Genomic DNA, 72,089 nt, shown 5'->3' on the forward strand with positions numbered 1-72,089 from the left:
CTTCAACAATGTTGGACCCTACCTACTTAAATAAATAAATGTAGGTACCTTACTCTATCGTTTACCCGCGGGTTTGCGCGCAATTTCATATCGCAAAATAGAGACACCATGAGCATATCCATTTCAAATAGTACCTATTCAAAAAATCTGAGTAGAGTAATAGTAATTTACAGATATTGTAACCTGTTGATACAGTTTGATATATTTAAATTTAAAGATCAGTTTTTTTTTATTCTGAAGTCGGAGAGTGAAGCAGTTTTCACCCGTAAAAAATAACAATAATTTCGTTTGAATATTCTATTACTTTTTATTAAATATATCTAACAATTACAGTTGCTATTTTAGCTTAGTTTGGAAATCCGTAGCTCTTTAGTTAACTTATTTATTTTGTGGTAGACTGGGAGAATAAATGTATTTGTGAAATGGAAGTAAACATATTTTAAGTACATTTTATTACAATTTTCATGGTTAAGAGCTTATTTTGCAAAAGAGCTAGTTAAGCAATATTTTGTATAGTTTTTATTTTAGGTTTTGCGCGAGTATGAGCAGTTTCGGTTACAATGAACTATATTTCCGTCGCTATCATTGAGTCTGCCTTGTTGCTCTTATCAAGAAAGTATAATATATACATAGACAAGTCTGAGAATCTCAATTTCGTCATAAAGTGCTTTATTTGACCATTGTAATTTACTTCCGGTCAAACGTATTTCTGAGACCATAGTTGAGCTTGATTTGTTACTCGTCCAGAAAATATACACACACGCAGTTTTGAGAACTCTACTTATGGGAAAAAACAACTAAGATGGGTTTGATAACAGTCTTTAAATTAGTAAAAAAGTTCAATAGTTTTGCATTAGATATCTGTATTAAAATATTCATGAAGCACTGTTTATTATTAATATGCTCAAATTTAAAGTTAAAAGGTGTTGTTTTACTATTACTTTAAATTTTATTACTTTGATTCTTAAAAATGATTGAACCTTGACAAAAAAAAATTGAAATAAAAAGAATTGTAACTTTTAAGCTTAAACTATGCTTTTAATCAATAAGGATAAAAACATTAAATGGTAATTACATTAACTAAACATATGAATATATTGTAACAGCAAGGTGTTTACAAAGAACAGTTGGTACGTTTACTATGTGCTTAGTAAGGGCACAAAGGATATTTCAAATATTTCAAGACCAGTGAGGCGTAGCTTGGAAAGATTTTTAAATATAAATAGACCTATATTTTAACCCGAGGCCCTTAGAATGCCCATGTAAAATTTCAATATAATCCGTCCAGTTGTTTTAACTATTGAGTAACACACACACACACACACACACACGCGCGCGCGCGCGCGCGCGCACGCAAGCACGCACGCACACGAAATCATAGACGAACACCATTAGACTTGTATGTAATATGTATAGCTTGATTCCTGTAAGCCTTTCTATTAGATAAAAAGAATGGATTTTCTTCTCGGCTAGAAATTCAAATAGTAAAAAAGGAATCCAGACGAAATTCATTTTGTTCCATGACTGGATTAAATGTTTCAAAATTACAGTCGTGACTCGTATATATATATATATATATATATATATATATATATATATATATATATATATATAAAACGGTGAAACACTCAAAATATTAAACATGTAGGCAAGAATAGTTTTAACTATATTTTAGTATTAATTCGCTATTTTCAATGTTGTTCTTTTATATACATAGTTTATTTTACATATATCGGTTCTGTTTGGTTTTTGTAGTAGAAAAGTAAATCCCGTGTATTAGGCTATAGTTGGAATTTGTATTATTATTTGTGTTACAGGGAAATGTAACCAGATGTATTAGTGATATAGAAGTAGTATTTCGTATGTTATAAAAGATAAGGATGAATTGGATCGCATGACAATAGCTCAAGTAGAGCTTCAACAAAACTTGAGATATTCCTTCTATGCTTTTCTAAGTGAGCTTAACAACTAAGAATGTTGCCGATGAATACCACCTCTTAAGAATCGATCATCGATGAGGAAATTGGTTAACATTTTATTCTTAATTTATTTCCTAATTGGCATCAAATTTGTTATATATTTTATCGCCTATTCCCCCCCCCCCACCCCCCCCCCCCCCCACCCCCCCCCCCCCCCACCCCCCCCCCCCCCCACCCCCCCCCCCCCCCACCCCCCCCCCCCCCCACCCCCCCAACCCTCAAATCGTTCATGCAAAATGTTCATGGTGTCGTTCGCTGTGTGGCACGTAGCGCCGTCGTGCTGAAACCACATTGTCTTTTCGTCCATATCGTTCAATTTGGGCCAAAGGTAATCCGTTATCATCGTTCTGTAGCGTTCGCCGTTGACAGTCATGCCCTCACCAACGTTGTTTAAAAAAAAAATATACGGACCAATCACACCGCCAGCCCAAAATCCACACCAAACAGTAACTTTTTGTGGATGCATCGCTACCTGGTGAACCTCATGTGGGTTGGCGTTGTGCCATATACGGCAATTATGATTGTTAACATAGCTATTCATACAGAAATAGTGCTTCGTCGCTGAAGATAATTTTTCGGCCGAAATGAAGGTCCTCTTCCAATTGCTCCAAAGCCCACTCGATGAACAAACGGCGTTGTCTATGGTCATAAACATTAAGCTCCTGGGTCGGTTGGATTTTGTACGGATGTAGGCTTAAATCCAGACGCAAAATTCGCTAAGTTGAAGTTTGCGAAAGGCTGAGTTCTTGTGCCCGGCGAGGAATAGTGTTGTTGAGTTTAAATATTCCAGTGGTAGGCTGTTATATTTAACATTTCCGTTTCTTCATCAAATATTATGGAGTGTATAATTAAGTAAGACTTTTATACTCTAGAAGTCATGTCAAGGACTTGTGTTGAGACACTTACAGTTGTCGTTAAGCGGGCAGATAATTGTCATCATTATTAAAGTCATTTCCATAAGCATGATTGGCTATACAGTTCTCGTGCATAAACTATTGTGGAATCTTAATAACATCTTTATCTAAGTCATCACTTAGTTGTCCACTATCTTATGTATTATTAACCGTTTAAAAACAAATTCTTTTTAACGTTCCTTGCTGGTATATTTTTAAGTGAGTACTTCTTTTGGCGGGATATGGATATATGTTTTGCACTGGAAAAAACATTAGTTTCGCTTTACGCATGTTTATGCTTTCAAAGTAGAATGACAGCTTTACCAAAACGTAATCAAACGTTGTCGTTACTAAAAATATGTGGTAGGAGAGATTAAAAGGGATATATAAACCACAATAACATACAACGTTATATATGGTGGGGAAAATAAGGAATCGCTTCTCCAATCTAAGTAGTGTTTTACAATGATTTGTTTTCTAACTGTTCAGTCAGTTTACTCATATTGTTATTGAATTAAATGGCCGAAAATATCGCATTATCTTGATCTCTCCCTGCTTTTGAAGACTTTCCTTGGTTAAGGAATTTTCAGGTTAGGTTGAAAAAACCCAACCAGCTCCAACTTGATTTTAACACACTAAAAAGTCTTCCAACGCCAAACAATCGTTGCAAACAGACTAAAATATATGGTAAAATAATGGTTTTAATAAATCTACGAACTACTAACTTATTTATTAATAAACCCAGCTTAAAATCAATTAACTTACTACATTAGCATATTAGTATTTAATTAGTAGCTCATCATATTCTAAATTACGAATATTAGTACGATTAATATTAATTCCTATTCTAGTTCACTACTAGTTTTGACCTGACGAAATTTAAAAATGGATTAAAACTTTCTGTTCAGTTTGAATAAGTATAACCTTTACTCAATTACAATGGGCATTACCTTAAGTTCACTTAATACATAAATTACCGGTACATAAAAAAGGGTTTTAATACTGATTTTGCTAAAGAAACGTCAAAAACCATTAATTGTATTTTTATAATATAAATTAAATTTAACAATGACAAATAATAAAGACATAAATACATCGAGATATGGAACAACAATAGATGCTGTGTTTACAATATATTTAGCAAGGTTTTATTCCATAATTTGTATTTCTTATTTCAGTTATTTAATAAACCTATAATTTTACGTTTAAAAATTAAGTAATTATTTCGGAAATACGAGATTATAGTGAAAATGATACTGACCAAATTGTAGCAAATAATGTAAACGATAATAATGAAAATGCATAGATATTTGTTACTTTAATATTTAGAAGTGAATGATTATTATAATATATCAAACATAAAAATGTTACAAAAATATGTATAACATTAATTGGAAATACACTTTTTTATTTTTTTTTTATTGATTTTCTCATATTATTTTAAAACATAAAACATAACCATTTAATAATTAGCAAACGTACCTTTTCAAGATATAAGTTACTCGATATTCACACCCTGTTATGAAATGTAATCACTTCTGTCGATCACTCCTACGACGGCCTTTCCTTTTTTGTAGAATGTATCTAAAACGCAGACCAAATGTTATTCAAATGTTATATGTTATGATGAATCGATTCAATTATTTGAACCTCTACTGAATGTGAGATTATAGACAATACTTGCAAGGAATATCAGAGAAAACGTTTTTATATGTTGGGCTCTTAAACTAAAGAGATAGATTTCTCTTAGCAGACGTAAATACATAAATTGTCGATTGTATTTATTAAACTCTTACTTTAGTTATAATTAATTGTATAACTACATATGTGTTTCTTCAACACAGAAGCGACTAACATATAAGTAGGTGAATTATACTTTTTAAATTGTGCTTACAATATATGAAAGGCTATATACGAGTATATATTCATGATTTATTTATTTTAAATCAATAATATTATTATTTTTTTAAATATGAAACAATTGTTTGGCCAAACAATATGTGTGTGTATTATTTTTATAATGTTTATTTTTATACAATTACTCAACAATATACATAGCTTCTCTTTCATAAAAAAATGCAACCAATATAACAATAATTTTATACCCTTGCACTAACATTCATTTATTGATCTATCTGGATGTATTTCAAATCAACATTTCACTTACGTTGTTCTCAGTGTTACATATTATGTATAAAGATCAACGCTGGTACTTAAATAAGATACTTATTATAAAGAAACACATACACAATTTCAAAATATATACACTTACACTGATGGCTGAAAACATGAACGAAAATCTTTCTAAAGTTTAAAACTATTGTCTAACAATTTTACACCAATCCTCCGGCCATAATCTAGTTCAGTTTTTTTATACCATCTTTTCATCATTTGATGTTTCAGTTAATGAACTGATAGCTCACAACAACTGTTATAACGTTCAGTGATTAGTCATATTCAGACTAAACTTAATGCAATAAGAATAACTATACAAATAGTATAATATTGAACAATTTTGTAAGATTCAGAATTTCAGCATAGTTATAAAGGAATAATAGTTATAATAGTCATTTATAACTTCAACTGTAGCGAAGTTATAAATGACATGACGGTTGAGCTTTTCGGACAGATTACAACGTGCTCAAAATTATTGTGTTCGCTTTATATCTTCAACCTCAGACGATATGACCATATAACACCCTTCATCAATCAGTTACATCTGTTAAAGTTGAATCTACTCCGTCAGTTCCACATTCTCAGCATGTTACATTCTATTTTTGTATAACGATCATTCCCCTTCCTATCTGTCTGAACGCTTTTCTTTCATTTCTGAAACAAGCAATTGGAATACTCGACGTGGAGCCTCTCTGTTATCTATTCCTGTTTCATAGATCCTCTATTTACAGTAAATCATTCACAGTCTCTGCTTGTCGACTTTGGAATAATCTCCCGGATCATATTAGAGGTATTCGTAGTCGGGAACGGTTTCGGGGGTGCTTAGGGACCATCTGTTTTGGGCCTCTTCGGGTTGACGATATCGTGGCATAGGGTATGGGACGATGGCTTTGTATGAATGGTGATGGATGAATGTCTGTTAAATTCCCTTGTAAGTTTTATTCTATGTATTTATTTTTAGTTTCATAGAAAACCTTTGTTTCATTTTATTACTTTATATAAATAGATATTATAATTTTCGATTGTAAAATAGTAATGTAAACTGTATTGTGGCTCTTATTTTTACAGTAATAGTAGAGTTTATTAATTTATGGTTAGGTGTAAGAGAGGACTTAATAGTCCTAACCTCGCCAATTGAATATGTTTTACGTTGTATTCAATAAAGTCATTTTTCATTTCATTTCATTTCATTCATTTCATAGTTAAAATAATATTTAAATTTCATGAGAGGTGCTGTAACTGCAAACAAATTACAACTATTATAAATAGTCCTCATATAATACAAACTATAGTTAATATTTGGTTTTGTGTATCCGAATTTATACCGATTTGTAAGGCCGAACAAGAAATGTTTGTCATATTACTCAGTAAAATTTGTTTAACTGCAATTTTTTTAATCTGCATTAAAATTACTGAATTTTCCATTTTGAGTTTGTTTGATGAAGTTTTACCGCAGAAGCTATTCAATTTTTCTTGTCTGAAAAAAACACCGTATTATATTTTGTACAGAGAACATAGGTAAGTTCATAAAAAAAAACAGTAGCAGTCGTGGGACTGCCGATAGAAGTGAAAACGGAACTATTAAGTTGAGAGTAATTAACAATACGTTATAGTAGCAGTACATCTGTAATTGTAAATGTGACGCGTTTTTAATTTTCCAATTTTAAAATCCACGAAAAAATATTATCAAATAACTAGAAATCTATTTTACCACGCTAGTAAGATAAATCTTATACCGTAATAATACTCATTTCATGATGAAGAGGTTAAATATTAAAAACATAATTAAAATGAATAATGCTAAATTTTAAATACAAATATTAAAAATGTTTAAAAATATATTCGTTGTTTTTATTATTCATTTATCTGTATAAAAATATTAATATGTTTCATACTCACTTTTGAACTTCCCACGTGGTCAATTTAACTTTACTTACGGATAAAGTATATAATTGCAATAACAATTAAACCCACAATATTTTTAAAACTAATAAATTAGTTAAATTAACTTGGTTCTTTCGTAAAGGTATTTTTATTGCACAATAAACTAATTTATTGAGTTAATACGGTATCAGTGAGCCAATGCGCCAACTACAGTTCCGGCAGAAACGTTCACTCATCACTTCATACGCTACTACAGGCTAAACTAAACTTCCAATAAAAAAATGATAAATTACAAAAAAGAATATTCATCTATTTTCACACAACTTTTTCGCTGACAAATTTTGTCTGACCAAAAAATAAAAGAAAACCTCGCTTACTACTTTTTTCTTGTCATTGTAAACGCTATGTAAAATGTAAACAATAATCAAAATTATTTCGAAATTTTTTTAATATTTAAAAATGTAACCAATATATTGCCAATATTAAGAGCTTTAATTTGACGCATCTTACAGAATTGTACGACATTGGCTTCACTTTTAAATCGCGAGAGGAAGCCGTAAAGGTCACTGATTTTCGCAGTCTGTTTTCATACTCCGCCGGGAAAGTTTTAACACAGCGAGACTGACTTTTTCATGCAGGTTAGTAGTCCGCGGCCAAGTCTGCGGTTAAAAAACACAGCGAGACTGACTTTTTCATGCAGGTTAGTATCATTAGCATGTCGGTGACGCGAACCGAGGATTTTACCCTCTACCAAAACGCTCAACGCGCCTAAAGAAGTTTTCACTTCAAAATTAAAACAATGCATGTGAATATTGCCTCATTATACGAAAAACCACGAGAAAGTGCAGTTGAGGGAGGAGCCTATTTTGCCCGTAACCTTGGAGCGGCCAACGAGAGCTGAGCGACGTTGCCAAACTTGTTCCCCGCTGTAACCACAAGCCGCGCGAGTCCAACATTCTTAAAATACTTAATCGTTACGCTCGAAAGAAATGTTAGAGCTGTCTTGAATTAATTAACTACGTATTACAAAATGTAATTTTACGGTCATTTTTAAAAAAAAGTACATCTCTGTAGCTTATTTCCATGTTGAGTTAAATGGATTGAAATAAATTATTGTATTATATTACTCATATACGAAGATCGTAGGATTAAAATCTTTAGCCGAAATATAAATTAAAAAGAAAAAATAAAAATACCGCAAAAACGTTAATTTCCCGTATTTAAACAGTTAGATAATGCCATTATCATTGATATATAATAAGGCATTACATGTGTGCATAGTATAATCATGTTATGTTAAATGGATTTTCAATTTGGTAAGAAAGTTATCAAATACATTTGAAATATATGTTCTTTTCCATAAATATACTTATTCAGTACATAACGATGGAAATTGTTGCCGCAACGGTTTTGTTACGCACTTCGGTTCTCATAAATTTATAACCATTTGAAAGCATTTTTCCTACCTGGCTATTAATAGTCTTGAATCTGTGTTATGTAAAAATTGTTTTTTATTACAAGTGGGTGATTTAAATATTTAAACTGGTCATAGTTGAAAAAATCATACAGCACAAGTATTTTTTATAATATGAATGCACTTTCTTATAAAAATTCTAAAGTAACGGTTTTCTATAACATCAATGAAATTTGAACACAGTACATAATAGAGGATTCAGACGAGTGAAAATGTGGAGGAGGAAACGGGTGAAATGCCTGTAAACAAAAGCCGCACCAGCCAGCAGTTGGTGGTAATACCAGACGGATGAGTCATACTATTTCCAAGAAACAGCCCCTTCCTCCTTCCTGTCTCTGACCGTCAGTCAGTGCCTATTGCCGCTTCATCAGTGGCGGTTGAAAATACTGCATTCTCTTCAATTTCCAGTACGCGTATATTATTTTGTGCTGAATTTTACTGTTGATGAAACGTTTTCGTGTTTTTTAAGTGTTGTTTATTAGTAGCTATTATAAGTGTACCGATTATTTTCTGTGTAGTGTCAATTGTAATATACTTCTTATTGTGATTCCTTATTTGGACAAAATGGAGTGTGATGATGTTTGTTCAAGTGCACAGCCATCCGGAAGTAAGAGTGGTAGCGGAAAAACCCTACATAGTGGAGAACGACGTATTATTTACAACGTTTACAACTTTTTCAAAAAACTGTCGTTGACAAATTTCCGAGAGAAACTCTAAACTTTAAGCAAAGTGGTAAACTGTGTGCTGAGGCCTGTGGTGTAAGTGGAAAGAACCGTCAACAAAATAAGTAAAGAAGCTAAGCTGGCCGAAGAAGATGGATCTTCATCATCAGAAATTAAGTTTTCAACGCCAGGAAAACAAAGAAGTCGAAAATCAAAAATAACAGGCTTTGACGACTTTGAAAAAAGATGTTTTGAGACGAAACTGTCCTTTCGTACTACGACAGAGGGGGAATTTCCCACATCAAAAAGAATCACGTAGGATCTCAAACAAAACTTGATTACAACGGATCGGTAACTTCAACAAATAGATTATTAAGGCATGTTGGTTTCAGGTATAAGAAAACCAATGATGGTAGAAAGTTTTTATTGGAACGAAATGATATTGTAGCGGCTCGTTTAAAATTTTTGAGAACCATGCAAGAGCTTAGAGAATCTGGTGATTGTAGGCCCATATATTACCTCGATGAAAAACATGGGTTAATGAAAAACCATACTCGAAAATACATATGGCAGGATACGACTGAGTCTGGTGGACTAAAGGTTTCCTCTCGGCAAAGGTAGAAGATTAATAATTTGTCATGTCGGTTCGGCAAAAGATGGGTTTTTGCAAGAATGTAAGTGGGTTTTTCGGTCTAAGACATCATCCAGTTCGGACTATCACGATGAAATGAACGCTGAATCGTTTAGAAAATGGTTTAAAAAATTGCTATGCATTTTGGAAGAAGGCTCGATCATCGTTATGGATAATGCTCCATACCACTCAGTACTCGCCGAGAAAATTCCAAATTCATCGTGGAGAAAGGAAGAGATTCAAAATTGGCTGTCTCGAAAAAACATACAATACTGTATGAAAGAAACGAAACCAGAACTTATAATGAGGGTTCTCCCATATAAAACCCAACAAAAAAACTTATGAACTCGACGTATTAGCCAATGAAATGGGACATACAGTTGTCAGGCTCCCTCCTTATCACTGCCAGTACAATCCCATTGAAATGGTATGGGCTCAAGTGAAGGGAGAGGTAGCACGTAATAATAAGACATTTAAAATAACCGACGTTGAGAAACTTGTTCATGATGCTCTGGACAAAGTGACTAAAGAAGACTGGCAATCAAGAGTTCAGCACGCAGAAGCCTTGCAGCAAGCTGATTTTGAAAAGGAATGTATCCGCACAAGTGTTTGTAGATAAAATAATTATAAACTTAGCAGACAATTCTGACACGAGTAGCAGTGAGACAGAAAGTGAAAATGAAGAAGACTCCGAGGTTTTGGCTACGATGTTGCCGCTCTGAGAGCGAATAAATAATATACAAGTGCAAAGGTAAGAATATTATTAAGTCAATCATGCTTTTTAACGTATTTCATTTTAAAATAGTAGGCCTAAAGATTATTTAGTGGAAAATTTGATTATTTCATAATTTAAAAATATAATTGTTCGATAATTTTAAAATTGATTATCTTGTTATATTGTTTTAATTATTTTTAATCAAGCAACACGTCATGCAGTGTCCAATATAAGCAACATGTATATTAATTTTGTGTGTGTTTAGTAATCGTTTAAAATCACTGAAAAGTTGTATGGAAATAAGCAAGTACTGTACTTTACTCTGACTAACTGACGGGACGATTTGTTTGTTTTAATCGATAGTTAGTTTGTAATACAGGTAACATTAATAAACTATACAAGTAATTTAAATATAATATTGCAAACTGCCAACGGCATTTTAAATATTGTTTTTCAATTATACTGATAAGTTTTAAATGTTCAGTGTCAGTGTTTAGTTGTGACAGCGCAGCGGCTTATCAGCCACAATGCGCCAGCCGTGCCGGGCGGCAGCGGCAGTTGTGTGGGCAACGTCGCGCAGGCCAGTCCATTCTATTGGGTCGCCGCCAACTGCACTCTCTGGCGGTTCCTTGTATAAAGAAGAAAATGAAAAATTGTGTGACGGACTGGATATATAAATATTAGAGAATGTACGTCAATAAATTTGATATTAAGCTAAACTATCACCCGGCCACCAATAAAAAATTGAGCATGTATATAACAAAAAGCTTAAAATTATTAAAATCCATTGTGGTAATAAAATGACATGTGTGATCAAGTGTAACTATAATAAAACGTCTTACGCGACACATTATTCAAGCCACTATAAAAGGTGTTACAAAATGATATATTTTGAAGCAGGCTTTGTATACTATAACCCTTACAAATCTACACAAAGAGGCTAAATTACCTTGGCTCTCATAAAAAAAATATTTTACTTAAACTACCACACACAACAAAACAAGTAATTATGAAAAACTCTCTTATCTTTGAGAGTTTCTTTAAAAATGAAAAATCACTTCTTTGCTACCTTAATTATAAGATAATGCATAAAAACTCGCTTCACAGATGTTTAGTTTGAATGTCATACCTATTCAATGTTTTAGTAAGACACAATATTGTAGCCGGTTTAGTTTTTTAGTCAAAATTTAGTAAATTTATATTTTCTTCATTTATATTTGTTTACTTACTGAAGGTGGAAAGTTCTTATCAATGAATTAAAAAAAATAAAGTAATAGATGACAATTTGATATTTAAATAATGCATACATGAATGTTAACGTACATTATTTAACAACAGCTGTAAAAATGGTAAATAAAGAGTATACTTATCAATAATGGTTAATAGCTGATATTAGTCAATCAAAAAAGTGGTACCATGAAGACCGTTCCTTTCGGCACATAATAAAAAAAGGAGATATGTGAATTATGGCATTGGTAAATTATATGTCAGTTGACCAGGCCTAAATACTTAGTCTACAGTCAATACCAGAATCTGATTCACCAGATATGTATATTTAAATTGTAATTACATTACGAAATAAACTATCAATCGTTAGGTTTGGGCAATATTTCTGTCAAAATTCGTAATTGAAGATTTCGTCTCAGCTTCAATAGTAGAGACAGTTAAAGTGGTAAGGTTAATATTAGCAATACAGAAAGAGCAACTTGGAGCATTAGTAGCTGGTGGCTTAAAGATCGAAAATAATAATATAGTCAGTAAAAATTTCACCAATGCATTCAGGGCTGAAAGCAGTTACATCGTCAAAATGGGAAATGCCTTGAGTAAAAGATGGTTACTTTAGATTATGCACATGTTTCTATAAAATTTTTAGGGTTTTCATTAAATTTTAATCAAACTCAGCAATGCAGTCAGTATTAAATATACTGGTCAGTCTCTTGCATTCATTACGAGCCTCCGTAAGTAAACACACCTTTTAAAGACTAAACTTTGTATAACGGAATCTTTTTGTGATCACCATTTGAATTTCGCTGGAGAGTCAAAGAGGAAACAAGAAAACTACCACTCATTTCAGGTGGTAATGCTTATTAATAACTTCCATAACAAAGCGCCAGAATTGAATGAAAGACTCTTCAGCATCAAAATGAGGTGAAATACTATTAGGAAAAGGCTACCTTATAATCTAGTTATAATAATCTTGGAGACTATACCTACCAAGATCTGGATTAAGAACTATCTGTGATTGCTTACTATGCCCTTTGGTTATTTATCTGTAAAGAGTTAAACGTATTATAGAGTAAATAATATGTACTACATGTATTCATAATATTTACCGGGTGAATAAATATTGAGTAATCTCAGTTAAAATCTGTTTGATTCTTTCATCATATAAACAAGGTGTATCATACTGTATTGACAACGTACTCTATCAGCGTAATGAGTTAACGCTGGCCCCTTTCTACACAGTATTTGATTGTATTATAATCAATGATACAATATTGCCATTTAGCAGACGTTTTTATTTATTATTCTATGTAATGTAGCAGACGGCTTGATTCGTTGATTGAAGTTTAGAGAACGTTGACAAGTTGGTGTCAGTGTCAAGTAGACTGTGGAGTTGGATCAGGTGTGGAAAGGAGGATAGTGAATTCTGATATTTAACCCTCATTGGAAAAGTATTACTGAAAATGACATCTTTGGATCAACCAGACTATGTTCTTTATGCTTGTACATGTGGATGTTTGAAACCAGTGACGAGAATGTATTTTTGTCGCCATTGCTTGAAAGTTCGCTGTGGCTACTGTGTTAGTCATGAAGTGAGTAATAGCCTGCTATGTGTAAGCCTAACGCTTTCGGACCCACTTGATATTATTTGTTGATTTTTCGAATGGAAAGTGCTACATAAGTGGCTAAGATAGAAATACTACTAAAACTAAAGTGAGAAAAAAAAATAAAAAGTATCCTCCATTCTCCCTAGAGGGAAAACATCCTTGGAAAGGGTGGAAAGTCCCTTAAGCTTAAGTTACCTTGTGCTATTTGAAAGATAAACCTGTTTGAAGGTTTGTGACACAAATAATACATGTACATCGCCATAGTACTGGTGGCCATTATTCAAATATTATACAAATGATTTTACTTTGTTTGAATTAAATTGGAACAACATTGTTATTCAATACAAAAGAGCTGGCATTAATTAATTATAAATTACCATAGTTAAAATGTTTTTGTATTTGATAATTAGGTATTTCTAATCAATTGTTTGGTACCCTGATTTGATGGTGGTAGTGGCCGCTTACTATACTGCAGCCCAGTAGGACCTTGGATTGGGTACTAGACCCTTGGTTAGGGTGGTTGGCCCTTGGGTAGGCGAGGCAGTCAGGTAGCTAGATCAGGCAAGTTACTGTTAGCTACAGGAACTAAATGTTATTCTCATATTATTGGAACAAATGTTTGGGTAATTGTGAGTCTAACCCATTGCGGGTGAAAGATGTCCTTTGTTCTCCGTTTAGCAATTGCAGTTTATTTCAGGCTTTTTCCCTTAGAATGCGCTTGGATGCTCTCAGTTATGTTCGGTAGGCCTACTGTATTGTTTTTGCAGAAGTAGCCTACAAATAATGTCAGCTGGAATATTATCAGCTGTTACTAATATGATCTTCAGTTTTGTTTGTAAGAAATGGCAGTTGGTCGCATTTGTTGTTTACAATGAGCAATAATCTGTGTCCTTCATAACTTGGCAGATTGTTATTATAAAGTTGCGGTAACGGAGAATATGATTTGTTTGACAATGAATTAGTTTGTGTTTGTCCATGAATATTAGCGTATAATCTCGAGCTTTGCGAAGCCTTCAACGAACAAGCCGAATCTTCAGGCCAGGTTGACATCCAGTCTGATTCTGATACCACCACCACTGGAACACTATCTAGGCAATAACTAATAATTATCCAGTAGTAGGTTAATTTCTAACAGTGAATAATCGAACGAGATTAGTCTGTCAAACTATTCTAGTAGGCTTACAACGATCTTATTGAATCTACCTGATTGTACTGTAGAAATAAATGTTACCACAAGGCCGCGTTTGGATTGTAGTTTTACTTTACCATTTCTAATTCATTTGCCTTTGCATAATTTCACTTCAGAGTCTCAATCAAGAAACGTAAGTAAAATATTTTAGTCTAGTCTACTATTCATAAGTGCTGATTTATTTTATTATTTTAGTTCAGTACTTATTTAAATAAATAAATGCATTTAGTATTATATACAAAATATATAATGTGTTAATAGTGCAATTAAAATTACCACAAGTAAACTGTGTATGTGCTGCAGCACTGCGGCCGACTGCCTACCGCTGTAAACAACTCTGGTTGCTGGGTTTCACATACTAAGCTGTTTCGTCGCCCGCAATGGGTTAATGACCGGAGTGGCAAAAGACGATTTTCCCGGTATTAACCTATTGCTATCATCCTCCTGGACAAAACAATTATTTATAAGGTTTCAAAGTTTGCAAATGACAAATAAGGAAGATATAGAACTTTACAAGTAGAACTAGGCCTATGTTTCTAGCACAGAGTAATATTTAGTTGTTCTACAGGCATCACGTGATCTTATTATGATTTTGAATCAACCTCGTATTGGTTCTTGCTGAAATCAGGGGAATTTGGCCCAAATAAAAGAAGTTTTTTTAATTCAGACCTAAGAATAAAAGTTCATATCACCCTGACACTAGTGCCTCTGGCCATCAGCGCATGCTTTGGCAGCACCTTCAGTATCAATCATGTTTGAAGTTAAAATAATTAGTTTAATTAATATATAGCCTAAAGTGACAATATCAAGAATAATAAAGGAACCATAACAAACAACCAAACAATTAGATTCAGAAATAGGGAACACTCATAAATAATAATGTAATGATAACACAACATAAAAAACATGTAGAATAGAAAATTGGAAAGTGACAGAACTATGTATACGTTTTCTTTTTAGTAGCAATGATTAATTGCTGTCAAGAAGTGGTTGAAAGCATCCTCTCCAGATTTCTTTTTTTTATAATTAATCAAAGTGATTTTCTGCTAATAGGTCAATTGTATACCACTTTTTAAACTTTGTGGCCCTCCACAAGTTTTTGACTGTCTGAGTATTAGCACCAGTTGCCGGATCTAACAATTTGACGGTAAAATAACTTTGTTGCTGTAGAAAAAGCTTGTATATCAAGTAAAGTTATCGAGACTTCAATAAGTTAGGCAGGGTTTTCAAACCCTCTAAAATAAATTGGAAGATATTAAAATTATTTTGTGGGTTTTCTTCTAAGTAAGTTAGTTAGTCATTTAAACAAACTCTCCAATAATATAAAGTTTTATTTTTGTGAGGCCTTTCGTACTCAATGAGAACATCTTCGGATTCACACAACTGAATAAAAGTAATAATAACAATAGTAACATAAACAATTTTGTACTAAATAAAAACATATGTCATTAAAAATACAAAGAGATAATATTCTATGAGATATTATTAAAAGAAGTACAGAATAAAAGATTCCTTGATGCATATGAAACAGTTTTTATAAAAAAGAACCAAAATAATCTGGTAAACAACGAACCTGGGCCTTTTCAAAATTCACTGTTACTTTATTTGATTTAACTAAATATCAACTTTATTTTTTATATATACATATTTTAACATAATGTGCTGTCATAGAATAGGCCTATTATCTCTTGTATTTTTAATGACATATGTTTTTATTTCGTACAAAATTGTTTATGTTACTATTGTTATTATTACTTTTATTCAGTTGTGTGAGTCCGAAGATGTTCTCATTGAGTATGAAAGGCCTCACAAAAATAAAAACTTTATATTATTGGAGAGTTTGTTTAAATTAATATATAATTTCCAATAAGAAAAGAGCTTCAAGAACGTAAGTTAGTCAGTCAAAAGATATATTTTAGAAAAAATTTGATAAAAACTGGACACCTTCTGGTGATTTATTGTATCCCTCCAAAGGAGAGGGAGTCTGGGGTAAGTAGGTTGCAGGTTAGCAGCAAGAGTTCGCATTCTTGTCAAAATGAAAGTGATGGGGCCATCATGAAGTCAAGCCACACCATTTTCTCGTTCAGTTTGGATATGCTTATAATCATCTTCTTTTCTGGTTTTTAAATTCATTGTTAAACTATTAGTTTATTTTGTGTTACAAACAATGTGAATATCATATTAAAAGCAACATGTAATATAAATTTGTATAAAAAATTTTCTTTTTTAAAGCATTAGACCTACGTTCAACATTCAGTAGTGCAGTAATTGTGATCAGGATATGGACTCAATTTATTAACCACGACCCGACATGATGAATCAGGAGATTGTGATGGGAGTTTATAAATGAAGTATCGCTGAAGTTGATCATAGTGTGTGAGAAACACACTATATTTGCACTGACTATGGAGCAGCTCTGTGCGCAGTAAATAAATCTGGCAGTAGCGTATAACATCACTCTTGAAAACTCAGCACTTATAAGCTTAAGGGATAGGCCAAATAAGAGTGATTGACGTAAAATTTCCCTCCTTGCCCACCAATAGCTATAAAATATGAAGAAGAACAGGCCGTGGATGTTTGAAATAGCTAGAACATGTTTCATCACTGCTTACCGGTGACCGGAGGCACCCAACAACCTATTTTCACCAAAAATTGGTGAGGGACTTCTGCTTGCCAGTGTAAACTCCCGAGCTGCCAATATCTCTTTATCTCTCTCTCCCTTACTGTGCCACATTTGGTGCAATCCCTGACTATTGTAATAATTTTGTTGCATAAAGTATTTACCCCAAGTTTAAATGGTGTTTATGGTCAACCAAACCAGTGGATCTATAACAATTTCACTGCTCATGACAGACCTATTCATGTCACTGTTTCCCTTGTCTAATTTTATATTAGTTTAGTAAAGTGCCAATTTTTTATTTGAAGTGTTAATTGTTTTTATGACAGAATGGAAAAATTGTTTTTTTGTTTTACAAATTAACGTTATTGTATCAATGTAATAATTATATGAATGTAAATCACCAGAATCTCTACACTACACAATGCCACTAGTTATTAAATTTGGATAAGTAGGTTTAATTAAGTAGCAATTAAGTTAACATTTGCATGTAATTGCCCCACCATGAACTCTTCCACAGTTGTTGTACCCATGTGATTTGTATGTATAATGATCACACATTAAACATTTAAGCTTTCAGACCAAAAGTTTAGGCTTTTAATGGTGTTTGACAAATTTTTTAAAAAGTGGTCTACAATGCTCTATAGCCTTCCACACGTATGATTTCTTTTTAAAGAATCCTCACAGATCCTTTTGTTTTCACCAAAGAGTATCCGTGACATGATCAGAATGATACGAAAGGCAAGTTGAGCTATTCAGTAAAATCTTAAATCCTCACATGATGTGAATCAATTTCTATTGAAGATTTTGAGCTTTTGGACAGCTCCAGTTCCATATTACATTTACTACTCCACCAACTGTAATTAATGTACCACTGACACTAGTAGTGGAAGTTTTGTTATGGTATTAACATGCACCAGAAGCACCTAAATTACCGTTGCAACATTTGGGGTCAGATTAACCTTTTAAGAAAGCAAGAAAATGTTTTAAAGAAATATCAAAATATCAGGTGTAGTTCCGTTTTTTGTAGATGTAATCGGTTTTGAGTTAAATTAAAACTCATATATAGCTTGTGATGAAAGATTTTGAACTAGAGATATTTTCAGATATTCTGGCTTACTAATACAATTTATGAATGTACTGCACAGTTTACATATTTGTTGTAATAATGTTATGTTGCTTTTCTTCTAGGTTGAAGCACATTTCTGTTCCAATTGTTTGGAGAATATTCCACCATCTGAAGCGCGTTTAAAGAAAAACAGGTAAATAACACGTAACTAGAGTTAATTCAATTTTTTTATAAAGTTGTAAATACATACTGTAAGTCTAAAACATTGATGGTGGCTGAAACTTTATATTGACATAGACATTGTTTACGTAACTGAGTCAAATACATACATGACGCATATCTCAGACATCAATACTTACTATTTTTTAAACTTCTTCTTTAAAATAATATGTTCTTCTATCTTCTATGTTGATCTGTACATTGTCTAACATACAGGTTTATAGAATATCAAAGTGCAGGATCTTGTTGTTTCAATGTTTACAAGTTTTTAATGAACTGTTTACTACAGGTGCGGTACGTGCATGGATTGTCCAAACTGTTTGAATGCCTTGTCAGTCCGTGCTACCACCATCTCTCGCTTGTCAGAGGACGGCTCCAAGATGCCAGGGAAGGTCTACTATCTTGCATGTTTCTTCTGTCGGTGGACTACCCGAGATGTGGGAATCCCTGACCAGACTGCAGGTAAATACTGACATAGTGAAAATTTAACAGCACTTACTCCCATTCCTCTTCCACTTCCTCTTCCTATACAGATTATGATGATCACATTCGTGTGAGTTCTGGCCCAGTGGGACCTTCACATGTCCCAGTGCAATGAAATAGTGTTGTGTAATTCTCTAAAAACAGATATGACTCTTAACTGTAGCTCTTTATTTATAATTCTGACTGTTTTTAAAGACAAACAGTGTCTATCATTCATTCACATTACAACATCCCCAAACAGCCCAAACAGCAGTACCATATGATAAGGTAGAATATACAGAGTCCATACCACCCGTTCATTACTTGTATAGAAAAAATTGTATGTACTGAATCCACCACATAAATTGTAAACCCACTAAATAAGTTATCGGCTATTTAATAAAATTAGTTTGAAATGTTAAAAATTTGTATGATGTCCCTGGGTTTGAATCTCGAAAAATTCAATGTTAAATCAGATTAAGCGATACATAATTTTAAAGCTTATTTAAAGTCAAACATTTTAAATTTCATTTCACAATTTTATCTTTATCTGTTTCAAAATAGCGTCCAAAAATATCCAAAATTACGATGTGTTCTACTTTTTCAATCCTCAAATTAGGATCTGTTATCATTCGGTTCGGTTGAATTTATCACTCTACATAAAAATACCTTACAAACCATACATACCCCTACAAGGCAGGATTATTATAATTTGTGGGTCCAACCTCGTATTCCAAATTTTAACAAATCTAAATTTGGATTAACAATAAAATTTCAAATGCAAAGGTTGGCCATTTTATATCATCAAACTGAACAACTGTAACGTTTATTGTTTTCCCCCATCTCTAACCATTTCAAAATAGCGGCCAAAGAAACTGACTTTTTTGCTTTTTTCCAAATATAAAAGTAGAGATTAAACTGAAAGACATTGTAATAAAAACCAAATAGTGTCAAAAAGTCAACAGTAACATTCATTACGCAATCATTGTCATGACTAATATCTAAGTATTCCGGTTTATACTGCCTTGAATCATTGCCAAAACAATTACATTCTTGAAATATTACGGTCTCATTGTGGAGAGATATCTTCTGTCATTATTGGCTTAACATTTACGTCTATGTGATGAGGCTTCATTTGGAAACAATGGTGAAGCAAATCGGCACAACATGAGGAATTTGTTTATAGTAAACCACCATCCCGGTACTGGAGTTAAAACACTTTGTAATAGAATAGTATGACGATTATTTTTTGATGAGACATTAAATGGGAAGTGATGTAATAATTGTATTTCACATAAACCTCTCAACTTACTGATATATATTCCTCAACAAGGATGGCAAAGAGTGTGGTTGATGTAAGATGGCATACCTGCACACTTTTCTATTGATGTAAGAATCACGTTTGATCTGATTTTTCCACCAAAATGTTTACGTACATGAGGAACAGTGTATTGGGGTGCTAGATTTTCAGATCTCACGGTACCAGATTATTATCTGTAGTAGAGACTTATTATCATCAGGTGAGGTCTACAAGACAAGATGTAACAGTAAGAATGAGAAATGCTATAGTTTCCATCTCTGAAGAAGTTATTCATGCTGATATTATTTAATCTGTAAAGGATATTGTCAATTAATTAATTAACTAAGTTCATTTATTTGTTTTAAATCAGTTCTAAAACCTTTTGTTGCCATCTTGTATTTCCAAAGAGTATTAAAACGTGGATGTTCAAGCAACTGGGAGCTGGCCGGAGAGAGAGAATCCCCATGCTAATCGTATCAACACACTACTGGAGCACTACAAAACCAAGGCACTGCGAGAGAAAATAGAGAAGGAACGGAAGACCCTCAGCACTCCACGGAGGGGCTACACGCATCTGGCTGTGAGTATTCTCCTAAAACTTGTCAACTCCTCACCCCTAACTATCTGCAGGTGGATTATTTAGTGGGTCAAATATGGTATGTAGAATGCAGAAAATAAGATTGTGATAGGATGTCAAGTCTTATGGGAATTCCAAGTTGTTATTATTAACATGGTTCTCATGCAGTCTGGAGAGTTAGACACAAAAAATGTAGACCTAATTTGTCAAATATGTGGTCATCCTTATTTTTTACATGGGTTTTAATTTTGAGAGTTTACAGACTAACTTTCGAACCGAAGCCTGAGTGAGAGTACATTTTTTCACTATGTAATTTGCCCTTCACTTCTTTTTCAGTTGTTGGTGACAGAAAGAAGGAATTTGAAATATGGTTTACATTATAGATGTTTGTAAATTTGTGTTTGTCTCCACCATACTACGTTGGTTTCAATGAAGAATTAGCTCAATAATTTTAGAATTCGGAAGTCGGGTTTTTATTCCAATCTCCTGATCCAATTTAGATTTAAGTTTAAAGAACAGAGGTTTGGGATCCTGAAGTCGTAAAGTGAAACAGTTTTTATAAGATTAGTATTTCCCTCCCACATTCCATGATAATTTATTGAAGTTCTTCGATGGCTTCAGTAACAATAAGAGTTAGCCTTTTTATCCCAATGACAAAAGTGTATCGTACAACTAAAAAGTTGCTGCGGTCAATATGGGTCTGTTCTGGTTGTTTAAATTCACCCCCGGTCTAATCTATTTACAGTTCCACAATTGATTTATGCTGTTGCACTAACCAAAACAATGGTCTCATATATTGGTTTCGGAATCTAACTTAGGTTAAATTTTGATGATTAAGTGATTTTTATATTTTTACCGATCACTAAATATGTATTAGGGGTATATACTTCAAGTATTAGGGCAATGTTATCTCCATTTGCTTTTCAATAACTACAGTAAAAAGGCCATACAGAATGTTAAAGGAACTAACCCGGATGACGATTTAGAGGTTAGTAGCCTAGGTGTTCAGAGGTCTATCCTCGGCAAAGTAACGGCCCTCATGGACACGAAGGGAAAACTCGACAGAATTGAGTCATCCATGAAGTTTCTCGCTGAAAAGTATGACTCATTGCTGGATGAGGTCGTCGAACTTCGAGCTGAAAATAAAGAGCTTAAAGCCGAAGTTAACACCCTTAAGTCAAATGGTCAAGCTTCCAGAGAAGCAGTTGACAAGCTGAACACCAAGGTGCAGAACTTTCAGCTGATATTGCCGACCTGGACCAATACGGTAGAAGGCTAAACCTAGAAATACATGGGCTGAAAGTGGAAGGAAACTCAGCACAAGAAAATCTTGCAGAGGTGCTACAAAAGGTGGCCAAAGACATCCATGTGGACTACCAGCCTTCCCAAGTTCATCAGGCACATCGTCTACAACCTCGTAAAAGACGGCAACCCACCCACCATCATCGTCCAATTCTATTCAAAGACTATAAGAGACAAGTGGCTGCACAGTGGGAGAAAAGCAAAAATCAGCGGAGTTTATTTCAACGAGAGTCTTTCGGGTTATCATAGGCTGTTACTCAAAGACGCTAAGCTAAGAGCCAGAACACATGGCTACGCTTTTGTTTGGTTTAGTGGCGGGAGAGTAATTGGTGAAAAAGGGAGAAACCAGTCAAAATGTTCTGGTCATCAAGTCTAGAGATGACCTAAAAAAGATAAACTAGGTTAGCCTAAAGTAAACTCAAACAAAAAACTAACTTAAATTGTTTAACTTCGAAATGGAGCCCTTTTTTCACCAGTATTCTGGATATTTGGTTGTTTATATTGTTTGTTGGAAGCTGTAGCATGAATTTAGCCTATAATTACCACCACAGCATTTCTTACCATATTTATACTATAGTAGGCCTTTAGAAATTGTTGATTTTTTCATAGTTTGTTTAATTTATTGTAGTTGTTTATTGTATCTAGATCTCTGTTGTGTGTTGTTATTGATTGTTGTTATTGCTCTTTACACCTCTTTAGTTTATTGTTCCCTTTATTGGAGGCAAAGAGGGTTTGTTTAATTTTTTAATAGTCTATTTAGCTTGTTATTACTTGTTGCCTCTCTAACCTGTTTGCCAGTAATGTTTTAGATTTTGTTGTTACATTTTAAATAGTTTAGTCTTAACTCATTATTCATGCAGGAATTAAATTTAACCGATAGTCGTTTATATTACTGTAATTATGGCAGTTTTGATGAATGGACAAATAGCCTAGGTGAAAGTAGAAAGGATATAGACCTTCTTTATCTAAACATCAGATCTCTAAATAAACACTGGGACACACTAAAATTACAAATTTTTATCCAAAAATAGTAGGCCTAAGTTTGATCTGATTATTTTTATCTGAAGTGTCATGTGACTCTCATGAGTTAGCTTATTTAGTTTGCCATCCTACACTAAAGTGTTAAAACTTAGAGAAAACAAGGGGGGAGGGGGGATTGTTATGTTTGTCAATGACCTAACGCTTCAGTTTTTCACAAATCACAGTTGATAACATACAGCACTTACGAACACATTACTGGAGAATTGAGTATAGTGGGATCGAAAGAACCTTACAAAATTTATTATTTCATGCAGTGTACAGACCTCCCACCTCCTCTAGTGGTTTTTCACTCCCACAGGCCACCGAAGAGCTAACTTATGCCCTCACGAAACTGCACACACTCGAAAATTTGATACTAATAGGGGATACCAATATAAATCTGAAGAACAAAAAGTGATATAAATGTATTGAGTTATGAAGGCAGCATTAGCAGAAAGGGGCCCTAGAAAGGGGTATATGGGACTACACGAGAGAGGAAATACGCCTGGGTAGTGTAGTAAGATCATGCATAGACCACATTTATTATAAAACTGGATATGTCTATTAAAAACATTTTCACTGGTATAATTAAAACCAAAATTTCTGACCATTACCCTATAGTTGCCAGAATATGAGCTATTGGGAGGAAGAAAAAGAGACACTGAGGTTGAAAAAACTAAAATACTAAAAGAACCACTGCTAAAGAAACTCATAGAGAAAGAAACTTGGGATATAGAAGATACAACTAGTGTAAATGCAGGATTCGAGAAAGTAATAAATAAATTCATTAGCATCTATGACAGAAGTACTATTACCATAAATAGGACAGGTGGGAGGATTGATAAGCAAGGTGGACACCACGTAAGGACTCCACTGAAAGAATGGATGAACCAGGAACTAATAAACTTAATAAAGGAAAGGGACAGAATATTTAGACTATGGAAAGGGGACCCCTCTAACATCAGATTCCGAAATTTGTACAAGAATTTAAGAAATAGATTGAACAATAAAATAAAATATAGAAAAAAATAGGTATTACCAGCATTTATTCGAAGTCAACAAAAACAATTCCAGGAAGGTTTGGGAAAACATAAATTATCTTTTGGGAAGAACAACTAAAAATAATATTGATAAGACAATTGAGGTGGCTATGGGAAAAACCATGAATAACAAAGAAATTGTGGATAGCTTTGCCAATTATTTTTTAGAAGGCATTGATAGAATAAAACACTGCTGTGGTAATAGAGAGGAATGTGATATAAATGACAATATGGATAACAGTGTATTACAGAATTTCTACATACCTATAGCTACTCCGAAAAGTATTGTAAAAATAATAAAAGGCATTAATGCTGACAAGTCCCCAGGAATCGATGGAGTAAGAATGAAAGACATTCAAAAAGCAATGGATGGTATCACCAAACCATTGACTACATTAATAAATAAATCATTAAAAGAAGGAATATTTCCGGATTGCTTGAAAACATCTATTGTTAGACCAGTATACAAAAATAACAGTAAAAAGGATTTTCAAAATTATCGTCCCGATAGCCATATTATCATCTGTAGAGAAAATATTAGAAAAATATGTATTAGAAAACTTAAATAAATACTTAGATGAGAATAAAATATTAAGTCATAAACAATTTTGGATTTAGAAAGAATTACAACACTGAAATGGCATTAAAAGGGTTTGCAGATATAGGAAATAAAATTATGGACACTAAAAACTGCATGGATTGGCTTTGTTTATTGATTTTTCAAAAGCTTTTTGATACTGTAGAGCATAATAAAATTGTTGCAGCCCTAAATTCAAAATGGGTGTGAGGGGTCCCTATTTAGAATGGTTTAAGAGCTATTTAAAAGACAGGAAATTTGTGGTAAAAGTATTGAACACACTAAGCGATGAGAGAAATATAAAGTACGGAGTACCGCAAGGAAGCCAAATCGGTCCAGCTCTTTTTATAATTTATTTAGATGAGATTTTAAGAAAGATTGAGGATTGTCCACATTTTTTGCTTTTGCAGATGACATATACTACTCCTGTCACAGCATAAAGATATAAGAATTGCAGAAGAAATACTACAGAATAATTTTAACACGTTAAACCAAATGGACTCATGACAATGGCTTGATAATAATAAACAACCAAAGACATGCTTAATGCATATTTGCCAAAAGAATATGAAAATTGATAGAGTAGTAAATATTAAATACCATGATTGTGAATGTTTGCATGGTCATAAACAATGTCAATGTGAGAGTATTAAATTGGTTGAAACTGTGAGATATCTGGGCATAACTGTTGACAATAGGCTAACATGGAAACCTCATGTAACTTTACTACAGAGAAAACTCGGCCCCTGTATTGCCATAAATGCATAAATTGCAAAATAAACTTACTGAACCAGCAAAGATAGCAGTTTATAAGGCACTATTTCAATCAATAATCACATATGGAATAACTACCTGGGGAACAACAGCGAATAGCCATTTAAACCAAATACTAAATTTACAAAAAAGATGTTTAAGGGCACTCTACGGATATGAATTGGACATAAATGACAATCAATTGGACCAGCACTATAGTTTAAAGGACAACTAACACCTAAAGGATTGTATATAATTTAAAATTTTACAGATATATTATGAAAACAAACAATTAAGGAAAACCCTGGACAGAAGCTATAATACTAGGCATTTGGCTAAGTACAAAATACACACCCCAAGGACAGACTATGGGCGCAGGCTACCAGAATATATAGTACCGAATCTATTTAATCAACTGCCTAGTGAAATAGAAAATTTACCAAATCTAAAGAAGTTTAAATTCGGCAGCCTACATTTGGTTAAATACAGCTAGACCTCTATATCAAGTATAAAGACAAAACTTGCCATTTGTAGATGTCTTAGAAATAGGCCTAGCCTGGCCCAATCCCCACTAGCCTGCACTGACATTCCACTACACTGCACAACACTCAAAACTATTTTCATTAACTCAGATTCACTCTCACTGTACTAGACTGTTGTTTATTCACACTACTTTATTCACCGACTACGAAAAAGCCACTAAACCCACTTTACTCAGTGAGCAAACATAACATAAACATAACCCAAAAACAAAACATAACCTAACCACGATTAGCAGAAACTGTTTCGACCAGACGACACTACTGCACACAAACTGGAGACAGACAAAGAGGAACAAAATTCAGACAGGTATGCACGTATTACACACCACTGAACTCCTAGAAGAATATATTGTTATATTATTAGAAAAATCGTTTTCAGATATCTAACCATGTTATTGAAATTTATATTGTTTTTTTCGTTATGTAATCGTTATATTATTTTATTGTTATTGTTATTGTTATATTAAGTTCAAACCATATTCATACAATTGCCAAATATAAATAGAAACATGATGCCTACCCTAAACCACAAATAAATCGTCATTAGTAGTTTAATTTATTAAATTGATTTTAAGCGATACAACTTATTAAAGACATTATTGCCAGTAGAAGTGGAGCAGTAGAAGTAAGGAAATATCGCTGGACCTCGCCGACAAAGTTTTTTTTATGTAACTTGGCGAGGCCAAACTGTGTAAACAATGTAATTGAATAAATAAATAAATAAAAAAAAAACCAGATTAGATTACGTTATGTGCAAACATTCACAGCTTTATACAATAAGGTAGTTGTTATAACAGTGTATAAATAGCATTTCTATTGTATTAGATGGATTATTGATCATAAGCGCAATCTAAATTTAAAATTAAATAACTTTGTATTTGCAATCTGCATTACACAACTGATTAACCACTTTACAATAATTCAATATTTACTAAAATTTAAATGTAAACACATGTTTCTGCCCCTTTGATGAACTTCAGCTGAAAGTGTTAACAGCTGTTAAGTATCAGTTCAATTTATATTACGTGTTGTAGTGTAATCTGCCGGATCCAATGTAAAACACTCCAATATCATAACATTCGAATGTAAACAAACTAATTTTTCAATTTGAATTCGACTTTATTTGGTGAAATGAATGTGTTATGGGTGGTAAAAGCACTCTAAGTGTTAATTCATACCAAAAGCTATACCTGTTCCAAATTTCAGCACAATCCGTATAGCAGTTTCAGCGTGATTCGAGGACAAACCTCCAAACATCTAAACATACACACATCCAAATATCCAAACATTCAAAATTTCGCATTTATAATATTAGTGGGATGTACAGCTGGACTGCACTGTATAGTACATTTCAAACCTTTTGCACATCTTAAAATATCTGATCTTTGATTGTCAGTTAGTAAGTGTCAACATCTAACTTTATTAAAGTAGAAGATAACTGCAACTGGTTATATTGCAGGAGCGGTATGGGTTGTCAGGAATGATAGCACGCCGCAGGGCAGGCCTGCCAACAGTACCTCTGGGAAGAGATGCGGAACTGACAACTCCCCCTGCTCCGGCCACAGCCTCTGAGACTGTAGAGGACCTGCCAGACCACTTCTTCACCCAGGCTCCAGTGCTGACTCAGAGTGAGTCAACATTCTTTTGTGGCACTTATAAATGTAGTCTGTAGCTCTTAAGCCTGGACCACAAAGGAGAGAGAAAGAGAGGATTACTGATATTTAACATCAATCAATTTTACAATATAAGAAACACAAGTGTATTTACTTTATTGTAACATTTAATGATGGCATATCCTTGTAGGCCTAATCCTATTTATCCCTTCATAAAACAATATGTGGAAAAATTTAGAACAGACAAAAACAGACAAAATTTCAAAAGGTCCTTCACAATCCTACCATTGTCAGAAATAAACTTCAAACAAAGAAAATGTTCTTACTATTAACATCAAGTATGATTCTTTTGAAGTCAATTTATTTTTTTCAGTTTTACTCAGAAGTCTGTGACGTATTCAATCAATCCAATGTCTACATGGATGCTTTTGATATTCAGTATAAAAATGTTCACAAAATATAAATCTTGAAATCTTTATATGAAGATTGGGAAATGTTTATTTGTGTCTTGAATTAGCAATTTTTGATATAATAATAAAAAACACATTTTTAACTAGTTATTCACTAATAAAATATTAAAAACTTTGAAAATCATACGTCTAATTTATTTGTTTTCATCAGAAAAATAAGTGTAATGATTTATAATGTAGATAAGTTCTAATTGCAACCTTGATAATAGAAAAAACTTTGCTGTGCTTTACAATGATTAAGTGATTATTGTTAACATTTTCTAAACAGTGTTATATATTTTATACAAGTCTGTTATTTTGGAATTTCTAAATATAAAAACTAAAATTTAATTTTATAACTTATACTATTAATAATATTTGTTTATTAATAGTTTTATTCGTTTTTTATTTTTTAATAATTGTTTTTATACCAATATCATAAGAGGGCACAGTAGCTAGCTGTTTGATTTATTATAATGGAATTAATATAACTATTTCATCACTACATCGTGGACACTGGATTTATGCCAAGTAGTGATAGTGTCTATGTGGTACACGCTTAGTTTATATGCTTAATACTTTCTGAACGTTTACAAATGTAAATCAATAACACTTTGTACATAACCACTACACCTAAAAATCTACTCTTTGAGGTAATTATCAGTTTCCTGTGGTTTAGGGGAATGGCTCGCAAGGAGTCAGAAGGAAATCTTTAATGGAGAGCATAGGTATTAGTCATCCATTAAATTAAAGAGCTCTATTAGAAGAACACAGTGCTGCAAATTGGACCTCAGAAGATTCATCCTTTAAAAAATGGCACTGGTATACAGTTTAATAACGTTACTAGGTAGGTCCTGATATAGATAGCTTAATATTCTTTTCTTGGCTCGAATTGAAAAAGTTAAACTTTGTAAATGCATATAATTTTGTAGGGTAGTTAGTAATTCTTTACATCCGGTCCACAAGGATTTCTGAGATATATATCTAGTGCTAATATCTAAATTAAATATTGTGGCACTATTCATGAGTATTTGTCTGTTATAAATCTTTTTTATTTGAAGTTATGCACTTAACTTTGCATTATGTAGACAAAACTTCACTTTATCAAGTGCGTTTTTTTAGTGACTGAATGTTTTATCTGCCTACTCATATTTCACTGTGTATTGTGTCCCAGTAACCACAATGACACAGCGCCTGGCACTGACCGACTCACAGCCAGTCAGCACTGAGGATTTGATCCCTCCCCACCGTAGGTTGTTCATAAAACGCTCGCAGCGTTGTCGTGAATGTGAACACAACATCTGCAAGCCTGAGTTCACCCCGGCCTCTATCAAGTTCAAGATACAATTGGCAGCACAGTGAGTGTATAACACTAAACATTGTTTGAATTTTTAATTAGTTTTATAGCATACAATATTTTGTTGTTAACGCTTTGAGTGCGAACTATTCAACTTGATGTACTTAAAAGTGTCAGTTATCTTACTGCCAGGTGTACTGAAAGTTGCCAAACTATTTTGTCAGTTTGGCATAAATTTAGTAAAATTTATGTTGTTTTACGTAGATTTTGTAACAAAATCAGTCTATTGCAGTTGTCCTCATGGTTGCACTTAAAGAAACTTAATACATAACTACGCCGAACATGACTTCTAGATCCCAAACCCTGTCCATAGTTTATATAGGGTGTAAATTAAGTCCTGATACGCCTAGATATATTCCAAACAGATTTAGATATTGATGTACAACCTTCACCATACTTATTAAAATAAAATACTTTTTAGGATTTTATGAATGATACAAATGTTTTTACCCCTTTTCAAAGGGAAGTATGGGGAGGAGGGGAAAGGTAACTTTAAATTTTCAAATAGCAACCCCTATCTTGTGACATATCATTTTATAGGTCCTTTTAATAGAAAAAAATGACACTAAGAAAACACCTCTACACCATGTCTAGTAAAAGTTATGGGGAAATAACACAAAAACATTATAATCTTTAGGGATAGTGCCAATGTGTATGGGTCATTTTCAAATTGAGAACTAATATCATTCCAGGCTAATAACATTTTAGTAAAATGAACAAATTAAAATTATAATAGGTTAAGGATTAACAAAAGTATGCTAAGTAGTTAGATAGAACCCATTTAAAAATTAAAATGATAATTAGTTATTGTCCCAATAAATGTTATAACTCTCATTTTGTCCCCTCGCTGACTGTCCCCAACAGTTGCCATGAGAATGTCTCTACAAATCTACAATATAAATCTATATTCTTCAATTGTAATACAAGGAGTAAGTCCATCTTCCAATTATAATCTCTTTGACCATAACCTGTGAATAAATCAATATCATTTCTAAATAAAGGATATTTTGCGTTTTTTTTCATGTCCCCAGAACTATCTCTAAGACAACAACCTTTTTTTCCAAAATGCCACAAAAACATGAATTCAATTCCAGCGTTCCCTGTCTTGTGTGTTATGAGTTGTGGATATTCCGCGTTACAGGTTTAATATTGTTCTTGTTCGACAAATTCGTAAAATCTTCTTTTAAAACCCAATCCAGGTAATTATTTAATTGCGTATATTAATTAGATGTCTACTCGCCGACCGGTAATGTAACAACGTATTTCTTGAACAATTGCGTTCATATTATCGGTGTTGTGAGCCGTTACGGAATCGGACATTAACTTCGAAATCTTACCGGGTCTAACTAAGTGCGTTGTTGAATTAGCGGAAATCCTCGGCAGAATGTCTCCTCACGGACTGTCTCCTAGCAGACGTTACCGTAGAGACAGTCTCTTCGTGGAGGTCCGCGAATGTACCTGCCGACGTCGGCGTTGAGACATTTTTCCATCGGCGAGTAGAGTTTTCATAACTTTAAATTGAAATTTTTAATAACAATTGATGTTTTTAATAAGTTTTCTTCTTACGTTAATAACCCTTACAGCCTCATGCGACTATCATAGCAGCCAGCAGAGGCAATTTCCTCCTCCCCAGGCAATACTCATGGTATCTAGAGGATTATTTTACAATACCTCACTAACTCTGTTAACCCTTACAAGCCCCATATGTCTTTCACACAGCAACCAGCAGTAGCAGTTTCCTGCTTCCCAGCTATATAGTTTTTGTAAGTGCTATTTTGATTACTATTTTTTCTTTCTTTATAGTTTCATAAAAAATGGGAAATAAGAAAAAGAAAAGCTAGCTGCAGAAGACGCAAAAAATATAGGCGAGAAAGGGAACTAGCCAATGCAAGAAATCGCAGATACAAAGCGAATTTTGTCTGAAGAAAAGTTAGAAAAAAACGGCAAAGAGATAGAGAACGATACCATCGCTTAAAACAGGAAAAAAATAAAGTTGGCTAGTGAAATGACAGAAAAATAGAAGAAACAGAACAGAAAAGTTTAGAGAAAACGAAAGGCTGCGCTTAGAAAGAAGAATAAAGATGAAGAGTTATTAAGAAAAACACTCCACCCAACATTGACACTGAAGACTTAGCATTTACCGAGAGAGATTTTCGGTAAAAAACAAGTTGGAAGAAAAATGGTTCGGAAAGACAGAGCCAAGGCATATAGAGAACTAAAAACAAAAAGAAGAGAACGAAAACTAAAAGCCAAACTAGACAAGTACAAAAAACTGCTTCAGAGAGAGCGATTGAAAAACACTAATTTAACGTCTCCTTCACCTAGAAAAAAGTGAGAAATCTGGTTGGCCATGAAACATCGCATGTAAAAAGAGACTTTTTGCCGGATATGTCCTTGAAAAGCAGTTAAAATCGTCAGTGAAAAATACGCCGCCTAAAACTAAAGAGTGTGAAATAACGTCCAGAGTTATCGGATCGAAAATATTAAGGAAATACAGAGTCCAGAAAGTTTACATATTGTTATATACTTTTATGATAATGCAAAAAAGGAGTTAAACACGATTCAAGGAACAGCTGTTAGTATACTTTTAATAAAACCCAACACATTGTCAGTGATTGGTAGACGATTATCATCTTTTTGCCGATCGCAATGGTCCCTCGCCGACGGCCGCTGTCTCCTCGCTGATGGCCGATGTCCCCTCGCCGACACTTGTCTCCTCGCAGACGATTACTTTTTTGCACATTGAAACGTAAATAATGGAAAAAAAAGAGTTGTGTTTGTAATTTCGATTAAACAAAACATCTAATAAACAACGTCAAGTAAGTTTTGATTATTACTTATATTTTATTTTTGGTGTTTTTTTTTTTAAAATCGTTCTGATTATTTTACTTTTCTTATTTGAGCATACATTTTTCTAATAAAATACCTCCAATTCTTGAAAATTATGAAAATTTCTTATATATTCCATCTTACTGATGACAGTGACTAATAAGAATAATATAAATTTTGTGGTTTAACTTTTTAATTAAACCTTAAAAAATAAATGTTTTAATACTGTCGGCGAGGAGACATAATTTCAGGTGTCTCCAACTTCAAATTTAAAAAAAATATATAAACTGTACAAATTAAGCTCTGCTACTTCAGTAACTGTTACTATTGATAACTAAGGAGCACTGCTGTTGTGTTTTGAAATATTTTTAATTTATTTTTTTATTTTTTTTTTACTACATCATATTAGTTCTCAATTTGAAAATGACCCGTATAGTGCATTTCAACACAATGTATGCGTGATAGCTTTTAATAAGACTTTGAGGTGCCCAGCTTATTGAAAAAAGTATTTTAATAAGTATGGTGAAGGTTGTACATTGATATCTCAATACGTTTGGAACGTATCCAGGGTTATCAGGACCAAAAATTAAATATAACCTTGAACATTTTTACAAACATTTTGAAGTTTATAAATGTATTTGTGTGAAAAAAATACTTAAGTCAAAATCTAACTTAGTGTAGAAAACAGAAATCTAATTTACTTCAAGTAGATACAACTTTAAAATCTTATACTCATTTATTGACAGTAACGTTTCGGAAACATAACCCTGGATGTGACAGTTGAAATTCCTATAATGGCATGCACTATTTTGCTAGTTGTAGTATAAAGCCTTATAATAAATATAACTAAATTTTGTATTACTTATCAAATTATACAAAATGTCTTAAAAAAGTTTTTATGCAAAACATACAAAAATTCCACTTTCCCCAAAATTTGTAAATTGTTTTTGGGAATTAGACAAATTTGTGTTTTTGCAAAAAATTACATAATCAAATTCTAACATTTTTAGGTACTTTATGTACGCTTATTATATTTTGAGACCTTTTCTATGTTGTAGAGCACAAAAGTTCTGAAAATAAAGATATATTTTTTGTTTTTTTATATCCATTTTTCATGTAAACATGGTTGTTGCAAATCCTAAGAAGTGTTTTATGTTGTTTTTTTTATATTTTTTTAATAAAAGTTGTAAAGTCACATAATATACTGTCAGAAAATGCTTAAAATGAAGTAAATTTATTTAAATAAAAACTCATTGTCTTACAATAATTGTCTAAATTCACCTGACTAATTTACTAGGTCACTCACTGTTCAATAAATAAAAAATAATAAAATAAACAGTACTGTATTTGTTATTTAGACGTAGGCCTAGGTATAACGATTTTTATAATACAATTTAGCCTGCAGACCTGTAAATGTCACTAAATTATTGTACAATAAATGAATCAGAAAAAAAACCATTGTTCACGGTATAGTTTATACATACAAGCTTAGACTTCACAAATAAAAGTTTAGAATACACAATGAGTAATGCCGGTGCATCAATATGGCGGCCATAGTCCTCGAAATTATAAAGTTTGATCACAGAATAAATACTTATAATTTACTTATTCCTTGAAGATATTTATACCACTTGATGGCAAATTTCACAAGAAAAAGTTTGATGTTGTTTAATACTAACACAACCCTAATTATTAATACTACAAGAAACAACAAAATACTAGTGACTAGTGAAACTCGTCGTCTAGCATTACAGAAATGTTGCAAACAATGTTTGCGTCAAAGATCTTTCTGTGTAACATATATCAATGAACAGATGTTTGAAGCAGATGATCTTGTTGAGAAATTCTGAATGCAGTGATGTAGCCAAACTCATTCCTAAACAAGATTTCCCGCGGCAAAAGTATAGGAAAAAAAATCCTTTTTCGCGTTCACTCAAAGTACACAACCAAATAGCAAACCAACATTTATATTGCAACTTTATAATAATTTTGGTGCTTACTTATTTAATATTATAATTCAAGAAACTATGTATCAAATTAATCTGCTAAACATCCCGATTTATTTGGTATAATATTTGTCCTACTTAAGTTTTATTTTCAATAACAAAACTTTGATTAACCCTTTTAGCCCCGGCGTCCGGTATATCGGACAGAGGTGGTCTAGCTAAAATGCCCAACGTCCGATATACCGGACGTCTCGAGAATTTATTGTAGCTGGCTAATAATATGTCCAAATGCCATCAGTTTCGGTATAGTAGTCGGCGAAGAAACGGGCTACATGCAAAAACAATAAACCTTCCAATTGGCATCGTATTTCGTCGTCATTGAGCGTAGTTTATTTGTCGATGTCAGTTGTCAGACGACTTCAGTTGCATTGTTGTTGTATGCTGACTTATAACCTCAATTAGTTTGCGTAATTGAAAGCGGTTGTTTTTCGTGTGATTTATTGTATTATTAGTAAAAAAAACATGAGTAAACGTCGTAGAGAAAAGTTACCAGTGAGTGAAAACACTTTGATAAAGACTGGTACTTTGGGATTATACCGACCACACCCATACATGAATCGTTATTTGACATTTTGCTTCTACTGATTACTAGATTAGCGTAGAACAATATTTCGTCAATATAAAACAGGAATTGTCTTATCGCAAACCCCTCCCCATCCTCAGACAGAGGTCAAAGTCGAGCGGTCTAGTAGATAAGTGATTGCAGAGTCCCGCCGCGCGGCCTGCCGTAATCGGGATTCTCGAGAAAGATAAGATAACAGCGACAAAAATACCGATCACAATACCTGGAAATGCTTGTTGATTAATGGAATGTTAGTTCTGTTACTCAACTACATCGTTTTATAACGTTCTAAGTTCATTGAAAAAGGTTTAAGCGTTGGGGGCATATAACGGAATCTGACCCCATTCCCAAAGTACCATAAAATGTATATATTGTAAATATTATTTCTTTTACTTTTTTGAAAAATTAAACAAGTTTTAGTCTTACAAACCATTACAATTAGTTTGTGTTATTTTACAATTGTTATTATTTCAAAAGTGCATAAACAAGTAAACATATCTGTATACTTCTACTGACGTGTATGTGGAAATATATGAAGAAGTGCTTATGCAGCAATACAATTAATTGGATATATCTCCTGCATTTATCAAGGAAAGTTCTTAAAATTTTGTGTGTGTAGTAAGAAATATGTGTACAACAAAATTGCTTCATTTTTCAGGGGCTACAATGTTTTTTTCTACCGTTTATGTATGTCCAAACTATAAAAAATAAAAAAAAATAAAAAAAATTTTATGTATAAATACGCTAAAAAAACAAATCATTCTGTAAAAGTACTTTTTAACTATTACATCTAAGAGTACACTTATTTGTGAACAATTTAAAACAAAAACCTAAAAATTATCTTCAAAAATAAGAAAACTAGATTAATTTTCCCTCAATTCTGCACTACGGTCCCTTATCGCCATGGGCTTTCTGGCAAGTCCATGGAAAAATGGCTGGGGTTAAAAGGGTTAAATAGATGAGTGAAAAATCAACTAGTGACTAGTCGTTCAACATTGGAGAAACAGTTTTTAGTGACTTGTCACTAGTCGTCTAACAGATGAAGTGTTAATGAAGATTTAAATTCATTTAGAACTTCACTATCATGAAGATTATGATTATCAACAACTCTCCTTATTGTGTTTTTTCTTAAGAGTAAAATCATCCAGAAATAAACAAACACACAACAAAATGTAAGTTACAAAAAACAGCTGACTTAGTCATTGGTCATAGTTTGCATGATCAACATGATTATAGTTTTTTAACACTTTGTACCCTGAGCCCGAGTATAGGTCGGGCCGCGTCGGCAGCGCCTGCTACCGGCACCCGAGTATAGCTCGGGTCGTGTTATTTAATTGTATTTAATTGCTCAGTCATCTTATTTTTGGATTCAAACATTTTGATTATGTTCATTGGTTGTCTAAGTTCGTATTAAGAATAAGAATAAGAATATGTTTTATTGTCGTTCAGGCTTACAAAAGCATTGACAAAGTTATTTATATTGAGCAGTATTACCACGTCACTAACCTACTTAAATAAATAATATAAGGATATTTAAAGTTACAACAAATAAGTCAATAAATAAAAAACAGTTAAAAATGTATTACTTAATAAAATCTTAACAACTTAATCTCTATGAAAACTAGAGATCAAAATAACAATAGAAACAATATAAGTTATATATACATAAACAAAACATAAATTTATTTATTAATAAAATTAGACAAACACTTATTATAAAACGTTAATAAATAATTAAGTACAGTTGCACAGTATAAAAATAAATTCTTAGTTTAATAATTGATCACAGACAGTAAAAAAAATTCATTTAAAGAATAAAAGGGATTGTTGAGTAACCACTTATAAAATTTGTGTTATAAATATCTTCACTGAATTTTCATTTATAAGGTGAATAACCTTATTGTACACTTTAATAGACAATACAATATGACTAGATAAAGATTTGCTTAGTCTGTGATACTCAATTACTGCCTTATTCTTGTTACGAGTATTGTGGTCATGAATTTCATTTGTAAATTTTAACAAGTCATGATTCTTCTAAATGAAAGTAATCAAATCAAATATATATATATATATAAGTTTATGATTGTTTGCACTTTTAATTTAGTGAACAAAGGTCTACAGTGAGCTTTTGTTTCTGATTTTGTTATTACTCTAATTGCTTTTTTTTTGAAGAATTAAAATTTCATCGATCCTAGAACAGTTGCCAAATAAAATTAAACCATATCAAAAAACTGATTGAAAATAAGCATAATAAGCTGTTTTCAGATAGTGACTTGGTACACAACTTGTTAATTCTTTTAAAAGATATATAACTCTTGATAATTTTGAGGATATATAATCTATATGAGCCTGCCAACTTAACTTATTATCAATGTAGATTCCTAAAAATTTAGTCCTGGAAACCCTATCCTTGTCAATATTATTGCTGTCCATAGTTCTTAACGTAAATAACATCTTTTGAGTTTTATTTTCATTGAGCAAAAATCCATTTGTTCTGAACCAAGAAGCAGCATCTGTTATAGTGGCTTGAGATAGTAAATTAAGTTCATTCACATTATTGGCAGTATTTAGGAATGTAGTATCATCAGCATATAAAAATGATTTTGTGTTTAATGAGTTTGGCAAATCATTAATGCTAATTAAAAATAAGAGTGGTCCCAACACAGATCCTTGAGGTACTCCCCATTCGACAAAAACATCCTTGGATGTTTCACCATTAACTGAAACTGACTGCAAACGGTTCTTAAGATAATATTCAAAAAATTTTAGAGGTGTACCAGAAATACCATAATATTTCAACTTCAATAAAAGGTCATCATGATTTACACAATCAAAAGCCTTACTCAAGTCACAAAAAGTAACCTGAGCAAAGGCTTTATTTTCAAATGTCAAAAGAATTTCTCTTACCAGCCTGTCCACAGCATCAATTGTCGATCTTCCCTTTCTAAATCCAAACTGAGAAAATTGTAGGTAGTTATTATTTTCAAAGAAGAAGCTAACCTGATCATATACTATCAGTTCAAACAGCTTGGCTAATATAGGGATTAATGATACTGGACGATAACTCTCGGGTTCATCCCGCTCCCCTTTTTTAAAAATCGGACATATTTTTGATTTTTTAAATTTGTTTGGAAAGACACCTTCCATTAAACACTGGTTGAAACTAAACGACAGAGGTTCAGCAATAGTGTGTATTATATTTTTTAATAAATTATTAGAGATATTGTATATATCTTTACTATCTGTATTGTTAAGCCTTTTTGTTGCATGTATAACATCATCCGCTGAAATTAATTTCCATTCAAAATGTCTATGATCAATATTAACCTTATTTACTAATTCATTAACACTTATGCTTGGTTTACTTATGCTTTGTTTAACTTCCTTAACACAATTGATAAAATAATCATTAAAAGTATCTGGTGGTAATTTAATTTTGTGATGTCTGGAGCTATTACTATTATTATTTATTATTTTCCATGCGGCCTTGCATTTATTATTACTTTTTTCAATTGTATTTGCATTGTACTTAAGCTTGGCTTCACTAATTGCATATTTATATTGCTTTTTCAACACTATCAACTGTGCTACAGAGTTATGTGTTCTCAGTTTACCTAAAAACAATAACTTTTCCTTCATTTTTGCAAGGTCAGTGGTATACCACTTGTTATTTACTTGTCTGGAAGAACTGGTTCCAGCTCGTTTTAGGACTATAAAAAATTGTAAGAACCTCAAAATTACTTCTAATATCATTTCAAAAATCTGGTTTGCATCTTTATATGTAAACTTGAGATAAAGACTATTCCAGTCAAATGAGACAAGGCTGTCTATTAAATCTAACACAGCAGAGTTAGGTAATACAAACTTAAGATAATCTGTTTGCATACAAGTTAAATTATTAAAACTTAAATCTATACAATTAATACAAAGTAACAAACCAACATGATCCGAGTATGGAAAATCAAAAAAGTTACAAAACTCTAACTGATGTCTAGCACAGTTAATAAAAATATTATCCAGGCAATTCTTACCCCGTGTTGCAGCTGAATTTAGGCAATAAAAATTGTTTTGTCTCAGTACATTAAGAAATTGTTTCACTGTTTTTGTACAGTTATTTATATTAAATTTATTGTTTACGTCTCCACCGGCTACCACTGTATAATTAATTGGGATATTGAGTTAAAAGTGACAGCATAAAAGAAAAATATCTGCATCTCCTGATGGGGAATGGTATAAACAAACCACTATCAATTTTAAATTGTCAATAATTACTGCAGAAGCTTCAAAATGTACCTCCACACCAATGTTTCCCAGATCAAGGGACCTTGCCTGAACATAATCTTTCACAAAAATTACTGTCCCTCCTCTTAATTTCTCTTTCCTGCAGAAGGCACTAACACAGCGATAACCTACTGGAAATGTTAAACTAATTTCTAATTGTTTTAGCCAATGCTCCGATATACAAATAAAATCTAATTTTTTTAAGTTAACCAGGAAACTTTCTAAAAGTGTTATCTTACCATCCAGACCCTGAATATTTAAAAATAAAAAAACCTGTTTGTGCAAACTGTACTTTTTTATGTTCAGTTACTAAACTATTTAGCCTACTGTTTCTCACTTGTCTAAAAAACCATTATGTCCAGAACTCAGTGTCTGTGCTGGTATTGAAGAATGTTCTAAATTATGCTCTTCCTCTTCTTCAGGTGGCTTTGTATGTTCTTCAGATTCTTATTTTTTTTATTTATTTATTTATTTATTTACGGCAATACACCATTTTACATAGAAATTGTACAACTGAAAACAACAAAGAAGAAGGCTGCTGCACAGAAAAGACATTAATAACAATCAAAAGAATGTGCAAGGACTAATAAATACAATTATGAATAACAGCTGTTATGACAACAATCATAGATAACAATAGTAAATAATAATAAAAAATAACAGATTATAAATAACAGTAATAAACAACAAATTATAAAATAACAATAATAAATGGAATTATAAATAACAATAATAAGTAACGATAGTAAATAACAATTATAATAACAAGGATAGTAACAATTAATAAATAAGAATTGACGATTGATAATAGAATAAATTAACATGCATAATGCTTATTTACAGCTTAGTTAAATTAGTAGTATGAAAACATGTTGAGTTTACTTTAGGATGAAAGCGAGTGCACACCGCTTGAAAGATTCTGTAGAAGGGCCAAAGAAGTCAAGATCAGCACAGGCATCATTACCAAGTCTCATTATGCGGGGTAGAGTACTGTAGTAGGTGTAGTTGGTCGGATGGAAAATTCCTTGAGAAAAGCTGAGGGTGACGAGACTGACGAGGTACATGGAAGTTTATCATCTGAAGGATATTCGGACAATCAATAAGGCTATTTAGTAGTCTGTAGAGGAACATGAGATCCAGTAGAGCCCTGCGAGCAGCCAAGGAAGGAAGGTGCAGCTGTTGTCCCATTTCCTCCAAGTTTGTCTCCAAGTAGCGATATCCCATCTTCACGCCAACCATCCGTAGAAAGCGTCTTTGTACAGCATCAAGACTAGAGCAGTGACCAACCTGATGTGGGGACCATACCGTAACGGAGTATTTCTAGTATTGGCCGAACTAATGTGACGTAAAGTGTTCTTATGGCAGGAATAGCAAAGTGCTGGCGGCAGGTTCGGTTGATAAGTCCAAGAACACGATTAGCCCTGCTTGCAAATGTCCGAGATATGGGCACTGGGGTCAAGGTTTGATGTCAGAAGTACTCCGAGGTCGCGAATTCTATCCACTCTTCTGATGGCAGCTTCCTGGAGGTAGTAGTCAAATAGAAGAGTCTGTCTGGCTCTGGAAAAGGAGACGGAAACACACTTGGTTGGGTTCAAGTCCATTTCATTGATAACACACCATTGGTCCACACCGTCAAGATCCCTCTGCAATTCATTTTGTTGTTGAGCTGAGGAAATTTCTCTAAATATCTTCACGTCATCAGCAAACAAGAGAAAGTCCCCGCTGATGTATTCACCAATATCATTTATAAATAAGCTAAAGAGGAACGGCCCAAGGTGAGAACCCTGAGGAACGCCTGATGTTGCATGAATAGGCCGTGAGAGTGCTGACGCATAGCTCACCCGGAGAGTGCGATTCGAGAGGTAACTGTCAAACCAATGTAGAAGTGATTCCAGCAACACCAAGAGCTTCCAGTTTCTTCAGCAGGTGGGGGTGACTGATTCTGTCGAACGCCTTAGCATAGTCCAGATAGAGACAGTCCAACTTGATTACCATTGCTAAAAGCAGAAAGGATCCTGTTGACAAAGACTGTTAGGTTTGTAACTGTAGATCTTCCATGTCTAAACCCATGCTGTTCAGCAATTACAATATTCTTGAAAAGGAAGGACATTCTATCTAGCACTATGCTCTCAAACACCTTGGCTAAGGCTGGTTGGATGACTATAGGCCTATAGTTCTTAGTGTCAGTCACTTCACCAGACTTGTAAATAGGGACCAAGAATCCAGACTTAAGAATTGAAGGAAAGGTTCCAACCTTTAGCAGTGCGTTGAAGAAACACGCTAGGTGAGGTGCCAAAGGTTCACTGCAATATTTCAGGAGACTAGCTGATATATTATCTGGTCCGGGACTCTTACTTATGTCGAGATTCCTAAGCTTCTTCTCAACTTCAATAGCGGAGACGGTTAAGGTAGCAAGGCTGACATTAGTGCAGAAGGAGTAATTTGGGGCACCAGCAACTTTTGGCTTGAAGATGGAAGAAAAACAATCAGCAAAGAGTTCACATATAGCTTGGGGGTCCGAAGCAGACCTGTCATCGAAATGAAGAATGCCCTGAGTGGAAACGGCTGTTTTAGATTAACGAATATGCTTCCAGAAGGTCTTAGGGTTTCTGACCAAGCTATTTTCAATCACTGCAATGTAGTTAGTGTGACATACCCTAGCAAGCCTTTTTACATTCACTTCGGGCCTCTCTAAATTTATTGTAAACTATAAGACTATTCGAGGCTTTAAATCTTCTATGGAGAAAATTCTTCCCAATCACCAACTTCCTGAGTTCCTTGGAGAACCAGACGGGAAACGAGCTTTTACCCACTCTCTTCAGCGGACAGTGCATAAGAATGGTGTTCCTCAGACTGTGACAGAATCGAGTAAAGGACTCTTCGATATCAACATTGGGAGAAGTATCTGGATAAGGTTGGTCCTGAATCCCCTCCATTACAAGATTAGATTCCCCTCCATGCAAAGATACGCTCGTCTCTTCGAATACTGACTGCTCTCCGTCCATTCTTGCTACAGCCTCACAGATCTTCTGCACAAGCCATTGTTTTCCTTTGTTGTTAAAGTGCATCCCGTGTCTTGTATGAAGTTGTCTATCCGCCTTGCTAGCCTCCACCAAAGTTACATTTTCGAGTCCATCACACAATATTTTTAACTCAATATTGACTCTTCGTGTTTCAGCATTAACACAGGACCAGCTGGCCAAATCATATCTGTTAGGTAGGTCTATGAGAACAACCTTTGACTTTTTATAATTCTTCAACCTGTTACTTACAATGTCAATCATTGTGTTACCTTCATTGCGTGCTACATCGTTTGTGCCACAGGAGATCACTAAAATATCATCAGAGTTTAACTTTTCCCCTTCAATGTTATGTTGATTCAAGACTTGGGCAGCACGACCACCTGGCTTGATAAAACCATAGGCTTCATATTTCTTTACATGTTTGTTTAAGTTCCATGCTAAATCTCTTCCGTGACTGTCAGCTAATAACAACATTCTTTTATGTTCCATTGGTTCTACTTTATCAGATCCTTCCTTATCATGAGAAATACTTTCTTGCTCATCTGTAGAGCTGAGTATGTCAAATGGATTACATGTCTCTAATGTATCCTGTGAGCAGGTTACATTCTGCAACCCTCTTGCATTCCTTACGTACTCAGAAACTTTACTATTCCTGCGTTTATAAACCACAGTTGTGAAATCACTGTTGTTAGTTAAGTCACAATCTGATGGTGGAGGGAAACAGTTAAGACACACTGAACCATGTTTATCAGTATATGATACTTTGCTCTGTAATTCCTCATTATCCTTCTGCAATATCTCAATTGTGGCCTCGAGAGATTTAATAGATGATAAGATATTTTGTAGTTCATCTTTGTAGATCGTACATTTTGTACAAAAATTATTCTTTTCATACAGTTTTATTGGTTTTGAGATCCCTGGGTCACGTTTTAGTAATGAAATACGTATATTTATCGTCGTACTACAAGCGAGTCTAGACAGCTAATCGTAGGCGGCGCGGCTGATCGTCGGTACTGTCAGTTTGCTTTGTAGTGTTTCACGTTGTGTGTTGTTGTGAGTCTTAGTGATGTCTTCTACAAATCTTGCCGACAAATACTGAAGCAAACGTTATTATAATGTATTATAAATGTGAATTTAACTGTTTGTAAATAATCAGAACTTTAGTTTCTTACTGAATGAAGTAAAGGCAAATGCAAGCAATGTGAGGTTTTGTTTTGTATTTATACTCGCTTTGTTCTTTCTTCTAGACTTTCCGTTGATTTTATTTTATATTATTTACTTATTATTTTCGAGTTTAAATAATATGGGTGATGAAATCAAAAGTGATGCAATTCGCGATCTTTTGTTTGACTGCGAGTCGGAAAGTGACGATGATTTTGATACACACCTGGGACCAAATATTGATGTTATGAACGATCTAAACGAAAATTTGCGAAATCCTGTATTTGATTCAGACCATTGTGCTTTAAAAATTACCACTCTAAGGCGAATTACCTGAACTAACAAGCTATGTAGCAAAAACTTTTTTTGTATTTTTTACATAACATTCAATATTATGTAATAATTTTATTTTGAAAATAAACTTTATATTTGTATACATTAAAAAAGTATGTATCTCTATCTTTAAAAAGATATATAGTATGAGTTTATAACATAATTACTGTAATAACACAGAATTTTTTAAAAGCATCATAAAACCCCCAGGGAGCCACGCCGAAACATGTATTAAAGGCCCAGGGTACAAAGTGTTAACATTAATTTAATTTTTGAAATATATTCTGTTGTGTGTTAAACGAGAAGTAAACAATTGCCTATTTCTTGTTTAAAAAACTGATATAAATTAAAAACCAAAATATACATTTCAAGACTTTTAAACGCTCTGTAAAATTGAAGTTGGCACTTAAGACTCAATTTTCAGCCTTATTAGGCTATATAAATCATAATTATAACTATTTTAAGGTAATTCTAACGGAATATTTTGTTGCTTTAAATAAAGGATAAGTTGGAACAGAAAAATGTCTTGTGTAATTTTGATACTGTATTAATACTGGATGCATATAAAAATGTTCTTAAAAAGGTCAATATTCAGGTTTTATGTTGAATGTAAACCACAAAATGTATGAATTTGTATCAGCTACCTTTACCTTATCTGGTTTTTGCATTATTGTACCAAACATGTACACCTCTGCACTACTGTATACAGCTTTCTACATTTTGCTTGGTTACACTATTTAGTCTAGCTTATAAACTGGCTTTTTCCTCTACCATTCTCACCTCTCAGTCCAAAGTATATGGACTTCCTTCCACTGTTCAATTAGTAGGCTTTCTCTCCATAATATTGTAGACTATAATTCTTTTTGCATTATACAGTGTTTCACTCCACTTTAACCATACTGCCCGTTTATTGTAATTAGTATTCAATGGAGTACGATGGGTAAAATATTAAGCAATAGTGTTGCTTGAAGTATAATTGGCTTTGTCATTAATAAAAATGAAGGTGTCGATAATGAAGTGTGAGATATGGTATCAGGAAGTTTGAAGATTAAGGAATACCTCTTATAAACAATGCGTACAGGGGTTCCAGTCTCAAAAAATGTGAGAAAGTTAATTCGTAGGAATTTTATCATAAACCATCTTTTAGTTGCATTTAAACTGAATCTCAATTCTCCTATCTGGGAAAAAATACTATTCCTAGGATTTTTGCTCCTCACTAACCACTCCATACTCTTGATAAGACCTTGGATGAAAATGTCCGAAAACTGTCTATTTCACTTTGTCAAGTTTGGTAGGTCTACCAAGATTCACAATTTTTTCAAATTATTTTAATATTTTTGATTGTTTTGGCATTATTATATGCACTGAGTAATATAGCAGACTTGGGAACATTCCTTTAATAGTGGGTGTAAAGATCAGCTGGACTCGGTTACGCTCGGTAAATCTTGTACATTTCTCTATATGGTTTCCTCCCCAAAGCATTTCTCCCTGCATGTGTTGAGTACAGTGTGAAGCTCTCAACTGATGCTGTCTCCTGATTGCTTCATTTAATAGATATCAACTAGTGTCTAGCGGTCAATATACCTTACTTCTTTTTCAGTTTGTCTTACTGCAGTTTTTTTTTATCACATGATCTAGATTTCTGGCCACTATACTTGCTTTCTCTTTTATATTAACCCTTTGACGGCCACGGGCCGATATACTGGCTCTCGAATTTTTTTTTCCGAAACGGCCGTGAGCCAAGATATCAGCATAGAAAAATCAGTTCGAAAATGGCATTGCGCCGAGAAATCGGCACCCTTCATTTGATTAAATTATTCCCTTACCTCTTTATTTTTAGTTTGTAATATAATATCAAACGAAACATAAAAATATATCCTTTCAAATTAATTATCATAATTATTATAAAATGTTTTCACTTTTTTTTGTTTAGTAGAAAGATGCAATTCTGAAGGCAGTGACGTATCAAACAAAATGTTCGGTTCTCTTTGGTAGCAGCTGTTTGTTTGTTGTGGCTTGGAATGGATAAGATTCCTGAAAAGAAATAAAAGAATTGCTGTGTCTGCAGTACAAAAAATCAAAGAAGGAGAACAAGACTGTATTGTTTAAAATGTACCAAAGGAGTACATTCAGAGTGTTTCCATAAACACAAATGTGCATAAAGAAGCACAAAAGACTGTGTAAATAGTGTACAGTATATAGATTTGTTAACTATAATTATTATTACAATACATTTTTAAATGTTCATGTATAAAGTGTTTGAAGACAATTGTGTAAACAAGAGAAAAAACTATAAGGTGACCATTGTACAGTAATACACATGGCCTATGGACAAACAAGGAGTTACAAGGTAAACACTTGTTATACCAAACTTTCATGTTGATTCGCATGGTGTACTGTGTTGTAGTTTTCTAGAAAAATATTTCCAAAACTTTATTTCTGAAGATATTCATATGATTTTTTCTATATTTGTTTGAAAATATGTATACTTTCTTATAATAATAATGTTTTCCTTGAAATAATTTTTTTATCCTAGTTGTTACTAATCAAACATAAAAAAATTTAAAAAAAATCCTAATACTTTGAAAAAAAAAAAAATAAAAAAGTTTAATTGTTACAAAAATATATTTTGATGCTTTTATATATACTACTAAATACGTAACACAAAACAAACATCACTAAGATACTACTATTTATAGATGAGTTACACCAGTGTTTGTAGGAGTGTGTCAAAAGTGCCATTTTGAGGCTGGCCTTTTTGGCAAGTAATCTGGATACAATGGCTGGGGTGTTTAGAAGTACAAATGAATTTATGGCCTGGCCTTCAAAAGGGTTAATAGCCACCAGACAAAACCAGCCACAACCACCTGCCCAACACAACTGACTTTTTCTGCTCCATTCTATTTATTATTTATAACCCTTCTGTTTAATTTCTTTAATATATTCGTCAGTACGTAATGTTCTCTACCCTTGTGTGTCTCTTTTTCCAGCTATCACTTGCCATCTGTACGGATTCTCACTGTAGAGCCACTGAGAGCTGGTCAACCCTGTGAAATCATACTGAAGCTGACCAACCCGACCCAGCACCTGACCTCTGTACAGTTCTGTCCTTTGCCCACCGAACAGGAGGAGTTGCGGGACTTGGAGCTCGAGATCGAGCGCCTCAGTCGTAAGGAAGAGATTGTGAGTATGCTGCATTATTGCTCCAGGAGGGTTCACATCTGGCTTGTTTATACCTGCCATTAGAACCTGTATTGGGCACAGCAAAAACCCAATTAAATCTGGGCAACCCAATTAATGTCCAGTAGCACCACATCACTAACTGCAAATAATGAGATAATGAGGTAAAAAGGAGTAATAAGACATTTAAAACAAGATGTGGCAAAACAAACTTAAATTCATATTATCTGATTGAGAACAATTTGATAATCCTCCTTGTAACCCCAATCTAGTGCCCAATGACTACCATATGTTTTTGCAACTGAAGAAGCGTCTTGAAGGTCAGAACTAAAATTACAACAATAGTGGTAAAACTAGTGTGTTTCATTCGCTGTTAAATCAGCCTGTTTTATGATGATGATGATGATGTACAAAATATTGTTTTGATATCTTAGCCATAAGTCATAATATTCTTGAAAATTGAGTAGAAAAGTTTATAAGAGTTCTTACAGATTTTAAAATGTTTTAGGAAGTTTGTATTATAGTAGAAATGGCAGTCTGTTGTATCTAACTAATGGTAAATTTGATTTTATTTAAACAAATCTAAAATGTTTTGAAGATATCACTTGAATGGCACTCTTAATGATAGATATTTAGCAACTGCTATCTTTAATGTTGGTGTACTAAATGTGCAAAATAAAATGCCAAGAAAATTTTAGACATGAAAACCTAAACAAGTCCACTTCTGTGTGGATGTCACACTCTCACTAACAAAGAACAATTAATTATAGCCTTCATAAACTCATTTCTTCCCCGATCCAATGATACATGAATCACATTGATATGTTGACTGTATATTATAAGAAATTATGCGCAAGAACATTTTGACTAACTATGAAAGGGTTAAAAAAAATGTTTTAATGTTTCATAAACTTTATAAATAACTTACTAAAACTGAAGAAGCAGTGTGTGGTTAGGTAGACCTTTCTCCCATCCAACATGTATGTGGAAATGGGGTGATAAAACGTCTCAGTATTACGGGTACCAGCACTAATCCTATCACTGCTTTCTTTTCTTTGTCTCATTTTTTCCTTATAATTTATGTTACTAACAATGTAGTATTAAAATTCTTAGACAGCTTAACCCTTCCAACGCGGCTAACGCCTATAGACGCGGAACTGCCGATGCTTCAAACGCGGATAGCGTCTACAAACGCAAAAGCTTTACTTTTGAAATGGCAAAGAATTAGTTGTTAAAACTTCCGTAAGAGAGCAGGTCGATGTTCTTTTCGACTGTCGGGACTAGACAAAACGCTTTGTCACCGTTGGTGGACGTTTTAACGGTATCTACTCGGGTTGAAAGCAATCGCCGCCATTTTTTGTATGGCCTGTGATGTGGCATACGCCTACAGACGCGTTCGTTTCATTCAGCTGTTTAACTACGTGTGTGTTGGTCGTATGTTGGTTATATTGTTAAACAAAGTGAATCAGTCCGTTGTTTTTCTAATAGTGTTTTAGTTTGTTTTTACTAACATTTAGTATAATTTTTTGTTATAATGGCTAATCCAGATGATCCAAATGATTACTACGAACAACTTAGTTTGAGGGCATTTTTGGTATATTATGTGTAATATTTTTTTCAATTATTTGTTTTGTATTTTATACCAGTTTCACCATACAGTCCAGTTTATTTATTCTAAATAAATAAGGTTTATAAGTACAATATTTGTTTCATTTCCCTTGTAGGCTATCGTATAAATAAGTTTGTGTTGAATTTCATATTATTACATTTCAAAATCTTATACTGAACTTATTTATTTTTATGTCCTAATTATACAGAAACATCAGTTACAATTTACTCATTATAAATAACCTGTATAAATGTAATGTAATCTGTCAAATAGTGTTCCTATGTACATTATCCTGCAATGCAGTTTATTCAAAATTTCAAATGTTTTCGTGCGTATAAAATTCTCAAAAATATGTAATATTACACGTTTATTATTTTTTATTATAAAGGTAATACCAAGGAATATGAAACAAAAATTAGCATTGGGAAATTTTAAAAAATATATTTTTTTATGTCTTAGCGTTTGACAGTAATTTAAATTAGCACTTTAAGGGTTAATTTATAAAAAACTATAAAATTGTTCAAAACATTATGTTTTAATACATAACAATTACACCTTTAAAAGGTGACATCTTTCATAACAATATGACAGAAAATAAGTTCTTAACAGTTCATGAGGTTTAACATTGTTCCTATAGTTGTTCGTCAAATGTTGTTCATTTCTCTTTCCGACAGCCAGATGCAGAGCAGCCTGCTGTTTTTGTGGATGAGGACCTTTTAGAGGAAACTAATTCCATGACGTTTTTGGGAATGCTCCTTGATAGGGGACTGACCTAGAACGATCATGTAGATAACGTATGTGCTAAGGCTTCCTCAGGTATATTTGCATTGCGAAGACTAGCAATGTACTGTTCCCCAAGAGTCTTAAAGATGGCTTATTATGGTCTTATCCATGCACATTTAGCGTATGGAATAAGACTCTGGGGAGGTTGTTCCAAAAGCAAAATGGAGTGAGTTGTTAAACTCCAAAAAAAGCCGTAAGAGTAATTGGAAAGTTAAACTTTAGCGAGTCGTGCAAGGAATCTTTCAGGGAGTTGGGATTGCTGCCTCTATATTTCAGAGGTGATCATGTACTGCTTCTCCAAGTATGTCTTAGTTCGTGGCAGGGAAGTTCACCAATATGAAACCAGAGGCAGGGACAACTTCAGAACACAGCAACAAAGACTGATGTTGTCTCAACACCTCCCGCAACAAGTTGATGTCAGACTAATCAACAGACTCCCTGAAAGTGTGAAAAATTCAAACAACACAAATCAATTTAAAACTCATCTGAAGCGCCTTCTAGTGTCTAAAGCGTTTTACTCTGTTGAAGAATTCATGATGAACCGCTGGGAAATTTAAAAATCAAAATTCAACAGCTGGATCTGGTGTCGGAATGGATGTGTCTGTATGAATCTTTACAATGTATGTCTGACTGATTGAAAACGTGTACATGGTTTTTTTTTACAAAATGTGTTAAAAGTTGACGATTGCAATACACTGTCAGAAATTGTTTAAATGCAATAAAGATATTATTATTATTATAGAGCTAAAATCAAGATGGCTGCCTGTATAGCCGGCTCTTAAGAGATTTTGCCCAGTACTATGTGGGTAGGGGGTAGGTACGCAACAAGCTTTCATACTAGAACCAGAGCTGATACATTAGTAATCCAGCCTTCAACCAATAATATTTATGTTTTATTTTAAAAACTATAGATAGGCCGATAACAAAATAATTCAATATCAATAGCAAAGTTGTGGTCTTGATTTCAAATTCGATATTGATTCCTTTATTCTTTGTAACTAAGAATTTAATATGCTACAAGGTTTTGTTTAGTTGCTGTTAAAGCAAATTTGGCCAGTATGAACTGCCAGCCAAAAATTTCAAACCACTATTGGCCATGCATACATTCTTATAGAAGGTACATTTATTTAACTACACAAATTATGAGAAAAATGTTGCAAACTTCTATCTATTTACCATCGGGAATCGAATGTCTGTGCATAGACACAGTTGACACATGCCAATGAAGGAACATAGATAGACATAGAAAATAGATAACTGCAAGATAAATATTATTTATATACTACCATAATTTTTCAATTTGGTTATCTATGTACACATTTTCACGTGAAAAAACAGTATTTTATATATATATATATATATATATATATATATATATATATATATATATACAGGGTGTATATTATGTCTGGAAACACCCAAATATATCCTTTAATAATTTAAATATAAATTTGAAACCTCTTACAATCCGTGATAGAGATTGGGCATCTACTTTTTGGAACAATGTTTTGTTATGTCACACCAACGGGGGACGTCCTGCTGCCGAGGGTATCGTGAATATTCTTAATGGAAGCCTATACCTTGTGATACATAATTTTAAAGGTAATAGCTTACTGAATTGAATGCCACAAACTGCATCTCAAGGGAATTATTCTATCAGAAAATAGAGCATTTTTTAGTATTGAAAATTTACTGATGTTCAAACAATGTAATTTTAACATGGTTCTTGCCACAAAATGTGTTTACACTAATTTTTTAGCATTTTTTTAAATGTTCAATTAAATAAAAACAAAAAATTTCATTTTAAGCTGGTTCTATTAGCACAAATTTGCCAGTTTTTATTACAGTACAATTATGGAAATACTTATGTTATTGATTTCTTATTACAAATAAAAAAATAATGTATGCTGTTAGAAAAGTCTTACAAACAAACGTTTTACCTGCATTTGGTGTCAAAGCAATTGTTCGAACTGTGTTCCTTCTACGGTTTGACAATGAGCCAATCTTGTGTAAAATGATTTCGACAGAGTTGCCTAACATTTCTTCAGTTATCAAAAGCAATCTCCTCTATAATCCTGTTTCTTAGGTCTTCCAAATTATGAGGCTTTTCTTCTATAAACATTGGATTTTAAATGACCCCATAGGAAATAATCGATTGGTGACAAATCCGGAGATCTTGGAGGCCATTCGATTTCTCCTCTTCGGCCAATCCATTTATGAGGAAACCTTAAATCCAAATACTCTCTTACCTGTCTCCCATAATGGGGTGGAGCACCATCCTGCTGAAACCATACATTATCAAAGTATTCTCCTGATGCAATTTGAATAGCTGGGATTATTTCATTTTGGAGCATATTGTAGTAAAGTTCGGCATTTAAATTTCCATTGATGAAAAAGGGTCCAACAATTTTGTTACCTAAAATTCCACACCATACGTTCAGTTTTTTGTGGTTGCTGTGAATGGGACTCAGTAATCCAATGTGGGTTTTCACTAGCCCCAGTAACGGCAATTGTGCCTGTTAACATTGCCATTTAGGAAAAAAGTTGCCTCATCAGAAAATAGTATGTTGGTCAGAAAATCTCTATTGTCATCACATTTGCGCATCACAAGTTCACAAAAACTCAACTCTTCTGTCGTAATCATCCTCACTTAACTGTTGGACTAAATGAACTTTAAATGGTTTGTATTTATTAATTTTCAAAATCTTACTCACAGACATAGGGTGCATATCATGTTGCTGTGCAGCTTTTTCTGAGCAATGTATGTGGGTCTTCAATAAATGTTTGCAAAACATCTAGTGCATGTTCTTCATCTGTTGCAGATTGTATCCTACCCGACTTTTCTTTCCTACAAACTTCCGATAAGATCTTTGACGATCGCCTTGCCATATCCTCGCATCATCAACAGAGTAATTCGTTCTCTTTCAGAGACAATTCCATTAAAATGCCAAATAAAAACTGAACTACTGTAATTAGATAACTTGTTGACAGCAAATGCTTCAGAGACACTGATTAACTCGACAGGAATGATATGACCTTTGTCACATTTGTAATTCCCCAAGCTTAGACCTGTCTAATTGAAAGCTCCATGTCAACAAACTGAAACCTGTTAGACCAGATGATTAATAACACAATAATGTTTCTCATAGGCTAGTGACCTTTGTCTCTTTAAACCTTCCTGCTGACTGGAAAACACCAAGTACAGATTCATAAGTAATCAGAGAAAGTGACTCATAAGTTTTATTCATTGTAATAAAAACTGGTAAATTTGTACTAATGAAACCAGCTTAAAAATAAATTGTTTATTTTATTTTAATTGAACATTTAAAAAATGCTTAAAAAATTAGTGTAACACATTTTTGTGGCAAAGAACCATGTTAAAATTACATTGTTGAACATCAGTAAATTTTCAATACTAAAAATGCTCTATTTTCTGATAGAATAATTCCTTTGAGATGCGGTTTGTGGCATTCAAATTCAGTAAGCTATTACCTTTAAAATTATGTATCACAAGGTATAGGCTTCCATTAAGAATATTCACGATACCCTCGGCAGGACGTCCCCCGTTGGTGGTGTGACATAACAAAACCTTGTTCCAAAAAGTTAGATGCCCAATCTCTATCACGATTGTAAGAGGTTTTCAAATTTATATTTAAATTATTAAAGGATATATTTGGGTGTTTCCAGACATAATATACACCCTGTATATATATATAAATATATAAAATTCAATTATTTTGTATTTGGCCAATACTATCACATATATGTTTAAATAACCAAACTAACATATGATCAGAAGACCAAATACTTGTCAAACGACTTTTATTTACATTAATCAAATTTGCATGAATGGCAATAGCCTAATTTAATTTTTCAATAACATTGAATCACAAAAAGTACTTGTTCCGCTGGGATTCAAACCCGGGCAAGTGAGACATCAGTGTTTGAAAGTTAGTACAAAAGATCGCTAGGTAAAGAGAGGAATGAATGCTTGTATGCCACTTAGAAACCTACAAGTGGGCGTGAGAGTCTGATGCTGCCATCTATTGGTCAACGGCCATCCGTGCCCAAACCTCCACGAAGAGTGCAGGCCACTGTGACAGCGGTGCTGGCACTGCCCTCTGGAGGTGTTATTCTGCCCCCACGCGATGATGCAGCAGAGTACGACGATTCTGGCGACACCCACAACTTCCAGGATGACCCCAAGTCAGTGTATAAAACACCATTAATTGATCATATTTAAGAATAATATAAGGACTTTTATCTATTCAAAGGGTTTTACTAAGAAATCTAATTTTTCTTTTAGCCTCATCACACTAGAAACGTTATACTCACAAATCTATAGTTATGTTTGAAAACCAAACAGATGTATATAGTTATAATTTTAAAATATTAGAGTACAGTAGTACCTTGTCACAAATTGAAATTTTAAATGGTTAATTAGTTGGTATTCTTATCTTCAACTTTTTCTATTCATTATCACTAAAACTGTATGAGTCAGGATAAATTTATTTCTTGTGACCTTTGGTTGCGGTTCTGAAGAGAAGCAGTTTTATTCTTTGATGTTATTATATAGTTCTTTGTTGAACATTTTCTAACCTACTTGATATAGAGAGTACTTATAAAGGAATATTACCAAAATTGTGCAATATAATTAAATCTCCACACATTTTATTACTACTCAAAATAAGATGTTTTTATACGAAAAAGTGTCCTAATATGTATTTTCCACAATTTATTTTCCATTTATTAATGAGAACTTCATATTTTCCTAAATATATGTTAAATGTTGCCACTGTGGATTTTAGAAGTAGTGCTTTTTAAGAAGTAGCTTATATTTTATTACTAAAGAATATATTTCTACGAGGGCCATCCGGAAAGTAGTACCCGTTTGTGAAATAAAGACACAAAAGTAAATATTAACAAATATAAACATTTTTATTGAAAAGAGCATACCTTAAACTACTTCTCCACATAATCTCCAAGCAAATTTAAGCATTTGTCATAACGTGTGACAAGCTTTTGTATTCCAGCGTCATATTCCTCCGCCACCAGCCGATTGAAATACGTAGTCACGCCTTCTTTAAGTTCTTCATCACTGTCAAATCTTTTTCCCGCCAAAAACTCTAAGTTTTGTAAAGAGATGAAAATCTGAAGGGGCCAAGTTCAGGCTATACAGTGGATGGTCGAAAATTTCCCAATTGAATTGCTGCAGAAGTTGTGTTATCCCCGCTGCATGAGGCCTGGCATTGTCATGGAGGAGAATGACGCCATCAGAAAATAGACCTCTCCGTCGATTTTGTATTGCCCGCCGTAATTTCTTTAATGTTTCACAATAAGCATTAGCGTTAATAGTGTCTCCACGGGCCATAAAATCAATAAGCAGTACACCACGTCGATCCCAGAAAATGGTTGCCATAAGTTTCCTGGTGGACAGAACAGTCTTGAATTTTTTTGGTTTCTTTGGTGAATGAGTATGATGCTACTCCATTGACTGTCGTTTACTCTCAGGTGAAGCATAACAAACCCACGTTTCATCACCAGTAACTATGCGATTCAAGAACGTGTCTGCTTCATCAGAATAACGTTCCAAAAATGTTAATGCAGCAGCCATACGCTTGGTTTTGTGCTCATCTGTAAGCATGCGAGGGACCCACCTTGCACAAATTTTTGAATAATGCAGATGGTCTTTGACAATTTCATGAACAATTGTTCGAGAAACATTAGGGAAATGTTCACAGATGTCATCAATTGTGACGCGCCGATCGTTCCTCACGAATTCGTCTACTGACCTCAGCAGTTGATCTGTAACTGTAATGACAGATGGTCTCCCTGAACGCTCATCGTCATGTGTGTTCCCCCGTCCCCAAGTTGAAATTACGACACCAGCACCAAACACATGACTCTTCCATCACATTGTCTCCATACACTTCCTTTAATTGGCGATGAATATCACAAGGTCGAACGTTTCTTGCGTTGAGAAATTTTATTACAGCCCTTACTTCACAACTGGCGGCGTTTTCAATTTTTTTAAACATTATGAACTGCCACAGAAACAACACAGGCAATGCTAGCGTCACGGAACTTGTAACAGAGAAGGCAGACAAGCCACTGAAGCGATCTGACCTTGACCGGCAGCTACTCGCGTCGTCAGCGCCTCACGCGGCGGAAACGGGTACTACTTTCCGGATGGCCCTCGTATTTATATTGATATTTGTTGATAAAATATAGATATCTGTCATTGGTGTTGTTGGTGTGACAGGGTGGTGGTGTGGCGTAAAGGTAACAAGGCTGCTGTAAGGTTCACTCTGACTCCTGACTCCACTCTAGCCGTGGGAGATCCAGTGCTCTGTGGTTTCGTATTATGTTACGGCTACGTCAATACCATGGTGACTGTGGAGCCTGCCCGTGTCGAGCTACAAGTCCGTATCTACTTGGCCCCGGGCAACGTGTGTGGAGATCCACAGTGATCCATCTACACTCCCTCATCACTATAATGATAACTTATAATAGCAGAGACATTGTAACAAGTCTCTCGAAACATGTATCACTGGGCTGTTACGGTTGCTGTATTATTAACTTATATGCTGCAACAGTTGTGGCCAGGGGTGTTGTGCTAAAATAAGCTGCCAGTGAAGAAGTCCTAAAATATCTGATATATAGAAGAAATCAGAGCTATAAAGTATAAATAGAATTCACAAGCAGTTAACACAATTCTCCCCTCCCATGACTGCTTGGCCATTAGTAGGACATAAAGGAATTTTGTCATAAATAATCGCACCATAATTACTTCTTTAATTATTTTTAACTTATCTTGCAAGGTTTGTTCTGTTACTGGGTTTTGGATTAGAAAAATGTATTAATCAGTTTGGGTTTTGTTGATTTAAAACAAAGATATAGAATGTTGTTAGTTTCAAGTTATCTTTTTGCACTTGTATATACTCTTTTCCTGCAATAAAAGGTATTTTGTTTGACCTGAATATTGTGTTAATTAAAATATTTCTTTGTAACAAACAGCAAGTGGCTGCCAAGAACAGTTTTTTAATAAATGTAATAAAACTGCATTTAAAATTTCAATTACAATTGAAATTACATTGCAATTATAATTACATTGAAAACAAACCTTGAATTAAAAATAACATTTTTATCTTGGCTACAGAAATGAAATGACATTAAATTAAAATTAAAAAAATCTTTATTACAGAGGCAAAGTTAGGATTTAGAAGTCCTCTCTTCCACTTAAACTCACAAATAGCAAAAATTAAATATCATTCTTATTATGAAGTAGCAATGAATGTCGTGTATAAAACAGTGCTAAGTCAGACTACTAATTAATAGTACAGAGATGATAATTCTTGCTTGGTGCAGACAAGATTAGTTGTAATTTTGAGTGCCTGGTACAATATTGTAACAGAACAGTTTCAGATGATGTAATTAATAACATGTTATAAATTACCAGCTACAGCTAATTATTTAAGAAATAATACGTTGTTAGTGTGGTATTTTTCTAATATTGTTTTCAATGATTTTTCATTGCTGGTCTTGGATAATTTTTCACTTAAAAAAATATTAGCCTTAGGTATTGTAAATTATGTATGGTGTAACTAAACCATAAAAAGGCATTCTACAAAAATGTTAATTCTTTCATTGAGTTTATTGTTCGTATTCTTCCTGTTTTGTAACTTTTCAGTATAATTAATTGTACACTGTTCAGCATAACCAATACATCATTATCATTTTCTACTATTTTACTGAAAGTATTGGAACAAAATGTTCAGTTTATAAGCCACTGGATCACAGCAGAAAATACTATTGCACTCTATAATAACTGCATGCAAAATTTACTAATACTATACAGAGAAACATGGCAATGTCATATAAGCTAACATTCTCAGGTATTTAGTAACTGACACTGCTGATAAAGCTGTCACATCTGAGGAATATATTTTTATGAATGTATGTTAAAATTCTTTTGTAGAATGTGTTCAATTATGTTACTTGATATTTTTGCTTGTAGGTTTTTATAACAAAAGAGATAAATAATGTTTATGTTACTGTTATTTATTTATTTAATTTCTAATATTTTGTATACAATTACAATAGTTTTCTATAAAATTTGAGCTTTATTGTCTCCCAAACTCTAAAAATGTCAATCCAAAGCTTATATGAAAGCTATCCAGAAAGTAGATTACGTTTCCCTCTGTACCCTCTAGGGGTGAGACTATTGCGGTCATTTTGATTTCTGCGGGTTTCTCCGATCGGTGGCTATCCAACCGTGCTAGTGACAGGTTAGTGTTGCTCTTTGTTGTTTTACAATAATAGTTTAAAATGTGTAACGCAACTGGAAATCCTACAAGTGTTGAAGTGCGGTGGATAATACGGTTTTTGTTGGCTAAGCACAATAAACCAATTGAAATTTATCGTCACTTTGTGAAGTTTATGGGAACGATGAGATTACTGAAGGTGAAGTGCGTCAGTGGTGGATTAGGTTTAAAAATGGCTAAACTAATGTATATGATGACGAATGAAGTGGACGGTCAAGCATTGTGACCACTAAAATTGTCTCTAAAGTCGATGAGAAGATTAAAGAAGACTGCTAATTCACATTAACATAACCCTCACTTAGCTTTTCTCAAATTTCAAGGAAATTGTTACACAGTTAGGTTACCATAAATTTTAGTAATACCTGACCAAATAATAAACTTTTTTCTTGTTTTTTGTTATGTTTGTTTTTTTTTATGTCAAAATTTAGGCCTAATCTACTTTCTGGATAGCCCTTGAATGTTATTCTTATAATAATTTAATTAACAAAAGATGTAGTGCTCTGTGCAGATTGCACTATGTACAAAGGCAGACCTTTCAAGAATGAGAAGAAAATATTTAAATACTTTTATGTTATATTGTTATCTTCTTTCCATTTTATATAGATGTTTCTGAAACTGTATCCTAACTTTGAGAATAGTGCATTCTAAATTTGCATATATGAAAGTGGAGAGAAATGTGTCAAATGGTTTGTTTTCTGTCATGCAAAAATGTCCTCTTCTTTCAAAACCATATCGGCTTGTAATATTCTAAGTAAGTTGACTTAAAAAAAACATGCTAAACCTTTCAAAATAAATAAAATATAGACCTACTTTGATTATAAAATATACTGTCAAACATTTCTTTAAAATTTACTGACAAATATATAAAACCTTTTTTTAGTGATTTAAATACAATAATTGTCATAGTTAATGGATGTTTTCTGAATTTGAACATTGAACATATGAATTCTAAGAAGCATGTACAATCTTTGTTGCGTGTTTTTTCCTGTTTAGTAAGAATTCTGGAATCATTGAATAGTACACTTGTCCTGTGTAAATTACTGTATTCGCTAGGTATGAAAATTTGGTTTCACACATGTACATAGGTGACCAAATGGAAGGGTTACCACTATTGGAGAAAATGGGAATTTTCTATACCTCCTAGTCAAATTGAAATACAAGAGCATTTCTTTGGAATATGATTAAATGCTAATATTGAAAACTGCAAGTTTGATAGCCTCTGAAAGCACATTATGATTATTATCTTACACTCTTCAAAATCAGCATAATATAAGTGAACATTTAATCTTTAGGTGACTACCAAACAAAAAAAATAAGCCAAGAAAACACCACTATTTGAAAGGAAATTTACAAAGGCTCTGATAAAGGGCTATATCTTATGAACTACGAGTCATACACTCTATCTGTTACGTAAAATTTATAGATTATAAAATGGACTTCTAGAATACACTTATTTTACTTGAACAATGTAAGCATGTATTTTTATTACTTAAATAATATCTATTGTACATTTAATTACTCTTTTAATATTTCAAACCATGGCAACCGTGATAAAAAATATTGCAATACAAAATGACAAATATTTATAGTACATACAACTACATAAATTATGATGTAAAAAATTAGTAATTGTATTTTTTTACCATTGAGCGGTTGTCTGCCCTTAAAAGCGTCAGTTGCAAGGCGATGAACAAACATAAATACAGAAAATATGAAAGAGTTAAATATTATTTACAATGCACGATATTTAGTTTCTTTGATTGTGTAATATTGAGTTTTCACAACAAAGTATGACACAAACACATTTAATAACAAATAAATACGAATTTGAGTTTAGTTCTAGTTCACCTTCCTTTTATTGCAGCGTCCTAGTATATGACACTCTCAGACTTAACTCCTGGAATCTGGAGTCATGTTCGTCTGAAGAGATCCAAAGAAAATCGATGACAAAGAAGCTCAAAACGAAACATTTACATAATTTGACATTAGAGACACCTATAAATAGGTGAAGTGGTAGTCTGATTGCCTCATCAGGTACAAAATTGAGTGCACTATGATGTGATAGACACAATCTAAGCACAGTGGAGCAACCAAGTTTTCTACAAATAACGTAGCTATGGTAGGAATAATAATAATCTTGTGTTGTACAGTTTGTCAGCTGTTATAGTTTTAAGCATGAAAACGCTTATAAAGAAACTAAACTATGAGACATGGTTTAACTACAAGTATACTTTCAGTTTAACACAAGTTGAAATATACCTTGAATATTTGTATCAACGGAAGGGGGATGGTTGGCCCCAAAACTCCTCCCCCCCTCCTCTGAATACAACTATGCATATGCATATATGTATTAAATATTTGTTATTTTTAAGTTATAAATAGTTTTAAACTCCACCTTGCACAATATCAGAGATAAATAAGTTTTATAATTAATTGCAGATAGCCCAGGATAAATGATATAATAACTAAAATAAAATAGGTTTTGTATCCTACCATCAATTCAATACAAGTTCATGTGTTCTTATAGTGACATGCACATACCTTTTTCCTGTACATACCCCCACTACTTACATTTATAAAGGTATATACACATTATTGGCTTTGCCAGTTTTTATCTATCATATGTCTTATTAACCAAAAATAGCTCTATACAGCCAGACACAAATATTTCCAGTTTTGAATTGTATTAGCCATGTTTTGACACAGTAGTAAGCTTGAACTAACAATAAAATGACCAGTGGTAATGATTTACCATCTGTTGCCATAATGGGACAAAAACGGATACAGTCTAGTTAACGAAAGACCAAAAGAGGGGTCTAGGAGGATAAAAAAGGGGTCATTAAGTGGAGAAACCAATTATGGGAAGTTTTTCAGGATACCTGGTAGTATAACATAGGTAGTAAAAGTCCTCAACCAGGGATTTTTTAAGAGGAGGAAAGGTGGGCCAAAGGTTCCTTTTTTATGGTTTTTCGCCTATAATTCCGTTAGCGTTGGTTGATCCTACAGATATTTATACGTATACAAAATTAATTGTGATAAAAGTTTCATCTTTTGCTTTTATATCTTTTTCTATCTGTTACCATTAATTACATACAGGGTGAGTCAGAAATATGGTAAAATATTTTAAGACGTGGTTGTAGAGCTAAAAATAAGAAAAAAAAGTTATATAAAGGTAGGTCCGGAAACGCTCCATTACTGAGTAATGGCTGGCGAAAGATTTTGCTTTGTTTTTAGTTCACTTGGTGAAATTAAGTGATTCTGAAAAGTTTTGTTCTTACTTTTTAACTCAAATAAGATGGATGTATAAAGAAAATCACCTGAAAAATCAAATAAAACCACTCTAGAGGTTGTAGTGTGAACAGTTTTTGAGAAAAAGTATGAAATTTGCCAAACATCTAATAACAAAATTACCGTCTTAAATGTTTGATGTCGAATAACATTGTTAAATGACCAATAAACAAACTGTTTTTCCTAATAAAGATTGTAGAGAATTTAATTCTGAAAACAACCATAGTAAACAAAGTTAACTAAATGTGTAAAAAAGTTATGATATTGACTCCTCACGTATCACACTACACAGCAAACTTTTGCTGTTTTATAATAAGGAATGAGTATCTGATTGGTAACAGCTGGTGAAAAATAAACATTTTTAATTCAAAATTTTATTTTTAAATACAATAAACATCTACAATCGCTTTTAGTCTCACCGGAAGATTAAAAGGATGCTCTAAATGACCTCCATTGTTCAAAATGCACGCGTTCAGGCGTCTTCTCATCAAGTTTCGGACCCATTTAAAAACTCAAGGTGTCTGATTAATGGTTTCTATTCCATTAGAAATGTTTAATCGGAGTTCTTCATTGGTATCTATTAGGGAAGAGTAAACTAATATTTTAAATGTCCCCAAAGGTAAAACATAAAGGTAAGGTGTTTTTGGCGCAAATGCAGAGGTACATCATCAAGCAGGTTAGGTAGCTCGTCTCTTAAAAAGTTCAAGTACACCACGCCATTAAGCCTGGGAGGAAGCACGAAAAGGACAAAATGATCTGCTAAGATTCCATCCCAAACATTTACTGAAAACCGATGTTGTGGGCGATTAGGTTTGATAGCATGAGGATTTCTGTCTGCCCAAATGTGGCTGTTATGGAAGTTAATGATAGCTGTTCTTGTAAGTAAAGTGAGCCTCTTTGGTAAACAAAATTTGTATTTAAAAAGTTTGGATCAGCACATTTTAACAGAAGCCATCGACAAAAACAACATGGCGTAGTCTTGTGGCAAAAGAGTTGCTGGAACATGGAGTTGTTGGACATGCTGGAAGTGGTATGGGTGTAACTGGTACTCGTGTAGTATTCTCCGAATACTAGATTGGCTGACATTGAACTGTAGTGACAATTCTCTAGTGCTCTTTTCAGGATAATCAGAAATTTTATTAAGAACCAACTCTTCTAATTCAACAGTCCTACATGATCGGGCGATGCCTGCATTACTATGCTCCGAAGACCTCAAAGAACCTGTTTCAGATAGGCATTGATGAATAGTGGCAAAAATCTTGCGCTTTGACACCTGCGGTTAGGAAAGTTCTTTTGCTAGACAGACGTCTTGCTGAAGTACTATTGCAGCGTTCCAAACCATACATTAAAATGCATGTCTGCTAAATCAGAGTTTGAATACACATGAATATTACCTTCCATTTTTAATAAATGAAACACACAACACAAAATCACTAATAAAATGGATGGAAATAACTAGTAATAATTAACAAGAACTTAATAAATACTTAACACAAGCACATAGTATCTTTACAGTTTGTTGTTTTATTCAACAATGAGGTGACATATGTCATCTAATAATAAATGCCCAGCTGATTATTTATTATTTAAAAATGTTTAAACAGTTGTTGTTTAAATAATTAATTATTACCAGCTATTACCAATCAGATATTCATTCCTTATTATAAAACTGCAAAAAATTGCTGTGTAGTGTAATACGTGATGAGTCCATTTCATAACTTTTTTACACATTTAGTTCACTTTGTTTATTATGGTTGTTTTCAGAATTAAATTCTCTATAATCTGTATTAGGAAAAACAATTTGTTTATTGGTCATTTAACAATGTCATTCGACTTCAAACATTTTAGACGGTATTTTTGTTATTAGATTTTTGGCAAATTTCAAACTTTTTCTCAAAAACTGATCACACTACAACCTCTAGAGTGGTTTTATTTAATTTTTCAGGTGATTTTCCTTATATATCCATCTTATTTGAGTTAAAAAGTAAGAACAAAACCTTTCAGAATCACTTAATTTCACCAGGTGACCTGAAAACAAAGCAAAATCTTTCGCCAGCCATTACTCAGTAATGGAGCGTTTCCGGACCTACCTTTATATAACATTTTTTTCTTATTTTTAGCTCTACAATCACGTCTTAAAATATTTTGCCATATTTCTGACTCACCCTGTATAAGCTCTCGTAAAATAGAAATAAAAGAAAAACCCCTACGGCAACACATTTTTGCCAAACTATCTCCAGTACCTTCAGTCTTTATTCCACAGAAAATTTCTCGAAGAGGAAGTTCTAGAGAATTAAATTTCCTTCAACATGAGTTTTTTTTTATTTCTTATCAAAAGTCAGACAATTTTTTCGAATTAGTGATTTCAGTAGGAATTAGCACTTAGTAAAAATGTATTTTCTGTAGACTTTTCAGAATCAAAATTTTATCAGGTTTAATTTTGTATTCGTTTACAACGATTGTAGAACCTACCCTTATAAGAGGAAAACAAGAAAAGGATCCTTCCTCTTTCCATATATATATATTCTTCCCGACCTCAAAAAGTTGACCCTAACCAAAATGGCGGCGTATTGAAGTTCCAAAACATTGGTAGTAACGGCTTTTGTTTCTGTGAACCGGTGAGCGAGAAGGCTACAGTATCAAGCAGGTTAAGTGTAACAATGCTAATGTATTGTTCAGCGACTTCCTCTGTGGATGGCTGAAAAGTGGTGACTGGGCGTGATTGTTGCTCTCGTTTATTTGGTTAATTTACCTTGTTTTTTGTCATTTGTCGGGACTCTGTGCACGCTAGAACTCGGTTATTGGTTCGGTAAGTTTTCCACTGTCACTGTCACTGAATATTTTTGTGTTCCTTCATAAAGCATCTAAATCTTTCTCACATAACTTTGTTTCACTCTCCTGGCTGGCAATCCACTTGTCGTGTTTCATGCAGGCAACACTAACAGTCAATGTCATTTAACGCAGGTCGGGTAACGTCACTCACAATTGCCAACTCCCATAAACAAAATACGTGTACATCTTTTTTCGCCACTGCCTTCTGGATCATCTTCGGTTCTATCCTGCAGTACTATACTAAAACGTTGTGGAACATTCTCTGTCCTCATAGATTGAGTTTGATCAAAACTGGGGTGGATCGAGTAGCTCCAGAGAAGCCCGGAAAACCTCGTCCGATGAAGGTTTTCCTTTGGTGACACAAGTGAGGCCATCAGCTTCTTTAAAAATTTTGATTCTCCCAAACTTAGCAGTCTCTTCCCTGACAGTGCTGTTGAAGTGTCCCGTGATCGAACTGTCAAGGAGAGATATCACTTGCAAGAACTTCGAAATTCTCTAGCTGTCAGAGAAAGGAATGGGGAGAAGGATTTAACAATTAAGTATCAGAATGGGGTGCCGATGATAGTTAAGAAGACAAAAAACTAGTTTCATCCAACGGTCATACTTATTTTTACTATCAAAATGTGAATGGAATGAGAAGCAAACTGAATGAATTCAAGTCCTCAATTACTATGTCTAGCTTCGACGTTGTCATATTGGCGGAGACAAACTTGTCAGTTGACGTTGACGATGCTGAGGTGTTGCCTAAGAATTTCTCAATTTATAGATGTGATAGGTCTCCACTGAGCAGCTCTAAGTCTGGTAAGGGTGGAGTAATGGTGGCCATCAGGGATGCTATCAACTCAACTCAACTCTACTCTGAAATCAATGATATTGAGCACCTTCTTATTGAGCTTAAGCCTGCAAATACACCTCATGGCTCCTAGTAGCTTGTTACATCCCTCCTCAGCAGCCTCCCTCCAGATACAATTAGTTTGTTTACAGTCAATAGAGGCACTAATGTCAACGGGGCGAAGATTCGATGAGGTGGTTGTCGTGGGTGATTTTCAACCTTTCCCGGGATTGATTGGAATGGTTTGTCAACTGGTACGCATTCCCCAGCGTCAAGAGTGGTACGGTCACTGATGGACTTGTTTCAGCTTTACCAAATCAATCAAATCTATAACAGCAGAGACGTCATGTTGGACCTGATTCTGAGTTCTAATAAAGATATTAATGTATCACTGGAGAGCGATAATCTGCTGCCGGTTGAGGAGAGACACCACCCACCCTTATCCTTTGAGATCACTACCGACATATCAACCAATCTCATTTATTCAAAAAGACACATATATGATCTGAAAAGGTGTAACCTTATGAATGTTCATCGCTCGTTGTTAACTACTGACTTTCATGCAATACTGTCCAACTCAGACCTTAACAGGGCAACAAATTCCTTTATCTCTACAGTTTCCAATATAGTAAAGGCTAACTCACCAGTAAGAAGAATTGGCTACTCTCCGTTTCCTAAATGGTTTTCACCTTATTTAAAAAACTTAATAATAACAAAAAAATGTTTACATAAAAAATACAAGCACTTTCCGTCAGCATCTAATTATTCCAGATTCGCTAATATAAGAGCAAGGTGTAGGGTCTTGGCTGCCTGGGATTATCGCCAGCATATACAAAGGGTGGAAGCTGGAATCCCCAACAATTTCCGTTTATTTTGGAGTCATGTCAATTCCACAAGAAAATCTTCGTCTGTGCCCTCTCAGATTGTTCACAATGGAGTCGTTGCTGAGGAGCCTCTTGCGATGTGTGAAGCATTCAAGGACTTCTTCTCCTCGGTTTTCACGAAGCCTACGGAGGTCTTTGTTCCAAGCGGATATTACCATCTCGGTGACGGAGTTGCTTATGAGTTCACCCCCTGAAGAAGTATTGGAGAAGCTTTAGAAACCTTGATGACAAAAAGGGCTGGGGCCCTGATGGGATTCCACCAGGGGTACTCAAGTACAGCAGAAGCATCTTGGCCATTCCAGTTTGCCACATATTTAATACTTCACTTGCGATGGGAATTTTTCCTGAGGCGTTCAAAGCAGCCTACGTGGTCCCCATTCATAAATCAGGACCTACTGGACATCACCTCAAATTACAGGCCCATTTCCATTCTCTCAGCGATATCCAAAGTTTTTGAGGATCTATTTCTTGATCGAATAAGATTTAGGATTGCTCAGTTAACCTGTCCTCAGCAACACGGTTTTCTCACCAGGAAGGTCGACTCTATCAAACTTGATGTTACTCCAGGACTCAGGTGCAGAATGCTTTTGCTAATGGCAAACAGCTGGATACAATATATTTAGACTTTTCCAAGGCCTTTGACACTGTTGACCATGCCTTATTACTCAAGAAAATCTCTGCGCTTGGTTTCGATGACATTTCAGTTCGTTGGCTGTCGAGTTACCTTTCTGAGCGCAGGCTTGCAGTGAAGATTGCTGGCTCAATATCCTCTGAGTTTATCTCACTTTCCGGTGTTCCCCAGGGCTCTATCATTGGACCTTATCTCTTTCGCACTCTTTATAAACGATCTTCCTCTGAATATCAGCAGTGACTGCCTATTGTTTGCGGACGATGTCAAGTTATACTCACAGATTACTCATGTTGCGGATTGTGAATCACTTCAAGATAGTCTTCATGGCGTATATGAATGGTGCTTAATAAACAAAATGTCACTAAACGCCAAGAAAATGTCAAGCCATATCATTTTAACCGTTGCACTTCGCCTATAATATACAATTACTTGTTGCAAGGAGGAAAACCATCGCTAGAGTAAATGAAGTGAGAGATTTGGGAATTACTCTGACACAGAATTTTAGCCCTGAGGCTCACGTTCATAATATTTGCTCGAAGGCAAACAGAATGCTTGGTTTTTTATCTCCCGTTTTTTCTAAACATATAACAAATGTGTGGTAGCCCTGAGGACAATATACTGTGCCCTTGTACGCCAGATTTCTGGAATATGGATCGACTGTTTGGAATCCACACCAAAAGTACCTTTGTGATGATCTTGAACGAGTTCAGCGTCGTTTCATCCGTTTGGTGGGTGTCAGAAATGGATACCAATACCAACAAGTACCAATTGATGATATGTACGCCAGACCTTAAACTGGAACATCTTGATACTCGCAGGACTGTAGCCGACTTAGTGGTTCTCCATAAGTTGGTGAACGGTGAGATGGTTTGCCCGGACGTCCTTCAACTCCTCAATTTCAAGACACCATCCAGCACTCGTTCCAATGACCTCTTCATCAGGCAACACTATGGCACAAACTATGCAGCAAACAGCACGGTGGCTCGCCTGCAGAGGGCCGGCAACAACCTGCCTATAACTGTCGACCTGTTCCATGATGGCGTGAGATCATTGAAGTGGAAAGTGAAAGGTGCAGTGCTGCCAACGTAAATGCCTCCACTTAATGTCTATGTTTGTTCATTTTCTCGGTTTATTGTATGTCATAGTTTGTCTATTTTACCATTGTTATTTTTACTGTCTGCTGTTTTGAAACACTGTTACGAATATCCCTGTTATAATTATTTTATAGTTTATTATGTTTTTTCTGTTGTTACTGTTATTAAGTTATTTCTGTTATTATGTTTATTTCTATTGTTATAGTTTATTTATTGTTGCGTTCTTTCATTATGGTATTGTTATAGTTTTTAAAACATTTAAATACGTTTTTATTCTAGCATATATCATGCCTTGCATTAGAGTATTATGTAATATTTCCTTTCAGTCATTCACATGTTTTTGTTGAGGTAATTTTTTGGTTTAGGTTAAGTTGTAATTATTGATCTGAATTATGGATCTTGAATGTAAAAATGGAGTATGTCCGTTGGAAATAAATAAATAAATAAATAAATAAATAAATAAATGTAAAACATTATTCATCCGGTGTATTCCGGAAGTGTGAGACGCAACCTATTAGTTCCATTAAACCTATTGATCACTCCGACCAGTTGCATACTGTAATGAGTTGGGAAACCGGACTATTGTAATTAGCCTTACATGAATCCATAAATTCTGTATAGATATTTATTTATAGACGGGTGCGGCGCAGGAGCAAACTACTTTATGCTCGTCCCAAGCATCTTTTGAACGGTTTATTTCTTATTCTTAAAATGTTATCCAGAAGAAATAAAAATATATAACTTGTTTATAAATTATTTATTGTATACATGCTTACACATTATGTTGCTGTATTTTTATTTCACAAACCCTAGTGTTTTAAAATTTATCTCACATAGAAAGCTGCGCAACTGCATTGAGAGCAGCTTCTGCTGTATGGGTTGCCTAAAAGCTGCATCCTCAGGCACAGGCTGTGTGCAACATGGACAATCTCTGCTGTATTGAGATCCGGACGTGGTATCTCTACCATACTCTGGTATTGGGTTACGCTGCAATACGCTGTGCAGAATTATTCAATTTAATAACCTAAATTAAGAACAAAGATATACTACAATACGTAGCAATGGTGTAGCTAAGATGGGATGAGGGGTTTAAAACCCCCTCCCCCACAAAAAACATAAATAATTTTTTAAATGAACGTATAAAAACAATCACATTTGGTTAAACACACCAGTTTAAATAGTTTAATAGTTTAAATAGACCCCCACGGCGTGGTATGGTCGTCGATCATATTCATCCCCCAAAGCCAAGACCCAGTTACGCCACTGATATGTAGTCCAGAGAAAAAAAAAATCCGAATCAAATGAATTCCTGAACCGCTCCAGTAAGCCATCACTACAGGTCAGTCCCTTTTTACACCAATATCGTATTATTTACACTTGGACAAATGCCTCCCTTAATTTAACATATATCGGTTTAAACATTTTAATACGTTGTCTAATTAGTTTCTTTTATGAACACAGTTGATATTGAACTAACCGTACACATTTTCGGAGTGCACTAAACATGACGCATGTCGGCACAATGAGCGGAGAGAGTAGGCGTCCAGCGGGTGTCATTACAGATCCGCCACACATTGCCCTCTGTCTGTCCGTCCGCCCTCACGGCCACGCACCCACCGGCGACAGTTCTCCGCGCATGGTTAGAGATTAGAGGACAGAGGAAAACTGGAGCCACTTTCACGTCCGACTGTTTCGTCCGCTCTGACTCGAATTGTGTGGATAGGAAATAAATATCTGACTAGACAAACTCACTTTAGTTCCAGAAGCCACACCAGCTGCACCGGTACTCCTCTTCAAATCTGATTTTTCCGTTTCACACAGCTTCGAAATAACGGTTACACAATTACATTCTTGAAATACTAAAGCCTCGTTGTGGATATCCATCTTCAGTTAACTTAACAGATGTTAAACTGAAACTCACATTTTAAACCCGATATCCTTGCTGTTGGTGTGAACCGTAAACATCAATTTACGGAAATGTTTTTGAAACATGCATCACCAGGAAACTCGTTCGTTGATTTTTTAAATCCCAAAACCGGTGTTTTTATTTGAGATCGTCTATCTGATAAAAACTTCTCATTGAAATTCGAAAAAATGGCTATGTGTTGTGTCCGTTTTACAACAAAAATTGTGCCTACAATTTGTAAACTCTCATCTCGAGCATTTGCGTCGTTTACTATACCTGTAACAAGTAAATTTAGAGAATATATAAAAAAAAAAAAACAGTATCTTATACATGGTTTATAAAATTATATATTTATTAACAGTATGAATACATATACTGTAATTCTCTGGACTAAGGTAAACCACATTATTGTTCAAGCGAAGACAAACACATTTCACCAAATGGACATGAGTCTCCGATGCTTGATTTCCAAAATATGTCTGTTTGTAGGCTATGTGTGTTTTTTAAATAAAAAGTTAATATCTTATAACTATGCCACATTTGACTCACGTGTTTATGATAGCAAGAAAAGTTACTGAAAATAATATATTAGGTACCTTTTCCAAATGCCAGGCATTAAAGCTTTTTAACTTTAAATATGTTAAAAACCAAAATTTTACCTAAGTATTACAATAGTAACATTAATTACGAGATTTTGTAACAAATCTATTGACACTAGTATTATTTAAATCGAATAATAAATAACTGATTTTTAGCTGATTAACTGTGACAATACATGGCCCACATTGAGGTTCTCAGCTAATACCCAACAATACTACGTTGACAGTATATGGATTGACTTCAAATCTGGCACATCTTCACTTCGATTTGGTGTTTTGAGTAGATTTGCATTATTCAGATATTTGAATTTCAGAGAGTTTTGTAGAGAAACCTTCAAAAACTTGTAGCTGTTGACTCTTCCAAGTCTTTACATTTTCTAAACACTTCTGTTCTGTATGTCTAAATGTGCCATGATTACTGGCCAAGACGTTCATTCGTGTGAGACCAGAGGCAGAAGAAACTACCGAACTGGTAGACACAGAACGGTAGTTTACGAACATCTACCCTCACAAGCAGGTGTTTACTTCACCAACAAGCTGCCCAATTGGATAAAGAATGCCGTAACACCCAAGTTGATCAAAACTAGCTTTTTGTGTTACAGAGTTTTTGGCATTTGATTAAGAGATCACCCAATCAGGAAATTGACTTCAGATATGTAGGTGGAAAATTGGCAAATGGATAAAAGTTGCATGAATGTTGAATGATATGTTTGAATGTGATCCTGGTGTGGTGAGAATGTACAAAATTTTAGCTTATTGACGGTTGCTATACATGTGTATCATGTCTCTGCAATAAACATTGATTGATTCATTGATTGATATATATTTAATTTCGTATTGGATATTAAAAACTATCGAGCTTTCCACAAGTTTTATAATGGTAATGCTGAAACCATTACACTTGGTCACCTGCATTTCCCGGCAATGTTGGTGAATTTCCAAAACTCCAGTTACGCGTTACACTGGTTAGACAGTGATTGTTTGACAAAGATAGTGGGCATTCCTACGCAATCATTTAAAACTTGCGAGAACAATAGAGCAACCGGAAATCTGTATTTAGTTGTTTGCAGTAGAACATGACGGACGGAAATTATTTCCGTGAATATTTGGCTTTATTCCATGAATGGAAGAAACTCACTAGTAATGTAGTACTATTTATTATTCAAATATCCGACCTGAATATTATTGTTTAACTATACATTTTCTCTCAAGAGAAACTCGTCCAAATAATTTGGCTTATATTTAGGACATAGGAGAATACTAATATTTATTACGGAGATGTTTAGAAATTAAAACGAGGTATTTTTAAGGCATTTCCAAAAACTGTACGATTTTATTTGAATGCTTAAAGTGGAGAAAAACTGAAGAATGGATTACATTTTTCGCACACCTGGTATTGTTATATCGTACTCACAGTAACCCGCTACTTCACACACAATTTCCTACTGAAAATCAGGGACATCGTGGGCATATTTATTTTAAATTATACTCTAAACATTCCTGAATTAGGTTATAATCAGTGAAAAATATTCCAATTTTCTGTTCCATTTTAGATTTGTTTCTCGTATGTACGAGTACGAGTTTATTCCGGTCTAAGATACTGTGCTACCATAGCTGAATTTCTCTACAAGGCCAATTTCAGTAAAAAAACACAACAAAGGTATGTTTTATGACAAAATTTTAATCTGTAGCAAAAGTTATATTCTCACTTTATCTTTGATATTTGCATTATACTAAAGATCAATCACTACATATTTATGTTTGCTAAAATTTACAGTTCTCAGTACATTTTTAATAAAACTTCTTGTTTTATTATCTGGATAACCTCTGTAAACATCAGTGATTATGGAGAAGTTTAAAATAAAATGTTAAATTATGTTAACGAACAAGATAAGAAATGGTAAGAATAGAAACAGAAGATTGGTTCAGTGGAGTGGGCGGCAGACCTTCCATTCTAATGGCAACAACTAAACATTATATGTACTACGGAATTTGCAGTCAGCGCATTATGAGCCTAATCTGTTGATCACGTATCTGTCTAGCAGACAAAGAAAGCGACAGAGACAGTGGAATCTGCTCCAGTGACAGGCAGAGTCGATTCTGTGTCATATCAGACAATACACACTGTATGTTCTTAATCTCAGACAGTGTCTCTGCATTTGTAGAAAGGTATTACGAAATGTATTATCGACGACTACACGAACAATGATTGGTTATCGGCCAAATATTTGTTTTTAGCAGTTCCTTTTTTTGTATGGGAAATATGGGTTTGGGAAATAGAAGAACAGGAGGGAATTTAAAAATTATTCAATGATGAATAAGTACTACAGTGCTTGAGATGTTTTAGGTCAATATTGTAGATTGCTTGGTTTTAGAATTAAACACTTTGTAAAAGAAAGGTCTGGAGAAATTAACAAAGTTACAGTACAGTTTTATATAAAATTAGTCCATTTTTCTGAAATAACAGAAATAGTTTTCTTCCTTTTAATTACCGTACTAATACGCAGTAATGTAATTACATGTTGCCAATACATGTTCGTAATCAAATTTAGGTAGGTACTTGGGTATTATACGGGATCGACCAGATCATATGAGTGTT

General features: G+C 33.8%; 1 protein-coding gene across 1 annotated transcript; it reads left to right on the plus strand.

Moving 5' to 3' along the window:
• The first annotated feature begins 12,995 nt into the window (after nt 1–12,995).
• Nucleotides 12,996–57,215, plus strand: LOC124359332 (dynactin subunit 4). Its single transcript, XM_046811996.1, has 9 exons — nt 12,996–13,229; nt 18,242–18,312; nt 18,628–18,800; nt 20,532–20,680; nt 27,371–27,539; nt 29,148–29,331; nt 46,519–46,711; nt 53,107–53,306; nt 55,363–57,215. The coding sequence occupies exons 1-9, from the start codon at nt 13,101–13,103 to the stop codon at nt 55,568–55,570; spliced, it is 1,476 nt and encodes a 491-aa protein (XP_046667952.1). The 5' UTR covers nt 12,996–13,100; the 3' UTR covers nt 55,571–57,215.
• The last annotated feature ends 14,874 nt before the right edge of the window (nt 57,216–72,089 follow it).

Source organism: Homalodisca vitripennis, chromosome 4 (genome assembly GCF_021130785.1).
Source record: "Homalodisca vitripennis isolate AUS2020 chromosome 4, UT_GWSS_2.1, whole genome shotgun sequence".
Taxonomy (NCBI): Eukaryota; Metazoa; Arthropoda; class Insecta; order Hemiptera; family Cicadellidae; genus Homalodisca; species Homalodisca vitripennis.

Excerpts from the sequence above, each read along its gene's own strand:
- LOC124359332 (XM_046811996.1), top strand. The coding sequence starts at position 13,101 with ATGACATCTTTGGATCAACCAGACTATGTTCTTTATGCTTGTACATGT. Across the intron at positions 18,313-18,627 it reads GCGCGTTTAAAGAAAAACAG|GTGCGGTACGTGCATGGATT; the intron begins GTAAATAACACG and ends TGTTTACTACAG. Across the intron at positions 29,332-46,518 it reads AAGATACAATTGGCAGCACA|CTATCACTTGCCATCTGTAC; the intron begins GTGAGTGTATAA and ends CTCTTTTTCCAG.